General features: G+C 38.9%; 4 protein-coding genes across 8 annotated transcripts; 2 read left to right on the forward strand and 2 right to left on the reverse strand.

Moving 5' to 3' along the window:
* Window positions 1–268: 268 nt before the first annotated feature.
* Window positions 269–3609, reverse strand: LOC133987711 (cilia- and flagella-associated protein 45-like). Its single transcript, XM_062427155.1, has 11 exons — window positions 3598–3609; window positions 3177–3295; window positions 2905–3049; window positions 2646–2816; window positions 2376–2554; window positions 2106–2235; window positions 1389–1535; window positions 1074–1187; window positions 758–951; window positions 438–662; window positions 269–329 (listed from the first exon to the last, which is right to left on the reverse strand). The coding sequence occupies exons 1-11, from the start codon at window positions 3607–3609 to the stop codon at window positions 269–271; spliced, it is 1497 nt and encodes a 498-aa protein (XP_062283139.1).
* A 1226-nt stretch (window positions 3610–4835) lies between these two features.
* On the forward strand, window positions 4836–23015 carry LOC133988183 (tubulin alpha-1C chain-like). 2 transcript variants are annotated; one of them, XM_062427740.1, is made up of 5 exons: window positions 4836–4941; window positions 5849–6071; window positions 6171–6319; window positions 6407–7445; window positions 23006–23015. In XM_062427740.1, exons 1-4 carry the CDS (start codon window positions 4939–4941, stop codon window positions 7379–7381), a joined length of 1350 nt encoding a protein of 449 aa, XP_062283724.1. In that variant the 5' UTR covers window positions 4836–4938; the 3' UTR covers window positions 7382–7445; window positions 23006–23015. The 2 variants fall into 2 exon arrangements, with proteins under 2 accessions (XP_062283724.1, XP_062283723.1); XM_062427739.1 differs by having other exon boundaries at window positions 6171–7445.
* Window positions 10572–31902, reverse strand: jph2 (junctophilin 2). Its single transcript, XM_062427738.1, has 5 exons — window positions 31284–31902; window positions 27662–28472; window positions 15780–15898; window positions 12099–13015; window positions 10572–10652 (listed from the first exon to the last, which is right to left on the reverse strand). The coding sequence occupies exons 1-5, from the start codon at window positions 31660–31662 to the stop codon at window positions 10572–10574; spliced, it is 2307 nt and encodes a 768-aa protein (XP_062283722.1). The 5' UTR covers window positions 31663–31902.
* An 8696-nt stretch (window positions 31903–40598) lies between these two features.
* gdap1l1 (ganglioside induced differentiation associated protein 1-like 1) lies at window positions 40599–59701 on the forward strand. 4 transcript variants are annotated; one of them, XM_062427470.1, is made up of 7 exons: window positions 40599–40800; window positions 42432–42440; window positions 47959–48151; window positions 52716–52889; window positions 57132–57226; window positions 59151–59265; window positions 59358–59701. In XM_062427470.1, exons 1-7 carry the CDS (start codon window positions 40621–40623, stop codon window positions 59699–59701), a joined length of 1110 nt encoding a protein of 369 aa, XP_062283454.1. In that variant the 5' UTR covers window positions 40599–40620. The 4 variants fall into 4 exon arrangements, with proteins under 4 accessions (XP_062283454.1, XP_062283455.1, XP_062283456.1 ...); XM_062427471.1 differs by lacking the exon at window positions 42432–42440; XM_062427472.1 differs by lacking the exons at window positions 42432–42440; window positions 52716–52889.
* Window positions 59702–61429: the final 1728 nt, after the last annotated feature.

Raw genomic sequence — 61429 nt, forward strand, 5'->3', positions numbered from 1 at the left:
TCAATCTGTGTGTGGAGAAGTATTAATATCACGTCACTTTATTTTGTTTTTTACAATATGCACACATGATCCATCACAAAACATTATGAACCACCGAAATGTGAACAAACGGACCTTACTATTAAGTACTTAGATATGTTCATGTTACATTAGTATTTGAAAAGTGCTCTTCCTCCTTAAATGAGACCCTGTAAGGAGGTCCAGTGGAGGTGCTGATGTGAATGTGGATATGAATGAGATCAGAGGGTTGAATCCAGTCGTGAGGGCATCAGAAAGCTCGGGCCTTCCTCTCCACGTCACTGCAGTATTTGTCAGGGAGCCCTGTAGCCCTGAAGCACATTGACCAACACATTTCAGGAATATTCTCTTAATACTCAAACATAATGACTCAAAGTCAGACACACAAGAAAAAAGTCCATCAACCTGCGTGCACTTACTTGAGCTCCTTGAGCTTCTTCTCTTTGAGCTCATTAAGGCGCATCTGTCTCTGCTGGACCGCCTCGCTCATCTGATCCGTCTCCTTTAAGAGCTCTCTGCGCTGAGCCACGGCTCTGACCTCATGTTCCTTCACCTGCTGCCTGATGACCTCGGAGTGACGGAGCGACTTCTGATGCATCTTTTCCTCCTCTTCCTTCTGTTTGATGATCGCCTCCTGGTGCGCCCTGTTTGGAGAAATTAATTGAATGGTATAAATAACTAGAAACTTGATGAAGACCGTTCAATTATGCCTGAGGTAGTTGTGCCCACAGTTTCTTACTTCAGCACCCTCTCATAGTCGGCCTTCTCTCGGTCAGCCTTGATAGACAGGAAGTGCTCTTTGCAGCGAAGCTGCTCCACACGAGCTGTCTTCAGGTTCTCGTCCTCCTCCGCCTTCTTGACAGCGAGCTCCTTCTGTTTTCTCCTCCATTCTCTGTCAATAATTTCTTTGCTCCTCTGAACACGGAGCTCCTCCTTACAAATGCACAGAAGTATACAAACACAAAATTATACAAAATTATTGATTATTAATCTAAAAGTGAGGTAAGATGAGGTCTGCACAGTTTTAAAAATCAGCAGGTGGTTTTACTCCTGACCTGGTCTGCCTTGTAGCCTGTAGCTTTCTCCTGACGGGCCCTCAGCCGGGCAATCTCCAACTCCTTATCTTTCTTGATTTGTTTCTGCTGCGCTTCAAGTTCTGCCTCCCGTTGCTGCAGGAGTCGTAAAATCTCTTTCTTTAAACACACTTGGAAGAGTGAACAATATTTGAATGGTAGAATAAATCTGAAATATGTTGAGCGTTGATGGATGTCAGAATAAACTCTGTGGGTATGAACTGTCCTGGTGTTTCTGTTTGTCTGGTCGTGTATCCGTGGAAACGGTCTGCTGAGATAATTTGCTTTTTATCTGACCAGTTTGTTCTTGATGTACTCCATGTCTCTCATGTCAGCCAGCTTCTCCTCTTCTCTCCTCTGCTCCTTGGCCCGCAGGGTCTGATTGTTGATGCACATTATCTCCTGCTGCAGCCGATGGAGCTCCTCCTTCTTCTTCTCCAGGGCCTTGAAGGAGACAACCGGTCAAAAACACTCTCCAAACACTAGTTCATGTCTCTGGACATCCCTCACAGCCTGTATGTGACTGATGGTTAGTGGGTGTCTGCGTGTGTTGTCTCCCCCAGGGTATCTGCACACTTTTTAAGAGCAAATGTAATGACTTTTAAGACCTTCTTAATGCCTCTTTAAGGAAAAAATATTACCATTGCTGAGACATATAATAATAATGCAAAAGCCGTATTTTACTGCTGTAGTGGGTTGAAATGGAGCTCATTTTGAAGTCATTTATATAAGACTGCAACTAATGATTTGTTTCATTATAGTTACAACTGCTGATTATTTTTTACTTTAATTAATAAGTTGATTGGTTGGTTATTAAAATAATCAGATAATAATGATAATAATGATAAATAACATAAACTGAACAGATATAATTACGCTCAGATCAAATTTAACACCCTTAACTCCTAGAGTAGAGAAGACATTTTTAGACCTTGAATATCAAAAAACTAAATTTAAGACATTTTTAAGACTTTTTAAGGTCCATGGGCTCCCTGTCCCCCCTCATGTAAGCACCTTGAGGTCCTCCTGGTTCATTTTCTCCTGATTCTCTCGGACCTGACATTTCTCCTGTTCTTTCATGTTGTCTTGCAGGTCCTTCTCCAACAGACGGTGCTCGATCTGGCCGCAAATTTGCTGCTTTCCCCTGGAACATAAACCCACAGACACCAAACTTCACAAAAAATCGTTGCATGTGCAGCTCACCGGTAGCCTAAGTCTCATGACAAAGAACGGAGGTCAGGTTTAAATCAGTCTGTGAATGAGAATATAATCGTGTGTCTTCACTTGATCCTCTGTTCTTTGCGCAGCTCATCGATCTGATTCACAATCTCCAAGGCCCTGCGGCGCTCCACTTCCATCATGTCATCCAGACGTTTCTCCTCCTCTGTCAGCTCCGCCTGCATCTGCTTCTTCTCCTTGATCTGGTGGTCACGTGTGGCTTGGCACTGAGCGCCCAGAATCAGCTGACGGGACCAAACAAACACACACAGAAGAGTCATTTCTCAGGTACATTTAAAAAACTTTTTGTTGTGTATTTGCAGTGCAGCGTCTCACCTTGTTGAGCTTCTTGATGTCCTCCTCTTGCTCCATCTTGAGGGTGTCGGCCCGCTCCAGCAGGTGCTGCGCTCGGCCCCGGGCCTCCATCTCCAGCTCGTTCAGCGCCGGGTTCTGCTTACGGGCCAGATCTGTCTCATAGATTTGGCGTTTCCTTTCCTCGGCAGCGATCTGGATGAGAGGTGAGAGGTTATTGTGTTATCTGAAAGTTAAACGACATTATTTTTTAAGTATGATTGGAGTTCATCACGTTTCTTACAATTTCCTCGTCTTTCTTCTTCTGATAAGCCGCCTTCAACGCATCCCGATCCTCCTTGGTGAGACCCCAGGATTTTGAGGTGATCTGCTCAAACGTAGCAGCTGGTAGAATGAGGGACTCTCCAGAAGGATCCTTACATGGGACTCTGACAAAATAGGCTGGTTTTAATATTGCATAATCACTGTGTTGCATCCACTTTCCAAATTTGCAGTTATTGTGAAATGAAATGCAGATTCTTGAATGAATGTTTATCAGAGTGTTTATGAGCCTACTTGAGATTGCGAATGAGGTCCTTTGTGACTATTTGAAGCGTCTCTCCTTCTTGGTTGCTCACGGACGGATGCCTGGCCACGAGGACTGATCTTCCGCATCTGTCCGACCTTGATGTCTCCTGGAGAGGGTTGGAAAAATCTCACAAACCCATACCATGTTTCCTCTGGGCCCAATTAACTGCTATTACACCAAAGACATAACCTGATGATATCAGCACAGGGACATTAGTGATGATGAATGGCTTGTTAGGGACCTCTGTGCTGGTATCAAGGGACAAGGGCTTATTCAATTCAAAATAATTAACTGTATTTGTAATTGGACAACCTCAAAGTTATTCAGACTTAAGATGGATAACAACTCATTATTGTGTCCAGAGGATTGTAGGTAAACACGACACATATTCAAGCAAAATTTATTTACGAAGTGATCCATTCCCAATAATCAGGGTTAGGAAGATTACTTTGGAAATGTAATAGGTTACAGATTACTAGTTACTCTATTTAAAATGTAATAAGTAATGTAACTATTTCAATTACTTAATCAAGGGTAAGTGTTCCCATTAAGCACCAAAATCTAAGTTCAGGTGTTTTTCATGGATAGTGGCATGAATTATAAGGGAGATAATTTCTTATAAAGCAACATTTATCTCTCATTTGAAAATGTATTCATTAGTTCATGTAGATTTTAGAATATAAAATAAAGATATTTGATGAAAAAAGTCAAAAGTCTGGCATGAGCTTAATTGGTACTGTGACACAATTTAGTAAGGTCCACATCATGACTTATTTGCCAAATATAGAAACATATTGTTTTCAAAGATTTAAAAACAGCAATAGGCCTATATGTATTCAGTAACACGTTAAATATTAGAAAATGAGGAAAAAACCCTCCTGAGCAAGTCTTAAAGGTCTGACTTCATATGTAACCCCTTTTATAATCATCAACATTTTCATAAGTAATGATTTAATTACAAAAACTCCTTGATGGCTTAAAGATGACAAACCCAGTCAACTTTCCACTTGCAAACATAATTTATGCTTATATCTTTTCATGCAATTGTTATTGTAAGTTTTTTCCCTTTGATTTTTTGTGTGCTGTTGTTCCTGTGAATTCTGATTATTTATTTATCTTTCATACCTTATTTATGGCCCATAATGCAACTCTGCACAAACCACTCTGCTGTGAATTTTAACCTTTTAATGTTACTTACCATGATTCCCGGATGCTGATCCCGGTCCACTGAGAATGAATAAGCTTGAAAAGAGTTGAATAACTTTTCTAGTTTTTTAATTTTGTTTAACTTAAATTAGCGTTAAACAAATTAAAAAGGCTGATAATATAAGATAAACTTTTTTATTTTATTTGTTAGGCTATATAATATTTGAAAATACATGATAGTTTCCATGGCTACATTAAGAACTGCTCTGTCACTAACCCACCGTCAGAGTCCTAGCCAATCAGAGGCGTAGTAGGGCGGGTCATGACTTCGCCATCCTATGAAACGATTGGCTCATGGCCTGTCGAACAAAATAACTACTTTTGTTTTGACCAATAGAAAAGTAACCACGTGAGCTCCTTCGACGAATAAGAATGGGCGTCTGTTTTCCGCCGGGTAAGAAAGTATAAAATGCCCCGCCTAGCTGTAACAGTTCAGTTAACGACTTACACAGGACTCATAAAGGCCCTGCTGTGAGAGCTAACTTAGTCTCTTCCTCTTTCTTTAAATTTCATCTCCCAACAGATTTCACTCCTTCCGAAAAAATGGTGAGTATGAAAAGATGGCACATCGTTACTCATCATATATTTATCTATTTGACCATATTTAAAGTGTGACATCATGCTACGCCCTAAATGGAGGGTAATCAGCTTGGCTAACAAAGCAGCATTAGTCAGCTGTGCACATTTGAGCTTTGATTTTAAACAGAAGCTTTGGTGCACGACGCCTCATTAAACATAGGCTTTGCTGGGATGACTATTTGTAATTTTAAACATCATTTTTGGTACATGCAAGTGTTACCAGACAGGCCACGGCCCAAGTTCAAGCATAGTCATGTCGTGGCTGCCGGTTTCTGGCTTTTCCTGTCTGCACATTGACCCAGTTGGCCCAGTTGGCTAAGGTCGCTGTGCTCTCATCCTGAAACATTCCTGTTTTATCGTCTGTTTGAAGAGGCCTGCCCTTTTTTTTTTCTTTTTTTTTTTATGAAACTGCAACCACAGGTTTTTCCCAAACAAAACCTATTCACTAAAAGCTTTATAGGGGCTTACTACTATTGTATGGAAATCTTAACTACAGCTGTGTTTGCTTTTAAAATATTGCACCACAGAACTTTTATTTTATTGTTTGCTCTCAGCACAAGATCTCCTTTCTTCCTTAGGTACATCATGTGTTTGAATAATCAGCCTCTCTCCAAAGGGGTTTTTCTATTGAGTGTAAATGAATGGGCATCATGTGACTGGTCATGATTTTCTGGTATCTTGTGCTTCACAAAGGAGCCTTTTTCCTAATCCTTGATCTTGCATTAGTTCTGCAGCAGTTCTCAAAAAGGGATGAGTCGCCCTCAGCTTTGAATCGGTTAACAATAACACAAGAACTTCAAGACAGATTTTCATTTGATCAAAGTTACTTCTTAATTGTATCCTGATAAATAACCTTTTTAATCTTATCTTATAGCGTGAGTGTATCTCAGTCCACGTTGGTCAGGCTGGAGTCCAGATTGGCAACGCCTGCTGGGAGCTTTACTGCCTGGAGCATGGGATCCAGCCGGACGGACAGATGCCCAGTGACAAAACAATTGGAGGAGGAGACGATTCCTTCAACACCTTCTTCAGTGAAACTGGAGCCGGAAAGCACGTCCCCAGGGCTGTTTTTGTCGATCTGGAGCCCACAGTCATCGGTAAGTGTTCATTAAAAATGTATAAACTTTTTTTTTTTTTTTTTTTTTTTTTTTTAATTTCCCCTCATTCAAATTCTGTAATTTTTTAATTTTCCTTAGATGAGGTACGCAGTGGGACCTACCGCCAGCTCTTCCACCCTGAGCAGCTGATCACTGGCAAGGAGGATGCTGCCAACAACTACGCCCGAGGACACTACACCATCGGCAAAGAGATCATTGACCTGGTGCTGGACAGGATCCGCAAACTGGTGGGTGACTTCATATCAGGAAGAAATAATTGTGTTAAAGATCATTATGTATCATATTTAATCATGTCTCTTCCTCTCTGTCCTCAGTCTGACCAGTGCACAGGCCTTCAGGGTTTCCTGGTGTTCCACAGCTTCGGAGGTGGCACCGGCTCTGGTTTCACCTCCCTGCTGATGGAGCGTCTGTCTGTCGACTACGGCAAGAAGTCCAAACTGGAGTTTTCCATCTACCCCGCTCCTCAGGTGTCCACCGCTGTGGTGGAGCCCTACAACTCCATCCTGACCACCCACACCACCCTGGAGCACTCTGACTGTGCCTTCATGGTAGATAACGAGGCCATCTACGATATCTGCCGTAGGAACCTCGATATTGAGCGTCCTACCTACACCAACCTGAACAGGTTGATCAGTCAGATTGTGTCCTCCATCACTGCTTCCCTTCGTTTCGATGGTGCCCTCAATGTTGATCTGACTGAGTTCCAGACCAACTTGGTGCCATATCCCCGTATCCACTTCCCTCTGGCCACCTACGCCCCCGTCATCTCAGCTGAGAAGGCTTACCATGAGCAGTTAACAGTATCTGAGATCACAAACGCTTGCTTTGAGCCAGCCAATCAATTGGTGAAATGCGACCCTCGCCACGGCAAGTACATGGCTTGCTGCCTTCTGTTCCGTGGTGATGTGGTTCCCAAAGATGTGAATGCTGCCATTGCCGCCATTAAAACCAAGCGCTCCATCCAGTTTGTGGACTGGTGTCCCACTGGTTTCAAGGTTGGCATCAACTACCAGCCTCCCACCGTGGTTCCCGGTGGAGATCTGGCCAAGGTCCAGAGGGCTGTGTGCATGCTGAGCAACACCACTGCTATTGCAGAGGCCTGGGCTCGGCTTGACCACAAGTTTGACCTGATGTACGCTAAGCGTGCCTTTGTTCACTGGTATGTGGGTGAGGGTATGGAGGAGGGAGAGTTCTCTGAGGCCAGAGAGGACATGGCAGCTCTGGAGAAGGATTACGAGGAGGTTGGAGCAGATACTTTGGGAGATGAAGATGAAGGAGAAGAGTATTAAACAGGCATACATTCCTTAATATTGTCAAAGCTTTGCCTTTTGTCAAAATAAAGTTGTCAATTGTGAAATTGTTTCTCTTCATTCATTTTGACAGGCAATGATGAGCTGTCAGTAGGAACATCTTACATACAGCGCTGCTGATTGTTAATTATGTCCAGTTTAAAAAAAATTCTCAACTCAGTTTATTTATCTAGCACTATTCATACCACACCTATTAAGTCGAGGAAATATTAAGTAGATTAAAAATTACATTCGGATACTCAGCTTTGGCAATGTCTTCAATTTGCAGTTTAAAATGTTATTCAATTAAAAATATGTATATAGTGTAATTTGCAAATATTAACACTAAAGAAGCTGGAGCTATCAAATATTTTCTATTTTTGCTTGAAAACCTAATGAAATGATTATCAAAATAGTTGCATATACATTTTTCTGTGCTACTTTACTAAGCTCCATAATAAGTTAGTAATAATACTGCTCTAAATCTTTAGAATAACCTAACTAACAATGTTAAAATGTGTGCGTATGAATAAATGTACAGTATCAGTCAAACCATAGTGATTTAGTTGAATATCAAAATAACATGTCCTCTGTAGAGGATTTTGCTGCTTTACCCATTTTAGTCACTTGGAGGCAGTGTTGTTCAACAGATGCAGTCTGCACTACCAACATGCTGAAGTCGCAGCAAACAAATCTTAAATGTCAAATTACTGCAGGCCACCAGTCGAGTTTTACCACCAGATGACATTTACAACATCGTGTCTTCCAGTGTAACATTTGCAGATTCTCACATTTACATATTAAGGTGTGAATTTTGCTTTCCTGTGAGAAGAACTGAGGCATAACCCCGGTCTGGTTTAAAATAGGGTGTGGTATTCACAGTGGCCCAAAGCACGGACGGGGGGAGGGACGGGGGTCCCATGGTTGCAGACAGGCAGACAGGTGGTGTTTAAAAATACTTAGTTCTGCACTCACTAGACTTGATTTCTTGTGGATAATGAATAATATTGTATTAAAGTTGTTAATCGTGGGATAAGTTTAGAAACTGGGAAAGGCAATTTATGATAGAAAAAAGACTTCTTTGGACTGATTCACTTACAAATAACACATTCCCAAATGTTGTAAAAGTTTTTTATTTTTTTATTTAATTTCAGCTTTGTAATTATGACCAGGTTTGGCTACACAAATGCATTTCCTCAAATTCAGCAATGTTACTGCACTAAAACAGACAAAACAAAATGGCTTCTACATTACACTTACCTACATGAATACTGTTTCATTGCACTTACCATTAAGGTCACCTAACAGTATGTCATTAATTAGATTTAATTAAAATAAACTACCAAATGTAAGCTCACGGGAGTAGATTGCTGTAGATTTCCCCTTTTCTTTTTGCATGAAAACAATGCACAGCCAGTCATCTGTGTGTTTATTTGCAAACTGTAAAGGCAAGAAAAAAAATCTTATTTTTAAAACCCAACATATTAATGGGTGAAAGAACAATGGAGAAATATCTGCAGAGTGCTCTTCTCAATGTAAGACATGGAGTTAAAGAATTGTCAATCTATATTTTGCTCCATCTCACAATTATGAGGTAATCTGACTCACTCCATAAGGGAAATAAATAAATTTAGGATTGCATATTTCTTTGACATAAATCCGACAACAGTGTTTTTTTGAATGCTGAAAAGATGTGCACTTCAAAAAGGTACAAAATTACAGACACATACACACCATGTGCCCTCATGCGTACAAAAGTTGAACTCGTATTTGGCTCTAAAGCACAACAGGCCCTGAATATAATGCGGTGCGGAACAGTGTGGACATTTTCTTTGACTTAAAACATGAAAACATGAACATCACAAAAGCTCACAGACAAACATGATCATCCCGGCCTCCTTGCTGCTGCTCCTACTACTCCAACATACAGTGATTTAAATAGGAAGCCCTATTTACTCACAGATCCTGGCTCCCAGCCCCCCATTTTCTGCTTTCTTATCTATTGCATAACATACACAACTCTCATTTAAAGCCACCTGGGTGTTTAACATGATTACAGACACCACAGGAACGTACAGTACATTAGCAGACACTCATAAGCTTCCTATTTTTCCTTCTTCTATTTGGTTCAACAGCCCTGAAACCAATGCAGCAGTTACGACAATAAATGCATATATAAATCCCAGTGAAAACATAAAATTTCACAGTGTAGTACACCACAGTCTCAAATACAGATTTTTTGCAGGATGCAATAGCCGAAATGCAACTCACGACGCTTTGGATTGTTTCTTAAGAAGAGTGAAGAGCAACAAGATGAAAACCTGGCTTTACAGCAGCATTTGGATTACTACAGTTTGCAGTATTTTCTGGTATTTTCTTTTTCGATAGGACTGACACACTTAATTACACATTTCAGACTGCTAACTAATAAATCCTTTTTTTTTTTTACCATACGTTGGACATTGCAGATAATTAAAACAATGATCGTTATGGTTAATCACTCCTAAATCCTTCACACATCTGCTGCAGCTGTCTTTGCGTCCTAACGATCAAGTTCAAGGCACAGTGTAGAAAAAAAAGTCTGTATACTGTATGTTAACATCAGCTGGCATTACATTAACACAAACATGTCATGTGATGATACGTAATTATCTACCGAGTTTGTCTAATCTGCCAGTGTGTGCCAATTAAGGATGTAGTTAAAAGCCTTTTGCAAAAAAAAGTTGACACACACTGTGACAAAATTGTTCTTCAGTGCATACTATCCCACCCTGCTTCTCCAGTGTAAGCACAGAAATCCTCCCAGCCCCTCCCCCCTCCCCCCGTTCGTTACTTAAACACACAAACAACATCATATTCAGATGTACTGAATCACGTCAGTCATTCAGTGTCCTTCAGTTACTCTCATGTCTGGAAAGAGAGGAGCTTCTCAGAGCCTCACACAGTCACACCAACAAAAACCTTTAGAGGAGCTGCGGCTGTCTGCGTGAGGCTTTTTCTTTTTCTTTTGTCCCCCTCAGTGGTCTCTTTGATCTCTGGTCCTCACTGAGAAGGAGGAGGCAGGCCATCTCTCTCCAACACTGCTGGTGACCTGCAGGAGAACAGGATTTGTCTTTTTATGTGCCTCATTCACTCACAAAGAAATGTTTTTTGTGCATGTCATATATTACCTGAGATGGTCGACAGTGTCTCATGACAAAATGTGTACGAAGAGAATAGCCAGGCCAATGTTGAGCAGGATTACCATGCAGATCATTATGGTGTTTGGGCCCTTTGAAAAGAAAGGAACATGTGAGAACAGTGCATGTCATCAATTAGTAATGTTTGATTGTAATAAACATAACAATATGAATATATTATGTTAAGTTTCACATCCTGTAAATAAGTAAAATTACATGTTCTAACCCTTCATAGTATCTCATCATAATTAGTCTCTATACCAGACTTCTGAACCTCAAATCTATCTTTATTCACGAATACCTTATTAATAATCCTTAATGAAGCTTTCAGAGAGCAGAGAGAGAGAGAGAGAAAAAAACGTTCACAATCACACTATATTACAGTCATATAGTATGTTGACTAAAACAGGAAAACCTTTTAGCTGTCATGATTATTGAGCGTGAAAAGGCAACAATATTTTTAAATGGTAATTTTTGTAGAAAAACAGGTCAAATTTAGTCCAGAACACCCTCACCGTACAAATATGTGTATCAGCTGCACACACACACACACTAAAAAGTTAACTATTTACATTTTTGTATATTCTGGGTCACTTTGGGAAAAGTCATGAAATTTCAGGTTAAAAGAAAGCTGTTTAAAGTTTTTGTACTACTGTCATATTTGGCTTGAACAGTTTCTAAGCTTACTCTCCAATATAGTTATTTACTTGGTTGGTGACACTGGCATTAAATGGTATTAGATGATATCCAGACTTTTACTCTTCTCTTGTAATATCTATGTAAGCTAAAACTTTTAGAATAATGTTGGTGATTTTTCTTATCCTCAACAAATCTCACGTGCAGAGCTAAACCAACAATGAACTGATCTATTTACAAGTATTGTGTGTGTATTAACAGCCTGATATATCTTACTCCTCTGTACAGTAGACTTCCATTGTTATCATAAAAACTACTGAAAAACACATCAATGAGCCACACTGCTGCACTGCATGACATGTTACTTCGACTTTTGCCACCACTGTAGTTTGTTTAGAAATGGCTCCAAAGACTAATAACATTAGCCTAATAACATTGTTCCTTGGGAGGCACTCTGTACTACATTACACATTTCTCAAAGACCTTCAGTACAAAGTCAAGAGATTGTGATATTTAGCACAACAAGCTTGCGAAGCTCTGTAAATCCAATTGACACTGATTACACAGAACTACTCTCTGGAGACTGAAAACGTGAAAACTAACATGCTTAAAACATGTCCCCCAGTGCAGCAGTGTGGCTCATTGATGTGTTTTTCAGTAGTTTTTATGATAACAATGGAAGTCTACTGTACAGAGGAGTAAGATATATCAGGCTGTTGATACACACACAATACTTTAGTTAGTAGATCAATTCATTGTTTGGTTTGGCCCTGCATGTGAGATTTCTTGAGAATAAGAAAATATAGAAAATCAGAAGCCTTATCCTTTAAAGTAAAGCATTTCAAGAAAAATATATGAATAAATGAATGAATGTGAGATAATGAGAATATTTACTGTCTTACCTCCAACTCCATAGACTCCACAGGCACTTCCTTACTAGGGCTTGACACCATGACCTTCTGTCGGGCCTCTGCTTTGGGTTCCACCTTTGGTGCTAGTTTGTTAACAGTGGCTTTGACTTCTGATTGCTTGTGTACTATCTTAGGTTCAAGTTTTGGTGCAGGTTTGGGGGACGGAGCGGGACTGGGTTGTCGTCTTGATAATGGTTTTGTCTCTGCTTTGCTTGGAGGCCTGCTCGCCTCCCTGGACTCCACTTTGTTCTCAGAGACAGACGGCACTCGCTCGCGGACTGATGGTGCTTTTTCAGTTTTGAGCTCAGGTTTTTTAGACTCAGTGTTGATAGCTTTGGAGGACACTTTGGAGGAGGGGCGAGGCACTTCTTCTTCATCTGGGGCGATGAGGCTATTCCTTACAGGGGCAGCAGCAGCAGCAGGAGCGACGTCTGGAGCTTTTGCCTCGGAGTCATACTTCTGCAGAGCCTTGATCTCCAGGTCGGAGCCCTGCTCGGCCTTGTTGCTCTGACGGCTTGGGGTGCGAGAGGGGACACGATTGCCCTCAGGTGCAGCCAAGGTAGAAGCAGTAGTGGTTGCTGAAGGTGTATTGGGGCGACTACTCGGCCTGCTGTTGGGTTTACTGCCACCCTTACTGCCACCACCTTTACTGGTTTTGTCTTCATTCCAGCCGCCTGGACCGAGAAGTTTGGGGTCCTCCTTGATCATAATGCCTGGGCTGGGGGAAGGGGTGCGACCTAGGGACGACCCAGGCATGAGGCTGTCCAGTTCATTCATGAGTGGGCTTTCGGGTGGTGTAGGCGGCGGCTCCTCCTCAGCCAACAGCGGCTCATGCATGACTGGATCAGTGTTCTCACTGCCGCCCTCCCCAACATCGGGTAACACTCTCTTCTTCAGATACTCCGGACCTGCGTAAGACCAGTTCAATCAGTACATGAGTATTTTCACAGAGTCTCTAGATATTAATGTTCTGAGCAATAGTAGGTGCTGTTGTTACTTTATAAATATATAAACAGTCAGACAAATTAGCATTTTTTGTTTAGCTCAGAATGATCGGCCGCATAAATGGATAAAAACAAACATTTCTGCTGTTTAGCATAGTTAACGTGGAGCCTTTGTTTCTCTCCCCATACAAGACTAATCAGTGTTGACTACATTAAGAGAAAACTACTGAAGGCTTTTTTAGAAACTGACTTTGTAATACAGCTCCGCTACTCCCAAACCAGACTAATTTCCTTTGACTAAAAAATCAGGACATTGATGCCAGAAGTGAGACCTAACACCTCAGAGATCAACACTATAGCTATGCCCCCCCCCCTCCCCATGTAATCCCCTGTGACCACAGTAAGCAGGCTGAGGCTATTGGAATTACAGGTAGCTGCCCTTTGACACACATTTTCCTTTTATGGGAGCAAACGGGCTTCAAGTTGGTTTTTGCTCACATATCAGTGAGAAAATGTGTAAAATGCCAAAGAAACTCTTCACCATGATGTCAAATTTTCAGCGGGAATATGAGATAAACTTATGAAAAGTACAAATGTTTATCAAAAAGAAGAAAAGTTAACTTCTTCATATGAAAGGACAAGCCTGGCAAGATTCTATATTTTTGTTATCGGCAATAAACCACATGAAAATGCCAAAACCAACAATATCTCTGTCTCAATACTTTCTGTCTTCTCTACAATATCTTTAGCTTTCAGCTCAAAGCCCATTGTTTTTTTTTTTTAAAGGGTCACGCATGTATAGCTCTGTATAGAATAATATCCTTTTAGCAGCTTTTAGCAAACATTACACAAACTGGAGGAAAATTTGTTTTTGTCAGCCAATGCTATGTTGTGGCTCACTGACATGTTTTTAATAGTTTTTGGACATAAATTGAGCTCTATGGCACAGATGAGTAAGATATATCAGGCTTTTGCTGCACAGAAAATACATGTTGGTTTTGGTCTTTTCATGAAATTAGTTGAAAATGTAAAAAAATGCAGAATATCACTAGACTTGTCCTTTAAATTGTGGGGCTGCAGTGTTGTTTTCTCTAGTGAGAATAAACCAGATGGTGCACACACACACACACTGACACTGTCTCTTTTTGGACAACAATGGAGCTGTATGCCACTGAGTAATAAGATACAGTAGATCAGGCTCTGCCTACACAGCCAGCATTTGTCAGGATCAGCGAAGTGTTAATTTTGGTCTTCTCATAAAGTTTGTAGAGAATAAGAATATATCACTATGCTCCTTTATATTGTGACGCTACAGTGTTGTTTTCTCCAGTAAAAATAACACGGATGGTGCACACACTGACACTGTCTGTCTGTGTTTTTTATCTCCTTGGTGAGAGATCTTTCATGGAAGAATGCAGAGCAGGACTCGGCCAGGCCTCGTCCATTTGTAGTATTAGTCAGAGACAATTCGGGCAGCCACTCAGAAAGTTGGCTTCTTTCTGTCTGTGGTCTGACTCCTTTAAGCTCTGTTGAGAGAGACAGCAAGGGGGGAAAAGGCTCCTAAATAGCTCTGGTGCTTTTGTGTGAATGTGTAAGTGTGCATCGCCAGACTCGCAATGAAACTGATATGTTCCCTCCGACCCAATAAGATGTTCCTTTTTTAGACATTCAAATGCGACTACCCTTGTGGTGAGCCTCAGCCACGGATCCACTAGCCCTAGCTGGAGGTGCGTACAGGGACACAGTGTAAAACTAGACACATGGTTAGCATTTAATGTTTGCTGTTTCCTTTTGGGAGAGACTGGGAGATAAGATAAGCACCAGGTTTAAGTGAAAATAAGTGCTTTAAAGATAAGGCTGGTCCTATTTTCTTATTGTTAACAACTCTCATGTGCAGAGGCAAACCAACTACTAACAAGAATACTCGTATTACAAGTATTGTGTGTGCATCTAAAGCTTGACATATCTTATTTCTCTATTAAAAACACGTCAGTCAGCCGCATTGTTGGATTGGGTGATATGCTCCTTTGCCCTGAAGAGTTTTGGTACAGTAGTTTGTTGAGAAATGGCTCCAAAGACTAATAAGCGACGTTTTCAGTCTCCAGAGAGCAGTTCTGTGTACATCAGAAACCAGTGCACATGTGCAGGAACGTGGATCCTTTTACAGACCATCCACATCCTTTTACATGTTTTGCTACATAACACAACCTCTTGACTTTGTATTACTAACTCTGTGCATGTCTCGAAGAACTTCACTACAAAGTCGAAAGGTTGTGACGGCACATCAAGCTAGCAAAGCTCTGTAAATGGAGCTGCGTTCCCAAGCGTGCAGAGTGGCATCTACCTTAAACAGAACTACTCTGCTGAGAGCTTGCTGTTATTAGTCTTTGCAGCTGTTTCTAATCAAACTAAATTGACCGTACTCTTGGTGGCAAAGAAAAATGTTGTCCAGTGGAAGGGTGGGGATCATTACAGTGTTTTTAATAGCTTTTGGACAACATTGGAGGTCTATACAGCAAAGAGAAAGAAGATAGATCAGACTTCGGATCCACGCACAATATTTGTAAGTAGGCCAGTTAATGGTTTGGCTCTGCATGAGCTTTCTTGACAATAAGAAAAATAAAAAAATATGTAACATCATAATAACAGCTGTCTAGTTGGTGCTTTCTTCATGTTTTTTATCCATGGTGCTTTATTCCTCTCGGATGAGAAGTTGACGTCCACTGACCTGGCTGGTAGAAGGACGGGGAGAGCTCTTTGGCCACCAGTCTGGCAATGCTGGACTCACTGTTGGAGGCATGAGCTGACTGTTCAGCTGTGTCTGACTTGGCCTTTGCATGACTCGTCCTGGAGGGGACACACACAACACAATTCATAAATCACCGGTGCTAAAACGATCATACAGATATCATATTTTAATTACACCATTATTGGCATGAGTTATAAAAGAGAGGAAGACAGAAATCATTTTGATATGCTGAGTCATACACCGAAAATAACATTTGTGCTGGTGGAATAGTTAAACATTTTGGGACATACTCTCATTAGATGAGAAGATCGATAGGCCTACCACTTGCATATCTGTAGGATAGATATGAAGCTACAGCCAGAGAGTTAGTTTAGCTTAGCACAAAGATTGAAAGCAGCTGGGAACAGCTAATTTGTCTCTGTCAGATTAAACTAACGAGATATAACATCATCATTAATGAGCTTTGGAGGTGCTGGTAGTTTTGCTTGTTAGCTTTGAGCAGAGCCACGCCAGCTGTTTTCCTATTTTTCATTATATTCATTAAAAAAATCTTCTCATCTAACTTGTGGCATGAAAGTGAACAAGTACATTTTCTATAATGTTAAACTACTCCTTTCTCAACATTTCAGCTCACAGATCAGCGCTGCAAACAACAGAAATGAATGAAGATGACAATATCACATTTTGTTAGAGAGCCTGTGACCTCAGTTTGTGAAGCTGTTAAAAAGTCTTCAAACACTTTTATATGTTTTTTTTATTATAGTTTAATGGTGCAGTTCTGCTGCTACACATAATCAGCCAACAAAGTGTCACATAAAACTGAAAGTATTAGTTAATTTATCATTTAGTAGATCAACAGAAAATACACTTTGCAATAAATAAATTGTCATTTTTAAAGCAAGAAAAACAATAAACTGCTCCGAGCTCCAAACGATTTCCCTTTATATACTTTATGTGATACTAAGTGAATATATTTGGATGTTTTACTGTTGGTTCGTAAAAAAACATGGAAGGCAGTTTCTTGGGATCTGGAAAAACATGTTTTAGGCATTTTTCTATTATCTTTTTATACCCAAAAATTAATTGTAAAGATTGATTATTAATGAAAATAGTGAGTTGGTTAACTGCTTCGTAGTTAGTTGCAGCCTTATGACAATCACTCATTTGTTCTCTCAGCCATCATGGATATCATCACGTCATATCTTAATGTATATTTTAATAAGCTTTGACCTTCCCTATTAAACATCATTTATGGACTTTTGAATATGATGGATTAAAACAGTTTGAGACTGACCAAAAATACCACAACACAGGGTTTGTTTATAGTATTCAATCATGTTGAAATGAAGGGCACGGATGGTTGCCGGTCATGTGGCTCATTAGTATTATTAGAGGAGGTGTCCTTTTCTGCTGTTGGACAGGGACAGAAATAAATTATGCTTTTACTCCCCACAGCGAGTCAACGAGTTATTGCTGGCAACTCACTGAGGGATCCATCATCACACATATTTCTATGTAACAGAGAGCTGGAGAGGGGACAACAAGAGAGAGAAGTGACGAGAAACAGCACAGCCGAGAACAGTGCATGAACTTAGAAAAGATTTTAGGGTGATTTTCCTCCATGTCATAGTTTTTTTTTTTTTTTGGAAAACACAAATAGTCTGCAGCCAAGCAAGCCACTCTGTGAGACTGTCCTTATGCATAGCATTGCTTTGAGCTACATGCTAACAACAGCATGCTAATATGCACTCAAGAACAATGTGAACGCTGATGTTTAGCAGGTATAATGTATTTTAATTGATGATAGCACAATGGGTCACCAATTTTTTTTAAATCCATCCGAAGGGGAACATGAACATTTTTATCTAATTTCATCGCAATCCATCTAATAATTGTTGACATATCGCCTTTCAACAACAAGGCAACTCAAAGTGCAAACATCAAGAAAAACTAAGAGAAACAACAGACAATATAAAAAAGACATTTAAACAGGATTTAAAAGGTAAAATAAACAGAAGACAGAATTAAGATGAAATACAACAAGATGAATAAATATTCACAATTTTAATAATTGTTTAAATTAAGAGACCTGAGTTAGATCATTTATCAAATACATGTTTAGTTTTGACTCTGTGGAGAGAAAGCAGACTTGTCCAAGGTGACCTGAGAGGTCTGGATAATTTATAATGCGGCAATAAATGCCATAAATGTTTTTATAACATTTATTGATACGTGTATTGTGGCCCTTAATCAATCAGTGATTTATAAACCAACAGCAGTATCTTAAAATCAATTATTTAACGAACAGGAAATATAAAGGTCTGACATGTGGGGTAATGTCATCCAAGTTCTTCACCATGTCTTTAGAGAGGGCTGTAAAGACTATTAGAGCAGGACGTAAATCCTTTATTCTTGATATATTCTATAAATTAGACTATAGGCTGATTTAGGCTAAAACCAGCTGTGAATACTGAAAGTTGGAGGCTGCTGATATTTGCTCCACATTAACTGAGAGAATACCTGATTATGATTACTCTGTGGATACTTGACATGATTTGTAACTTTACACGTAGCTGAAAATAGCCTCCTGCCCACTTCAAGACTCAGCGGGGAAGGTGCTTCCCGCTGGAACAATTACAGACTCTTGAGGTTTCCTGTTTGATATATACGAGCTCCACCTGTCCACACACAGTCAGCACCTCTTCTTCCAGGAACTCTTACACACGTACCGCTCAAACACACGCGATGATAATTACGCTGAAATTACTGATTAATTGTAGAGTTATAATAACAACAGCTGCTGTTTAGCAACAAGCTTTTTGGTACAACTCCCAGTGGTACGATGAAATCATACCACATAAATAGAGCACATAATAACGAGATAGTGAAGCTTGTTTTCTTGAGATAACGGCATTAAAAAATTGTATTTCAAGCATGACTGGTCTCAGCTTCTGTACACCACCACCACCACCTATTAAAACCTCAATAATGAAGGTAAAGTAGATTTATCACATTTCTGACAATGCAAACAAAAACTGAAAATGTAAAAGTGAAGAATTTATGGCAGAGCTGTTGTATTGAATTGCATCAGATTGCACAGGTGTTCACTCAGTACATTTTTTGGTGAGTATACCCACAAAGAGATGTAAATTATGAATAATTTATGACCACATTTGAGAAAAAAATTAAAACAAAAATTCAACCGGCTGAAATGTGGCTCTTGAGGACCAAACATTTACATTTTCTGCTTCTATTTGGGGAGGTTTCACACTTTTGTAACAACACTGAAGTCAGATTTTATACAGTTCGATGACAGATTATTGTAAGAAACTTCAATTGTATCATAACAAACGGAGGTGCCAGAAACACATTTATTTGGTTTTTGGCTCTCCCTCCAAACAGAGTGAGCGTGTTTAATAGTGGACAGAATGGCAGCCGCTCAGTCCTGCTGGTGGGTTGCCAGTTGGTGGGAGGAGGAGGAGAAAGGATGGCGACAGATGGCTTCTTCCAGCTATACTGACTTCCAGCGCGTAGCTCAGTCGTACCACAGTGTGCACTTTGTAGATAATGTGATCTAAACCGATCAGCAGTGGTGGAAAGTAACAAGTAAGTAAGTGCAAAAGTATCATTTCAGCTATTTGTACTTTACTTAAACCTGCGTTAACTCATTTTTAAGTCACTTGGGTGGACACAACATTGACATATCTTCATCTTTAAGTTAACATGTTGAACTTGTTAAGCAAACAGTTGCTTATTTCCACACCCAGCAGTTACAGAGCAACATTATCATTCATTTGGAGTTGTGTTTCTGTCCACCAGGTGAATGGAAGTCCAATATTCACCCTCTTTTAGCTCTGTTTTTGGTCTCTATTATCACCTGAGATTAAAGCCCGACCGGTATATCGGTCAGTATTGACCTATCACAGATATATCGGTATCTGTGAATATGTTGTGCGATATATGCCGATATATTTTTTTAATTTGTTAAACTTATATAAGCAGCATGTTATGTAAATGTAATCCTTTTTCTTAATTCAAATTTAATATATACATGTTTTTTTTTGTTTTGCATTTGTTTTTACATGCGGCACAGTGGTGTAGTGGTTAGCACTGTCGCCTCACAGCAAGAGGGTTCTGGGTTCTGGGTTCGAACCCACCGGCTGGCTGGAGTTTGCATGTTCTACTCGTGCCTGCGTGGGTTCTCTCCGGGGGGTGCGGCGTCCTCCCACAGACCAAAAACATGCAGGTTGGGTTAATTGGAGACTCTAAATTGCCTGTAGGTCTGAACGTGAGAGTGAATGGTTTGTCTCTATATGTTAACACTGTGATGGACTGGCGATCTGTTCAGAGTGTACCCTGTGTCTTGCTCAATGACAGCCGGGATTGGCTCCAGCCCCCCTGTGAGCCTATGTAGGATAATGGATTTTTTTATTCATAGCTAATCATAATGATTTATTTATATATAAAGTTTGTTAAACTAAAGTTTGTTAAACTGTAAAATATCATGGCCTTCATTATATATCCAATATATCAATATCTAAATTTCATACTTCCTAATATCGGTATTGGCATTGGTCCCAAAAATCCAGTACCAGTCGGGCCCTACCTGAGATCCAGTAAAGCAGCAACCTAAAGCCAAATCAGCAAAGTGACTTGATGGTGAACTACCATTCACAACTCACACAGTGTTGGTCAGTATGATTTCTTAAAGCTTGCAGTGGTTCCCTTTGTATCATAAACATGCAGAAACTCCTGCACTGATTAGCACTAACAATAACATGTCTCCTTGTATGGGAGCTCGGCCCTGTACTGCACTGCAAAAACAAACAATCAAACATACAAAAAACAAAGACAAAAACAGATTTAACCATTAAATAATCATCCAAGTCATTAAGATGTAGTAGATTGCTGCATTATCAGATATAACCGACTGAAAAAAACAACAACTGTCAGTGGAAAGTAGAGAGCAGCTGAGTACCGAGCAGTGTTTCCCTAATGCAGTGCTATATTTGAACTTTATAAGCCGAACATTATAATCTATCCTCCGCTGTTACTGTGTGCTAAAAATTTGTGTAGCTGCTAATAGTAGGTGTTAATAGGTGGCAGGGCTAATATGGGGATTGTTTTTGACTGAAAATTTCCACCTGCGCACAGATTAGCTATTGTTCAGCTGTTGGGTGGGTCTAAATGTTTGATACCAACAGTGATTTTATAACAGGTGTCATCTACAAGCAAATGCTCTGGTATATCATTCAGCTGCTGCCTTTACTGGCATCATGAGATGGTGGAAAGATTTCTTGGTTATCTAGTGTTAGAGACGACTTGACTCTGAGGCGCTATCCTGCTGAAAATGAGGAAATACAGACTGCACATTAAACTTCAGGTCTATATTTATATTCTGAGGCTTTACTGGTATACTTCTTTGCATGATTTAAAGAAAAACTCTTTATTTATCTTATACTGGCCCTTTATGCAGCCACTCCGTTCAGGCTGTCTGAAACAGGCCGTTTTAGCTCCTGTCTCTTTAAGACCACTAATGCAATGAGCTAACTCTGTTCTGATTGGTTAGCTTTCAGAAGCTGCTAGGATTTCTCTACTTTTTCTCATTCTTTACTTAAAAATGTAAATTTCCAAAATACATCCAGACACATTTGAGCTGAAATCTCATCCAACAGATGTGAGTCGACAACACAAACAACCCATGGAAACACCTTTGCAACAAACGTTACCAAACCATTGTGGGCAGGCATGAATGATCTGACATCAGTTCAATGAAGAAGTAAATTTAACCCTTTCACACATAGTTGTCACTGCAGTGGACAACTATTCAAAAGCTGTTTTCTTATGCATGGATTTTGATGGCAGAGTTGCTCTTCAGCCACCACAGTGGACACTACTGCGTCATCCCATACAGTACCACTTCATCTACAGTAACTTTTTTGGTTGTAAATCAGTCTATTTATGTTATTATACTGTAGATTATACCTTTTCATGCCTAAAGTGAAATAAAAACACTCATGCATGAAAGGGTTAACTTTGCAAGCAGAGCAGAGCTTTTAAAAACATGTTTACAATCATTCACCGTTGCATATTATGAGCATATTATGACCAACTTGTTAACAAACAGTTGCAACTCATGTTTCCAGCCACCAGATTAATGTCAGTCCAATAGTCACTCTCCTATTAGCTCTGTTTTTGGTCTCCACCAACTTCTGAGGAAAACATCTTTAGCTGGTAAATGCCTTACGGCTTATGCTGTTCACCACTTGGTCTCTAACTTTGGCTCATCCGAAAACAACTGCCAGCTGCATCTGGAAATAATGCTGATGAGCGTGATGTGAGTAAACCAAACGTTTCGGGGCCATAACAACATATGAGGTGAATGACGTTAAAAACACTGTAAATCGGGGGGAACAGCAGAGTCTTGATGATAATTATCTGTAATTTATCACTATGGGCAACTCCTTTCAGATGTGGTCCACTATTAATAGAAATAATATCGATTACAGCCGCTTCATGTTTTCTTCAAACCACAAGATGATGTGTTAATCTATTATCAGAGCTCTTGGGACACTGAAACCCCTGAGAATATCTGTAAGATCTTGTCATGCCCCTTCCCTTCAAAAGAACAAAAGAATCCAGGTCAAAATTTACCGGAGTGGCCCTTTAAGTTGTATTACTGCCGCAGTCTGTGTTGGCCTTCAGTGTTTCTCCGAAAACAAACATGACATTTGACACTGTGACCTAAATACCGCTTATGCTTTTAGGGCTGCCTTAAGGAGACGCTCGTTGTACTCTGAGGAGTGATGAGACATCAGCTGTAGGAAGAAGCTCAGTTGTTAAAAAAAATTGCCGTCATCACCCGGACCTGTGAGATCACAGAGCAATCTTATACTGTAAATCTGTGCAAACGTCTTCTCCTTCAAATTACTCTTCTGCTGTTTTCTAAGTATCTGTTTTTTGTCACGCCGCAGTTGTCCCGGAGCCTGCTGATGGGAAGAGATATTCTGTCATTCTGGCATGTGCCACTGGATCTTTGTGGAGGGTCCTATTCAACTCTGTAGCGTGCATGTAGGTTAGAGAGAGAGAGAGAGGGGGTTAAAGACAGAGAGAGTGTGAAAGAGTGATTTACTTTCTATAAAAAGACGACTAAATGTTTCACAGCATAATTAAATCGCTTTGCCAAAATACACACATATTAAGTGCTAATTGAAACCACATTATTGCAACATTGCTTAGAGTTCACGTAAGACATAGCTACATCCAATTTATCTAATTACTGATGAGGTATTTTTTTCCTCTGTGGCGTTATTTCTCATTAAAAAAATTAACTTGCAAATAGTCCCGAGCTGAGGTCAGAGCTGAACTGTGTTTACAAGTGTTACGACCAGCTGATCGCTCACCGACACGAAATGCACGTCTCAGCAGTACAGTATGTAAACCAAGCCGAACAACTAAAGCTAGGTGTGGTACATGTATACGCTAACCCTTTATACCCAAGCACTCGCTTATGAGCTGTGTAATATTTATATCCAGAGAACCATTTGACACCACTGCTGACGCAAGATGGACCAGGATCTGTCATCTGTAACTGTGTAGCAGTGGAGCTGAAGCTCATAGAGGGTGACAGAGAAAGATACAGACAAAATCAGCTGAATGTGGAGCAGAGTTGTGTGCAATATGAGGCAAGTATTACATTTCCTAAAGTAGGACAAGAGTGAGTAAAGTAGTAGCCTGAGGTGTGCACACAAAAAGAAAGAAGCACCAGGATTCAGCATATGAAAACAGTCTGGATGTGTGTCTGTGACGAGGCAGGAAAAATGGGGTTTGGAGGCAGGGGGGAGGGGGATAATCAGCTGTTGCATTCCCCTGTGATTGTGATACAGCAGGAGTGCGTCTGTCCATATTTAGTCAGAGCTCCTCTGTGACCACTGGGCCCCTGTGTGTGCGTCATTTACACCCTGTCCTGCCACACAGGTCCTCCTCCAGACACCCGACTGCCAGGCCACGCAACAGAACAATGTCCACAGAGTGTCTGAATGCCAGTGAACTCTTAGCTAACTGGACTTGAAGCGGCCAGGTCTGGCAAAGCCGTGCAGTGCACAGGTTGTACATGTATTTTTAACACTTGACATCATCGCCAAAGGATCACAGAGTGAAGAAACCACTGCCAGGAACAGATGTGTCATGTCTCCTCCGCTTGTATAATAATGGATTTCAATTTAATGTTCAGGACCACTCTGGAGTAGCTGTTGTTTAGTTAGTCTTCCAGTAGTTAGGATTTTTAAATAATAAGTATTTGATGAGGATGTATTTCCCGAGGAGATATGTTTGGTTTGGACAAAGTAAAGGCCACCGAGGTGTTGCTGAAAGCAGTCCAACATAAATAAAAGTGTTTGCTTCCATTCTCAGCTCCGTCCAGGCGCCTGTGGACACGCTGTAGGTGAGCTTAAAGCTATGATACAGTGAACATCGTCCCATAACTCTTATATACTGCTTATACTCTGAGTAAAATATTTAGATTTCAATCTGCAGGGACAGAGGTCTGCAGTCCATCAGTGCAAGTCTCACTTCTGTAAACATGGAGCTTATTTCAGGTGCTGAAGACGACTGTAGACACAAAAACAACACCGCCTTGTACGGTCACGGACAAAACTGAAGGTAGACACGCACACGTAAAAAAAACAAAAAACGTAATAATAAGAAAAACATCACTCCCAACAGTTTGATTGATTGATTTAACAATGCACAGTGGTTTGAAAGGAAGCCCCAAGTTCAAATATACCCATAATCAGACAGATAATAGCATCAGATCTGAAGATTGATAACACTCTCATTTGTGTCAGGCTACAGGAAGCAGCCGGTTATCTTTCCCAAGCACAAACACAAAATACACAAACAAAATATAACGTGTTAATTAGTGACCTTTAGAGGCGCCAGTAGACAGAGCTAGCCAAACTGTTTCCCCCCGTGCTATCTTAATGATAAGCTAAGCTAACTGGCTGCTGTCAATAGCTTCACATTTAACAGACAGATATGAGAGAGGTGTCGGTTTTTGCTTCTAACTCTCTTGACTAGAAACTATTCCAGATGAAACTGTCCCAGCCTCGTGAATTTAGATATCATTAGATTTTCAGTGGTGAGTGAAGTAGTTAGATCATTAGCTTAAGTATAAGTATTAATACATCAGTGTAAAAATACTCAGAAGTAAAAGTTCTGCATTTAAAAACCTTCTCAAGTAAAAGTATAGAAATATAACAAGCTAAATGTAAAGAACTGAAGTGAAAGTACTCATTTTGCTGAAATTTGGATATTAAAATAAGTCAAAGTACATTGTTAATACTGATGAGTCAATGCATAAGTAGCACACAAGAGGTGGAGCTACTGTTGAGATTATAGATTGGGTAGGAAAAAAGAAAAAGCGAAGTTCTGCTACATACATTTCAATACATTTTTCCAGAACTTTTCTTTATTATTTGCATTTTTGTGAAATATTGGAGAGTTTAACCTTATTGGGCCTCAAACAGTAATTTGAAAACATGTGAGGCGTTTACAGGGGAAATGTCTCTTTGATAGAGCTGCAAAACAACTCACACTTTTGTAAAGCATACATACGTTTAAATTGTAACTTAAATGCAGTATTTAATTACATTCCACCGCTGTAAACTTGCATGTAGTCAAAGTTCACTCATTCGTTTGGCTTATTTTGAATCTGCAGCCCCATTGCAGTTGTTTTTTTTTTAACCATTTTGTTTGATTATTGGTTTGTCTCATTTAAATCTTTTTAGCTCCTCTGTACTCAGATTTATTCTGTAATCGGTTCTTCAATGATCTTTTGTTTCATTACAGACTTAATGTGTTGGAAAAGTTTCTGAAGAACTTAAATTGAAAGTCCTCTGGCTGCAAAAAGCTGGACTCAAAGATGAACGAATCTGCAGCAAAAAGCATTTTCTCGCCATCTCTACACCCACTAAGAACACTGATGAAGATGAAATCAGCCATCAAGTAGTCGAACAGTTACTGCTGCAATGTCGGGCACTGAAGCTTTAAAGTTTATCGAGTTCAATTTCTGTTACTGCCGCAGGTTGTGGTGAGAAATTACAGCAGAGGAAATGTAATATTCACAGTTCAGAAAGGCAGATTTAGCAACAGTCACAGAAACACATGAGGGAGAAACAATGTGAGGTAATATCATGTCTTTCCAAACAGTCTTTTCGAATGGTACAATCACTGCAGGGACTTAACTGAGAAATAATGTCACATTGTCAGCAACATTCGAGTCCAAACAACTTGTATTGCATCCTGATGGATAAAAGGGATGGATTTAAGCATTTGGTTATACCCAGAGCATGAAATCCTAACAACCACTTAAGCCACTGCAGTGATTATTGCTTATCTTTTATAGAGTATTAAATGACTATAAGCGTCTGTTTGGTTGTGTTTTCCAAATGAGTGGCTCTGAATGAATACATGAATGAATGAATTAAGTGTCTCTTTTTATTGTTATTGTCTCTCATTTAACTTCATGCATTGTCCTTTGAGTAAACCTAGCCCCAGTTTGTGCCTCCCGTGTATTAGCTTTACATTCAGATCACAGAACTAAGCATCCAATTTTCCAAAGAGATAAATAACCAGTGATCACTGAAAAGGTATTTTCAGAACCTTCAAAGACTCCTTTGCTCATCTGGATGGAAATCTTTCTCTCTGCTGCACAATGAAAAGAAATAGTTTTAATTTTGAAGTAGTCCTTTTAATTCATGTCCAGGTAGCTGAAAATGAGCTTGTTGCAAAAAAACCCCAAAACACACATTACATATAAAAATATAAAAATAATGCGATGTAACAACAATGTATTCAAAAATAACTGACTGTGTTTGATTCATCTTTGTTTCAATCAGGAAAAAAGTCGCCACTTCAGAAGTTGGTAAAATGTTTTTTTTTTACCAATTCAGTGCAGCATATAATATTTTTTCAGCAGATAATTAGATGAATCTTTGAAGTCTGCAAATATCTTCAGAACAGCAGTAAGTGTAGTTAAATCATGAAGTTTTTCTTATTGTCAACAAATCTCACGTACAGAGCCAAACCAACAACAAATTGATCCCAAACACAAGTATCGTGAGTGTATCCAAAGCCTGATATATCGTATTCCTCTGTGCAGAAGACCTCTGTTGTTGTCCAAAAACTATTAAAAACACAGCAATCAGCCACACCGTTGCTCTGGGTGACATGTTCCTTCACCACAAAGAGTTTTCTGTGTGTTTGTTTAGAAACGGCTCCAAAGACTAATAACAGCGATCACGTTTTCAGTCTTGGGAGAGTAGTTCAGTGTAAGGCAGATGCCACTGTGCACCATTCCACAGTGACTTACACAGAACTACTCTCCAGAGACTGAAAATGTGATTGCTGTTGTTTTTCTTTGGAGTCGTTTCTAAACAAAGTACCACGACCATCATCTGCAATGTGAAGGAACATGTCATCCAGTGTAACAGTGTGGCTCACTGATGTGTTTTTAATAGGGTTTGGTAAACAATGGAGATCTACAGCACAGAGGAATAACAATTATCAGGATTTGGATACACAGACAATACTTGTAAGTAGGATCGATTCATGTTGGTTCGGCTCTACATATGAGATTTATTGAAGATAAGAAAAGTACAGAAATTTGCCAGACTTATCCTTATTTTTCAGAAAAATTAATGTGCTTTTACTGTAATATTGTACATAAGAGGCACAAAATGGGGCTATAGTAAAAAAAAAAACAGTTATTATTAAACACACACTTTGTCTTTATCAAAATTCCACTGCTAAACAAGATGCAACACAAATAACGAGCATCAACTCTCAATGTCTGTTCTTACCTGGAAGCAGCGATCTCGGCCTTCTGCTTGCCGATGGCCGCAGCCCTTTGAGCTCCTTCCACCGCCCGCTCCACCTTCTGTTTGATCTTGCTTCCCTTCAGCGAGATCACCCTCTTCTTCATCGCCTTCACCAGCATGTTGTTCATGTATTTGCCCTCCTCCTTCCCTCCCTCTGCGAAGGTGGTGCAGCCGTAGCCGTGCCTCTGGTTGTTGAGCCACTCGCCCTCGTACTTTAGCCCACTGGACCTTTCGCTTATTCCATATCCTGAGCGCTTGTCGTTCTTCCACTCGCCCATGTAGACCTCTGTGGTGGTGGCGTCAATGTCGGCCTCCACTGGGGGGAAGTCCTCAGCTCCGGCCAGGCTCTCGTCCCCGATGCTGGAGTTGGTGTCGCTGGCGTTGGAGCTGAGAGCCGAATCCGTCCTAAGGAAGCTGATCTTGCTCTTCTGGCTGGCCAGCGAGGTGCTTGATTCAGACTTCTTCAGCTTGCCCAGCAGGGAGCTCCTGCGGAACAGGCCCTTTTTCTTGGGTTTCACGGTATCTGGGTCCACCATGAGAGTGAGGGCGAAGCCACCACGGGACGGTCCCAGTTGGGTCGGCGTGGCGACAGGTGTTTCCTCACCCGAAGCATTGGTGGTGGTGATGACGGGGATGTCTTGCTGCAGGACGGTGCCGTTGCTGTGCTCGCTGCGAAGGGAGGTCAGGGAGGTACGAAGAGGGGAGCGGACAACTGCTGCCATGCCGTAGGGGACACTCTGACGGACGCCATAGCCGTGCCGCATCCCGCCAGTGAACTGACCTTGGAAAGTACCTGGAAACATAAGAAAACCAGGAGTGATTATTTTGTAACTGCACCACAGACCAAACATCAGAGGCTATTTTTAGCCACGCAAGCAGCATGTCTCAATGGGGGGCCATGGGTCACTCTGTCATTGGGGGGTCGGTTCACAACTTGGGTGACAACTATTGCACAGATTTCATATCTGTTTCATTTCATTTTGTGTCTTTTCCTCTAGTGCCACTATGATGTGTTTGTGGTTTTGTGCAAATGTCTCGACAACTTTTGGATGGATTGTCACCAAATTTGGTACACACATTTATGTTCCCCTTTGGATGATTTGTAATAATTTTGATGAGCCCCTGACTTTTTATCTAGCATCATCATCTGTTCAAAGGTTAATTTTGTCCAATAACCTACTTTGATTGATTATCGAGTACCTGCAAAGCTAATGACATTCCCATCAGCCTTAGCTGTACTTTATGTTTAGTGCTAATTAGCAAATGTTAGAATACTGACAAGCTAAATTAAGATGGTTAAACATTATACCTGCTTAACATTTTAACAAATTTACTGTGATTAGCATTTAGCTCAAAGCACTGCAGTGCCTAAATACAGCCTCACAGAGCTGCTAGCATGGCTGCAGAGTCTTGTGTAAAACTATCTGTACGTTTATTTCTGCCAGAGTGTCACGATATTTATATAGAGTGAAAAGTCCCATTTATTAATGCACTCACTGACAAGTCATCTTGAGGTCTTGTCTCATGCTAAAATTGACATGTGTGTGGATTAAAGTGACAGCTAGGCCTCAGACCGTGAGGCCAGCGGGGCATTGGGGGCTCGTGGGCTATTATTATATCTTGACATCTGCTGCCATCACATCCCCCCACCGCAACTTCCACCAGACTGGCCTTAAAGCTGATGAGTCAGCTGTTAAGGAGGGAAACCACTGCTATCGTACAAGCGGACATCACCACAATCGATTTTTATCTGTCTAACTTATTTAGTTTCCTCTACAGAGTCTCGTGGATGATGAGTGGAAAATACTCACTTAAAATGTAATCTGATCTGGCCTGTTATCAACAAATTACATTTAAATGGCACACAAAGTACATTTACTCAAGTAGTGTATTTAAAAAAACACATTTTAAGGTAATTACTCACATTACTCATACAAACACTTTTACTCAGGTAAGATTTTGAATGCAGGATTTGTAATTTGAGCATCTTTAATCTGTAGAGGAAATAATTTTAAATGCATTTCAGTGAAGTTTTGATTGCAGAACTGGTTAATTATCAGATTCAAGTTGTGCATATAAAACATGTGATTGATTTATAAAATGTGACATATTGAAATAAGTTAAACTATGCAACAGTATATAAAGTAGTTAGTAGCAGCTTCACCAACACCAGCTACAACATTGGTGATATAATCCAATAATATGATAAAACTTTTGTTACTTTGCGGTTTATGCACAGGTACTTTTACTTGCCACGGAATTTGAATGCAGGACATTTTCATGTATTTCTTACATTTTGATAGGCCTATGATCACTTTTAAAGGATCTGAGTGCTTCTTCCACCACTGACCTGATTCAAAAGTCCACTGATGAAACATAACTAAGTACATTCACTCAAGTACTGTATTTAAGTACACATTTCTGTGAGTATTATCATTTTGCAAAACATACAATATGATCATCTTATAAGATATGATGTAATGTTATAAATTTAATCACCCAACAGGAGATAAAAAAGTCAAATTGGCTTCACCTAAACCAGCCACAACTGTAAAATACTACTTAAACGTCAATGCATGTTAAGGATTTTGACATTTTATATACATTTTGCTTATAAAATACTTCACACTACTTATTAATCTGTACTTAAATGACTTGCTTGTATTTGGTTGCAGCATTGCAACTTTTACTTGAGTAAGGGTCTGAATACTGAATACTCCACCATTGTGCAATCCACGTCTCGATCTGTCAGTAGTGGATGAAGTCAAATCCTTTACATAAGTAAAAGTACCAAAATATTAATGTAGAAAATACTCTGTTACTCTCTATGAAGTATGTCCTGTGTGAAAAGTCCTAGTAAAGTAGAAGTACTGCAGTATTATGAGTGATGTAGTATGCAGTATTACAGTAAAAGTACTGCAGTATTATGAGTGATGTAGTATGCAGTATTACAGTAAAAGTACTGCAGTATTATGAGTGATGTAGTATGCAGTATTACAGTAAAAGTATTGGTTTGGTCCCTCTGACTGATATATTATTATATATGACATCATTAGATTATTAATAGTGAAGCATCAGTGTTAGAGCAGCATGTTACTGTTGTAGCTGCTGGAGGTGGAGCTAGTTTACACTACTTTATATACAGTTAGCTAGTTTAGTCCAGTGGTTCCCAACCTAGGGGTCAATTCTGATACACAAATCTGTTTTCAGTTTTTGGACTTTTTCTCTAGTCTTTGATTTTTCGGTGAAATGTTGGATCATTTGAACATTTAGCGAAATTAAACCATGTGAGAAGTTTAGAAGGAAAGATCACTATTTGGTGGAGTTGTTAACGACTCATAGACATCTGAAATGTGACACTGACTACAGAGTCAAAGCTTGTTATATCATCCACTGTGTGCAGATCTTCATCTGAAAAGTAACTAAAGCTGTCAAATAAGTGGAGTAGAAAGTACAATATTTCCCTCTGAAATGTAGTGGAGTGGAAATACAAAGTAGCATCAAGTGGAAATACTCAAGTACCTCAGAGCTGTACTCAAGTTCAGTACTTGAGTAAATGTACTTAGTTACTTTCCAACACTGCAGTCTGTACAGTAAATCTCACCTCCATCAGCATACGTTTCTGTTCCATATCCATCTTGAAGCCCATTATTCCACGTCCCTTCATACTTTGCTCCACTGCCAATACTTTGCCGGATGCCATATCTCCCTTTAAACCCATGAGTCCATTCCCCTTTGTAAATCCAGTGTCCTTTGGTCTCGACCCCCAGACCATGACGCTTCCCCTGCGACCAGTACCCCTCGTAGGTGTTCCCGCTGGGCCAAGTGTAGACTCCCACCACCTCGAATCCGTAGTTCCAGGAACCGGAGAACTCGCCCTGGCCTTTGGGTCCGGTGCAGATGCCATGTCCGTGGGCTTTGCCCCCCTCCCAGCCTCCGCAGTAAGCTCCGCCGTCGTCAAACTCAAAGCGACCTCCACTCATGCCTCACCGCAGCTCAATAACGCACCGATCAGAAAGTAAAGCTGTTCAAGTCCGTTACCTGGCTAAAGATAAAATCTCCCTCAGTCTGACTTCACCTTCACCTGACATCAAAACTGCTTGGAGATATCCTTGGTGCTGAACTTGTGTCTTCTTTTGGAGTTGGTTTGAGGATTTCTGAGCGTGTCCATGAAGCTCCGGGGCGCACTTTTACGCAATTTTGGTTTTTTTCCCTCTCCTCTTTTCTTCAAGTTATTCCACTCAGTGTCCTCTCCAATTGGATTTACTTGTGAACCAACTACAGATTCCTCCTTGAATTAATAAAATATGCTGTGTTTTAAAATTTGGAGCCAGTTACCGAATTATTTCTGTATTTTTTTTTGCGTCCTGACAAGCCAGTGATCTTACATGGCTTTCCAGGTGGACACAAGAGAAAAGCCCCTTTCCCCCTTGTCCCTGCCACCCAGCTATCTCCTGACAGTCGCTGCTGTTGGAAATATTTTTGCAGACCTAACAAGGCGACCAATCCACACACACACACACACACACACACACACACACACACACACACACACACACACACACACACACACACACACACACACACACACACACACACACTTCCAAAAATACAGCCCAATCCTTACTCTGCTGCCTGTAAGGAGCCATGCCAATCTTCCACTTCGGGACTAAAGTGCATGCCATTCAGGACTCTGCTTGTCTGCAAGTTTCAGCACAGTTAATGAAGTTTGAACATGATTATTATCAAATAAACTATTAATCTCAATGAAAGATATATCTGAGAGTAGATACATCAATTTAATTTGCCATTCATGCTCCTGTATGGTTCCCATATGTCAAATTGGATTTCCATAATATTCCTACAATATTTTACATGGAAACTTTACTGTTTTATGGTTGTTAAAAATTATTTAAGTATATATTTAACCCTTTGATATTTCTACAGTACATAACTATTGTTTTACTTAAAGTTGCATAACAAATCTCTCTCTCTATATATATTTTTTTTATAATTTGTCTACTACTCCACTTCTAAATGAGACTGCTGTGATTTCTGAAAGCTGAAATTCATTGTGCTTCGTTACTAGAAGCTGAAATTCTACCCAGACTAATGTGTTGCCTGCAGGTGGGATTAAACCTGTTCTGCACCAACATGTGAAAGCAATGAGAAGATTTTCATATTTGGACTTTTAATTGCAAAAAAAAAAAAAGGGTTGCAGCTCTAACATTGTTATAATATTATAGGGTTCTGGAGCCACATTGCATGATCGTTTATAATAAACTATTAGTAATAAATCTACTTTGTTCATAAGACACTTGTTACTAGGAGCGCTGCACTCAGCACGTATCTAACTCCGAACCTTGTAACCTAACTGGGAAACTGATCACATACAGGGTTTAAACCAGTGAGCCAGCAAAGACCCTGAAACACAGAGCTCAGACTCACATTTTGTTGAGGAGAAATTTAACTACCTAAAATGAAACTGTCTAGCTCAGAGATTTGTAAATTATTAGTGGCAGCAGGATCAGGATGAAGATGATGATGATGTATATAATATGTGCACATGGTGTTTGAAAGAAGAGAGAATTTGTAAGTCTAAGAAATAAGAGACAGAGAGCCTGCAGATTGTAATGCAGTCAATGAGATCTTGACAGCAATTGCCTTATTAATTAAAGGTGTGGATCTCAAACATTATAACTCCCCTGGGAAAGAGGGGAGGCTTGTTGCAACATTTAAAGGTTTGATATATTTGGAGAGTTAAAACTGTGGGAGTGAAACATGTTTAGAATATTTTTGTCTGGTCTAAAAAATCTCTGCTCTCCCGTCTGATCACATGACACACCAGTGAGAGCTGAAAACTGCTGTAAAAGACTCACTGAATACTCAAAATACTATCAGTATATCACAACACGGACTCATATAGACTGTTAATAAAGCATAACTGAAATATTGCTTTTCGACATGAAGTTAAATTAATCGATATTCCTGATCTGAATAGAAAATATATATATAGAGAAAACCTCATTTACAGTATTTATAACAGTGATTAAACAACCATTTTCAGCTGTGACTTCAAATGTTAAGACAAATGATACAACATCAGGGTATTTCTTTCAATCCATATTTCTTTTTATTACCATTTAAAGATGCCAAACATTTGTACAAAATTAGAGAGTTATAGAAAACATAAAACATGGAGCTCATTCAGGTGATTAAACTTAATTTGCAGTCATTTAAAAAGCAAATATTTACAGGTAAAGGAATCTGCCTGAACACTGCACACAAATAAAGACATAAAGCATTATGAAAATATTAACATCATCCTCTTATACAAACTGTATCTGTCCAAGTTAACTCTGTATTTATAAAACATTTGTAGTGAATGAACGAGTGAAACAACAAGAAGAAGATTCATTGACTTATAAGAAGAAGTCTCACTCAAAAGTCCGTTAGTATCTTTAGTAGATTCAACACAAAAGCTCACTGATGTCGTCTTTTTCTGGCCGACTTTCTTCCTTCTGTGAATTTCAACTCCCTGAAAAACTAGAATGTGTGTTCAGAGATAGTGTGGATTATTCATTTATTTATTAAGATAATCATAATAATACTAATTTATGTAGCACATCCATTCAGAATGACTAAGTTAGGGGATATTGGTGTCAGTTGCCGATGCGTTTAATACAGGCCACTATTAAACTAAATCCACTTATACTGAGGCATAAAAAGAAAGAAAACAATTTCATCAGTTACACAGTGCTACAAGCCACTACACAGACAGCAGTGGGAATATATAAATATAATTAAGTTGTTTGGAGACGTTGGCATAAAACAAAATGAAATGTAACCCACCGTGTAATTTGGAGCATCACAATCACAAGTCCAGCTTCTCTCTCTCTGAAATGTTGACTGGCCACTGAAACCAGAGATTGTTTTAGCAACAGTACACATGTCGCTAGCAAGACTGATTTCAAAGCTTAATTCAATTCATTTAATTCACTCAATGCAGTGTTTTCATATTTAGTCATTATTATTATTATTATTATTATTAATCAGAGTAAAAAAACACTTGAAGAAAAACAATTGGAGCAAAAACTCAACAACATGAAGATTGGTTAATAAGTCAGAAAGATCTCAGGTTTAACAGAAAGTATCTACTAGTGAAGCAGCTTATTTATGGCAAGGTAACAAAACATTATAAGCTAAATATTATAAATAAGAGCATATGCCATAATTCAGATTGATTGTAAACATTATATATTTTTTGCCAACGCCACCAAGCAAATCAAGTCAACTACTGGTTTGCTGGATGAAGATGGGTGAAAAATCAAACCCCACTGTCCAAACAGACATGTGCCATCTCTAATAGAGCTGCTGCTACTGGCGCTGCCCTGTAAACTGCTGCTTAAGGAGTAATCTTTAAAATCTTGTAGCGCCACCTACAGGTGATATTACATTGAATCCTACAGACTTGTTCAGCATCCCCACCTGAACCACATAGCTGAATTTGGTTACCATTTAATATTATATTTAAGAGATATGGCAGGTAATAAGTAGTATGATGGTGTTTTATTAATGGCTCCTATAGGTGGGACTATTGGTGCCATGCTCGTCATGCACATTAACAAAGTTTCATTAAAGGCAACTCAGATGTAGAAATGTGTTATATTGTAAGTGTAATGCTGACTGTGGGTAGAATTAGAGGAAATTTTACACACTGGTGTTATGTGTGGCTTTATGTATCTTTCCCATATTTGGTTGCAACTGAATTTTGTATTAAAGTACAATAATCAAAATATTTTTGCACTTTTACTGCTCAGACTTTACTTGCTGCATGAGCAGTGTTGCAGAAAATCATCTCCATGACTTGACCTATAGATAAAAAGTCAAAAAGTCCTGTGAAAGTTTTAATCTTTTCCAATAGAAAACTTTGGGATTCCCATAAATGTCTGAAATCCTGTTCTATAGGAATTCTGTAGGAAAAAGCTTCAACTAATTTTTTTGTACTCCCCAAAAAGTCCCTTTGGATTCCTCCACATTTCCACACCAATCACTAAATTATAGCTTACAGAAGCCCATTTGCAAAAACTTAAATTTTCTGCGATTATATCCACTTCATTTTTTGTTGTCATTTTTAGATTGCAGCCAATTAAATTAACACAAAGTGGGAATTAATGTTTTTGTTTGGCAGATATTAGCATTGAGTATTGCACTCACTATACTCCACCTGCTGGAGGATGCTGGTAACTGCAACAAAAACCTGTACCGTCCCTCTTTTTGCAAGTATAACTGTACATTCCTTGCATATACAGCACTGTGCAAAAGCTTTAGGCACTTCACTTGTTTAGATTATTATCCATAATGCAACACCATCAGGAAGGTGCCTGATTGGTCCCAAATTTATTCTGCAGCATTACAAAGAGCCCAAAAGGGTCCTTAGCAACAAGAAGAACAAGGAGTCCTGTAACAGATGGTTTGGCCCCCACAGAGCCCTGATCTGAATATCATGGAGTCAGTCTGGGATCCCATGGAGACAGAAGCAGATGAAATGACTAAATTCACACAAGAAGAATTGTGGCAACTTCTCCAAGATGCAGGAACAATAAACAAACTGCAGAGTGCCTGAAAAACTGTGTACAGGTGTACCGAGGAGAACTGCTGCTGTTATAAAGGCAAAGCTTCTCACAGCAAATACTGATTAAATTTAGGTTTATTATGTTTACTGAAGTTCATTGATAAATAAAAACTGTTCATGGCATTATTTCTGAAAGCTCCTCATATACATTTCTTCACAGGTGCCAAAAAAACACATTTCTTTATAAAAATTGTATCTTTTCTTTAGTGCTACTTTTTCATACTATTTTATTGCCAAATTAATTAGTTTTATTCAAATCTAATTTAAAGACATTTTAACATTTCTAAAATACCAGGGCTTACAACTGAACTCCATTGTGCAATCCTGTATTGTATAACAACATTTACACATTAAAGTCATAAAATGACCTCACATAAACAGAATATCTTAAATAGTTACATTATCCTGCACTAGTGGGCGTTAATTAATTTCGAACCAATAAAACCTTCATAAATCTTTAAACATCCACCTATCCCGTAACATAAAATTGTGTTTTTATCTTATTGGTTTACATTTGCTGATGATCCCTCCCTGCACTATGTCCCGCCCCAACATCCTGTTTCAACAGGAAATACAAAAGAATTAAGGAAGTAAGAGTGTCATTTCATGGGGACTTTAAGATATCAAAGACAAATAGATTACATATTATATAATACTGTATTATTATTATTATATATGACATCATTAGATTATTAATAGTGAAGCATCAGTGTTAGAGCAGCATGTTACTGTTGTAGCTGCTGGAGGTGGAGCTAGTTTACACTACTTTATATACAGTTACTATATAAAATACAATACATGAGAGCTATTCAACCTGTAATTACCCTTTCAAATGACATCCACGTTAGGTGTTGACTGGTACAGATGATTTTAATTCAATTGAATGTTATTATTATAGCGTCAAATCACCACAGAAGTTATCTCAAGGTACTTTTCAGATAGAGCAGGTCTACAGTGTTGCTAAAAGGCAAATTAAAACAATAATTGGTGAACAAAGGTATCATAAATAAATAATTATATAGCAGCAATTCACCATTTAGCTACTAAAACAAATATCCCCTGTTAACTTACACAGCCAATGCACCCAGTGTGCAGCCAACAGGGGAAAATATCTGCTTTCAGTCACAGACAGCAGGTTTCAGCTAACAAAGGAAGGGGGCTGAACAGGGCTTGATTCAGGTCTTATATCAGTTCAGGTGTGGCCTGGTTTGGTTGAGGCTGAGTCCCGCCCCCCCTTAGGACTGGGCAGGAAGGAGGATTTTCAACAGTGAGGTAGTTTAGTGTAGTGTTTGCATGGAAAAGCAGACTTTCCAAAGAGAAAGAAAGAAGTCATGAGGTCCAAGAAGAGGCTGAGACATGAGAGGAGCAGCTGGCAATGAGAAGATTCAAGGCGACAAATCAGGTAGGCAACATGATGAATATTGTGTTCGTAAAGACAAGATTAAGTTCTCAGCATTTCTGTTCACGGTGATTAACTGTGCAGCCGAAGCAGAAAGGAAATCCCAGAGGAGAATGGAGATAGCTGACGAGGCAGGGAGAAAGTTTGTGGAAAATGACTGTAGAGGAAGAACAGAGGATGTCGAGAGAGGCGTTCAGGCCCTCTCAGAGTCTGGTGACAAGTTATATTAGAGAGTGGGGTGAAAAACTTTAACTATAATTGTATATATTATAATTTAGATTAGATTGGAGATTTTAGTCTTATTTTCGATCCGTTAGAAAGGTGTTAATGCAACATTTTGGATGCAAACTGCCTCTAAAAATCAACAAAGAAGAAGAAAAAGAAGAAGAGGTTTAGTGGTTGTCAACCAAAGGGTCGGGCCACACCAAAGGACCACATGATAAATCTGAAGGGTCGTGAGATGATTAACAGGAGAGGAAAGACAGAAAATAATGCAACTTTTAAAAATGAAACCCTCTTAGTTTAGAGGGGATGTCTCTCTTTGGTAGAGCTGCTTACAACTCATAGAACAACATTTACACAATTAAACATTATTTTTTTGTAAGGATTCATAATTCTGTCCTTTTGAAATGTATTTGAACTCTTTACTGAACCAGTCGATATATCTGTTAAACACATGTAGTGCACTCTTTCACACTGAAATGTTGTGTAGTGAAGTGTAAAATATAAAACTGTAACACTGAAGTAAATATATCTCAGTAGCTCTTCAGTAAATCCACCGCTAACGAGATGTGTCTGGATATCCTCCCTCACAATAAAAATAATTGACCTGTAAAACTTCTAATAAATGTTTTAATGGAAACGTCATGATTGTTTGTTTCATGTGTGAGGCGGCTCATACAGACTACTAGTGTGATTCCTGAATGTATGTTAGCTGTTGGCAATATGATTAAACACTACTCTGTTAGGAATATGCATAATCTGGGCAATTATGTATTTTTAAACAGGACTTCTTAATGCAAAACCTGCTTTAACCGATATTATACTTTATTGGTGCCAATTTCCTAAAGAAAAAGAAAAAATGCAATTAATTAAATTACCAAAAAACCAAACAGATTTACACATAGTGAACCTGCCCTGAATACTAGCCTGCTGGGCCTGATTAGTAATCCAGATTTAGTCCAGTGTACATTAGAAATCTCACAGTTACACATTGTGGAATATTTTATTTCACTTCTGTCAAAATATAACTTATAGAAAAGCATATGTGAAAAGTATAAAACATCTCAAATTAAACAATATAGAAAAAAACGTTATAATATAATACATATCTGGAGCTGAATGGTGAATTTGACTGTTTATTCGGAAGCATATTGACATGATGAATTGTTTCCTTGTTTGTAATCCCAGAGTGCAGACAATGCACATGACTTCTCTAAAAGACTTGTTTGACCTTTAATTATTTTTCATTATTAGTTTTCTATTTCAGTCCATTTAATTCTGCTGTCTATACTCATTCATATAGATATTATCTGCAAAATATGAATAACTGTACTCTGTTTATTCATATTTTGCATATTTCTGTAAGTGTATTGATTCTTCTTAGGTTGATCTATTTAACTTGTGTGTGCATACTTTGCATGGGTTTTTATATGTGTGTGTGTGTATGTATACTGTAGTGTAAATATAACTAGAAGGCACATCCAGTTGTCCGACCAGCACGTATACTCATGCAACACTGGCATCATCACTTACATCTTGAATTCTTGTTTTCTTTAATTTAGTTTTCTCATAATTCATTCTGCACAGTGAAGCTCAAACATCCAAGTGAAAGAACATTAAAGATCCCCTCCAGACATGTGATAAGACATTAAAAAAAATACTCTGCTTGGAACAATGATGTGTGTCTGATACGATTTTTCCACAAACACAGTATAATTATGATGTTAAAATCCTTAAAATGGAAACTACTTATTCTCCCTCATTAACCATTCTTATAAATATGTAAATATATTTTATCTCAGAAGTTTTAACTTTTGAACACAAGATGTCTCCTATACTTCACTTTAAAGTCTCCTCTAAGTGTTTGTGCACTGCATGGAGGGGCTGCACATTTCCACATCACACTTGTGCAAGTTGAATATTTGACCAGGATTGGCTCCAAACTAGGACCACCTCTTAAAAATCACATCTACAATGAACTCAAGGAAACTTTCCACTTTCAGCTTTGTCAGTGTCAAACTCTGCACGTGCATCAGTCTGCAGAGTGAAGCTCAAACATTAAACTGTAGGAGCCAGAAAAGAAGAAAAAAAGCAACCATATTTTTGAGTGAAGGAGGTCTTTAAAGTCTTTATTAATGACCCTCTTTCTTTCCCACCTGTATATGAGCAGAGCCCTGGCAGTCTCCAGCCTCCATGTCCTTACAGACAGCCGCTTGACCTTCCACTGAAGGGCTCCCTGCGCGGATTTCCACCGCGCATGTTTGTGCGTGGCCCATCATGTGATGTAATACGGTTACACATTTATTTAACTATAAGTGCAGCCAGCATGCTCGAGTAAGTGGCCGTTTGCATATGTATTTAAACTGTGTGTGTGTGTGTGTGTGTGTGTGTGTGTGTGTGTGTGTGTGCGTGTGTGTGTGTGTGTGTGTGCGCGCTTTCCGTCCCACAGTGTTTTGAATCCAGAGGAGAAGCTGATTTCAGCACCGGAGCTGTCCGAAAGCGACGGATGCTCAGCTCAGGCTGCTGAAACGCTCTCTCTCTCTCTCTCTCTCTCTCTCTCTCTCTCTCTCTCTCTCTCTCTCTCTCTTTCTCTGTGTGTCTCTCTCCCCCTCTCACTCTCTCTCCCTCTCTCCTCTTCCCTCTCCCTCCTCGCTCCTCTCCTCCACACGCACAAAACGCTCTGTCATGGCGTCTTCCAACCATGTTACCCCCACCAACTGTAGCTGGTGGCCCATCTCAGCCATGGATGAAGACGGCAAAATCACAGACGGGGAGGAGTGCGAAGAACCGACGGCAGAGCCCAAACCCTTCAGCAAAGACAGGCTCGTTTTGTATCACTGGACGCAGTCTTTCACCTCCCAAAAGGTAAAGAGAGAGAGAGAAAAAAAGAGCAGGAGCTTGAAAATGGAGGTGGCTCCACGTCTCTTGTATGATATGCTGCTCCAGCGTGTGTATGTGTGTGTTTGTTGTGATCAAAGCATGTTTTTTTCCTCTGTGCATGCACACATACCTCCGGAATATGAATACGATCCTGCAGCTGGGCAGACCTCCCATTTGAGAGGTTTGGCAAAGCGCTGCAGCATGGTGCTCGTGTACTCGACATATAGCTGGATCGGTGGTCATTATTCTGCATAAATCAGCCGTCATATCTCATCAGCTTCCACCTATTAATTGACACATTGAATTACACATTTTATTATTTCATTTTTTGTCGCCTTAAAGCCAGTGGATGCATTTATAACCTCTGTTCTCTGACACATGACAACCTGAATAATTGATTGAAAATGATGTGCAAAACAAACCAAAGGCCACCTTCCCCCCCTTCTGCAGCTGAATCATATCATATGTTATATATATATATATCTATCTGTGGCTTCTTTAAGTCTGCCTTTACATTACCTTTGCAGACAGTGACCTGTTACCTTTCTCTTTAACTGATCGTGAAAGGAAGATGATCAAAATGCTGTCTTTTTTTGGATAAGACATTCAAAACTCAGCATGAAGCTACAGGAAGGCTTTGTGTGTTGGTATGTATGATCAACAGGGCTTTACTTCTCAAATAACCTGATATTAAAGGGCCACTCCGCCAATTTTTTACACATTAAGATACATTTTTCTGGTCATGGTTTGATGTGTAATGTCTTTTGTGGCTCTGGAGGAGCTCAGTCCAGTCTGGGACCCCTGTGATGTCACAGTGATGTCACCAGGGTTAACGCAGTCTTGACCTGGAGGCTGAAGTTTTGAAATTTCAGAAAACCAGTTTGAAGTTTGAAAGGTTTTCTTTCTTCTTTTTTTAACCAGCGTTCATGACATATTGGAGTTTTTGTCTTGTACATAGCGTTCACATCTAGAGCTGCAACGATAATCATTTAGTCTCTGACTATTTTAATTCTCATTGAATAGATCGAGCAATAATTAGGCTAATCAATAATCTAGTTACTATTCAAGACAAAATACAAAATCGTGATGTTCCAGATGTTAAATGTGGATCATTTCTTCTTTCTTTAATCTTCTATGATAGATCATTAATCTTTGGTTAATGGGCTGTTGGTCAGGACAAAACAAGATTGCATCTTTGGCTTCGGGAAACACATTTATCCACATTCTTGACATTTTATAACCTAGACGACTAATTGAGTAATCAAGAAAGTAACTGACAGATAATAAAAAAAATAATCGTTGGCTGCAGCTCTATTCACATCAACCTGTTATAGGTAATTACATTTATGAAAGTGGGATTTTTCTGGAAGCTCTGATATATCCGATTTGGCACTTAATATTACAAAAGTGCATGAAAACCAAACAAACATTGGTGCTTCACGTCAGCTAAAGTCCATCGTTCAGTGTAATTAAACCAACATTTAATGGATATAGTGTCATTGTGTCTGTTCACAGTACTTTAAACTCTCATACGACCAACTCAGTTCTTATACAAGCTTCCTGAGTTGTCCGGGAATTCACATCCAATCTGACATAGTGTGAATGTGGCATACTAGAGAATAAAAGTCATTATTACACTTCCAGTCTAGTGTCTGATCCACTAGCTTCTCTAACAACATGCATCTTCTTATTCAGTATTTCTTCTTTCTTTAATTGGTCTTTCTGAAAAAAGTGTGGTTTAATTTATTCTAAGACAACTACCACAATTGGTATTAGAAACTTAGAGGTTTTAACAAAATTTAAGAACAATTACTTTGTGAGCACACAGAAAACTACAGCTGTCATTGTCACTTACTTTTGTCCTTATCTATAAAACTCACCTACATAATCTTCAAGCCTTTCCTTCAACGAAAAACAACACTATAAGTTATAAATTCAGTCGCCAAAATTGACAAAGTGGTCCGGTTTAGAATTCAGAGGACTTGTTGCAACCCACTGATGTAATTATTTTAAACTTTATAGCCGTTAATCTCTGCTGTCTAAACACTTCTACACTGTTTACTCTTTGTCCCACTGATTGCAGATGATTACAGATGTGTCTGAACTAACCACAGATATTATGTTACCCGTTTAATCTGTCGAGACATTTAACCTACGATGTTGTCAGACTCAGGAAAATGATTTTGTTTAAGGCCACTAAAAAAACAGAAATATGAAATAAACTACTAACCCTCCCTGTAATAAGTGGACAACCCACTCTATCTCCTGAGCCACTGCCATCTCTATTTTAATGGGATTTTGAATTAGTTGTTTTACTTTTGGAAAGAAACTTAAAGTCAGGACACCTCAGGTCCTTACTAGAAAAGACACAATCAAGCTTTAGTGGGGTTCTTTTATGTATTAGTGACTAAAAAATGAGAATATTTCCTTCTTCTTTTCAGCTGTTTATAATTTCCCCAAATTTATGGAAATACAGTACTAAATTGGTGGAGTCTCCCTTTTAAAAAATGGACATTCACTGTTATAAAATGACATTTGGTGCTTCGTCTTTTGGGTCAGGACTCTTGGATTACACTCTTATGATTTAAATCTACCTCTCTGCATATTGCCCAGCATGTAATTAAAACAGCTTTACCTGGGTATCTCCGTTTATTCCCTTCCCACTGTGGACGAAACAACCTTGAGTGGATGCTCTTTCTCCACCTCACCTGCTATATCAGTATTAAGGCTGGATGTTGGCTTACAGCCACTGAGTCTGAGTGGCTGATTGAGCTGGTTGACACTCAGCATAGGTAAACACCTGGCGCGCTGTCACGATTATCACCTCAGTCCTTGAGCTTTAGTAGCTGTAGTGATTTCACAATCATGTGTGACTGTGCTGTCAATGAACAGATTATTGGCTATGTATCTATTGAGCAACACACATATATATCAGTAAAAAACCTAATTATATTTATTTATACGACGGTGCATGTCGTTTGTTGTTATGCAAACTGATGCACGCTTTAAATTTCATTTTGTTGCTTTTAAGAGATTAAAAGGCCGAGCACAAGGTTGTCCACTCCATCAGAACTGGACTGAATATTTTTTTCTTTTTTTGCCTTAATATAACACAAATTCTGTTCAGTGTGATTCGTGATTGGTCAGAATCTCTCCCCAGCACCTTGAAAGACACATTTTATATTTAGTGGATCTTTCGTGACTGGCAAGACTATTTTTCTTTCTGTAAAAAGACAAAAACAGAGTTACAAAGGAGTCACGTCTCCGACAGATCATCAACCGTTATCCCTGTGAAGACACTGTTGTCATCAGATGTTCAGGGGATTATTTACAAGTCTGTGTACGCATCAGCAGGTTTGTGAGGGAAGAGGGAATCTGTGGCATTGAATTTCTCCTGTATTTATAACCACTTCATGACTAACTGATACTGTAACTATCCTCCCATGGCCTGAAGTGGGCCATACTGTATATTCATCTACCTCACATGAGAGATGTATTGTGAGCACAGCAAATATGATAGAGATAGAGACAGATGGAGCTTGATACCCTGGAGTAACAGCACATTTAGTGGCCAGCTTCACAGATCAATACAGCACTGGCAACCTGAAGGCCTGCAGGTTGGAGATTTACACCTTCAGGAGACCTTCTCTGAGACTGTAACACTGCACTGGTTTCTATCTGTGTGGCGTGCAGTGTGTCCTGATACCAGTAAGTAACTGGTCAGTCATTTAAGGATCAGCTTCATGTGATTTCCAAAGTAAAGAAGAAGGTATTTAAGTCTTGAAATTAGATTTATTTATTTTTTGTCTACCACAGCATACATAAACATCTGCTCTATAAATTGCTCGTCAAATCAGAAACCAATTGGAAGAAATGTATATTTTAATTCTTTGGTTTCATGATGGTGCCCCTAGTTTTACATTTATTAGACATAAAACTGTCTGAAATAAATAATACTGATAGTTATCTGTCTATGTAGAACTTAGAGCGAGAGATAAGATGACGTCCTATCATAGACGGTCACACTGAGCCTGATTGCATCCTGATACACAACACAAGAGCCACAGATTCTGAACAACCTACGTTAGCATTCCTGCTAAAGTCTCCTCTTTATCTAACTTAGAAACATGAACACACATCTGGTCCTGCACTTTAGCTGTTGAACGAGCCACCGAACGAAGAAACAAATGACTGCAGTGTTAATTCTGGTGACAAATAGTGTTCGTTATAGTTCTGGCCGACGTTTTTTCACTGACGAAAAAAAGACAATAGCGAAATATAAATGAATTATGTTGACAAAAACGGACAAAACAACATATAAAATGAGATGAAAATGTTAGGGAGAGAGTTGGGAAGAGATCAGACGTAAGGATACATTTCCTAATTTGCATCAAGAGCCCTTGTAAACCATGTGGAGCAATCACTAGTAAAAACACGAAAAGCTTTAAGTGACATTTGCAGATGAGTCATCCCGAAATTCGTGCAACAGTAAGCATACTTAAATGTATTTTTCAAGCTAACGATATTTTATCAGCTAACCCGAGTTGATGCGCTTTTGCTAAACTTGTAATACAATCCTAAATAAACCACTGCTGTCCTGTACTGATTAAATAAGCGAATGACCCAGAGTTGCTAATCTTAGATTTTAAATTAAAATATGGATTAACACGTTAAAGATGTCCTCAAATTGAAACAAATATGTAACAAACAGAAGAAGACACATCTGAAGAAATGTTTACTGATGTGCTCCATAACCTCCTCTCTGAGGGGAGAGGAGGTTATGGAGCGGGAGACAGAAAATTTACAACTTGGTTTTTCCCCTTATTCAACCTCACAGATTCTGATGACAAGGACGGACCACTGAGTGCAAACAAAGTGGCAGAACATTTCAGCAGCTCCTCTAAATGCTCCTAAGTATAAAAGTGTAAAGAACAACGTATCAAGGAGGAGGGCATAGCTAAAAGGATTGGGTCACGGGATTAACGTTCACAATGGCTGAAGATGAGGACTTGATGGAGACAGTAGAGTATATGTGATTATCTAGGTAGAGGAGGCCTAAAGCTGATTGTTGATGCTTTATTATTGACTGAAATTAAGGCCATATTCTTTTATATGAGACTCTTTTATAAAGACATGTTTCATATCACAATAAACCTGTGTCTGTATTGCACATTCAAACCTTAATACTTCCCCATAATAACAGGTCAATAGACGTTTCCTACAGGAGTCCATAATGAGTTTGTAGAGCAATCTGTGCATATAAACAACATTAATTGGTAATTCTAGAGACATGTATAAAATAATGCAGCACACTTTAACTAAACCTGTTAACTATAACCTGTAAATCGTCATGATGAAACTTTCAGATTCAGACGACTCAAATATGACTAAAACTAAACAGCTGGTTAAAACAGCTTAATGCTGGTTGGCAGGAAAGGTAGCCAATAAGCTGCTCAGCTGCAGCACAATAAACAGCAAACCTGTTCTTCAAATCCTCGTTAACAACACATGATGTACAGTAAACGCCTTATACTGGGTTTGAGAAACCTGAATAGGCGTACTCCGATAAAAACCTGGATACTGTTGCATGTAAACACCTTAAACACTTTCATTGTTGGTACAGAACAAAGTTGCTGATTTGGGGAGAAATCAGGACACAAATGCAGATGATTAGAAACCTGGATTTTGTATTCATGGATGCAGGGATATAAATAACCAGTTTTCTTATGTTTCATGGGAACGCCGTTTCCCAGAATAAGAATCAAAATCAGGATATTAAATGCACTGACTGTCTGCCCATGACTTGTAGCTACAGCAGTATGTCTACTTTGTGTGTTGTTCCCTTCGGTGTAACACCCGCACTCTTGTGGCCTGGACGAGACAAATAAAGTGTACTTCTAATATTTCCCATAAGACCTTTTTTTCTTCCCTTTTAATAATAAAAACTATTAACGACGCATTAGAAAACATATGTTCACATTATGTTGACTGAAAAATGGGATGACTGAATGTGATTTCCATTTGACTTTAACAGCAAATGTAATATCATTTATCTTAACTCGCTTTGTATGCATAAGTGAGAGTTTATTTTTACCGTCCAGCAGCCGAACTACTGGGTATGATTACTGTGGAGTGACTAATATTATTATATAACCATCTCTGGTGTTGCAGCAGCCACTGTGTTATTGTGGGCATCACCAATAAGGGACACCTCAGCAGTGTAATACTGGGACCTCAAACATTTGGCAGTTTTATAGAGAAATCCCTGATTTAGTGTTACACTGATGGAGATGTAAAAAGCTTTTTATTCTTTGACATTGCGGCTGCATTCATAGATTTGTTCCCGCTGTCCGATCCTGTGGTAATGCTGTAATTATTGTGTCTAGGTTACTAAGTCATTCAGTTTTATTTCATTACACCATGTCTAGCCACACCGAGCAAAACTCCCATTTTACCCTTCCTCCTAAGCGGCCAGATGTAGCACTCGATACCCCAAGTGTCGTCTCCTCCATTAATCTTATTTCCACTAATAGCTCTCTGTGGATCTTGGTTTATCCTTCATCCAGCTACTGATGTATCCTAACTGTCCTGCATTGTTTTTGCTCAAACTTTAGCACGCTGTAAACCATCATCTCATTATTCTGCTAGACCACACAAACAGTTCAGCTGAGCGTTTTTATTCTATACAACTAAAAAATGATAATGCTTTTATGGCATGAATGTCTATTAGCCACCCTGCTTTGCTTTTGATAATATTGCAATAACTCTTTGTCTTGTTTCTGTTTCACTTCATCAGTTTTCCTCTTGTTTTTGTTGTATTTTACTGTCTGGATAACCTCTTTACTGCAACAGTTCACAATATTTAATACATTTATTCACATATATATTTTGTAAATCATTATATAAAGGGTGTGAGTTTGTTTAGAAAGACAAATGCTTCTTTCCTCTTGTGGATTTGAGTTGTTTTGTTTTGAAAAAAAAGGCAGATAATGCAATCTGCAATAAACTATTGTCTCAACTTTCCCTTTCATCACCCAGACGATTCTGTTACACCGCTGTAACAGAGTTTTGGTCGGTAGCTGTAGCATGCGGTGTCATCCACCTCCTCAGGAATTAAGCATTATCTTGTCCTTGTAATTGCAGGTACGTCTAGTCATTAACGAGAAGGGGCTCGTCTGCGATGAGAGGGATGTGAGTATGCCGCTGCAGGAGCACAAGGAGCCGTGGTTCATGAGGCTGAACCTGGGCGAGGAAGTGCCCGTCTTTCTCCACGGAGACGCCATCATCAGCGACTACAACCAGATTATAGATTACATGGAGAAGAACTTTGTGGGAGGTACAGTGATAATGTGGATCCAATCTAATGATTATGATCGCTTTTTCGTTTTATTTTAACCTTTGATATTAGTTTTTTGTGTTGTGTTTTAGTCAGGCATTCTCTAATTTACTCCAAACTAAGTGACACAGAGCCAAAGCTTTTTGGGGGCCTTTAGGAATATAGGGCTCTTGCTCAAGAAATATGAGGCTATTTTCCAAAGCCTGCAAATGTGAGGTAAAGATCATTCAAAGCCATTCGAGGCCATCTGTCATCCTTGTACAGAGTGCGAGTCTGTACTGTGAAACTTGTGTACTTTTGTAAGTTGTTGCGACAATGTCTTTGCACCAATGTCACCAAGATGAACTCCTCTGATTGGATTAGGTGAAACTCGAATGACCTCTCAGGGGAAATTGTTGGCAGTCAACAAACATGACGCAGATACCGACACAAGAGACGAAATTTAGGATGATGAACAAGCAACAAAATAAATTAGTAAAGAACAACGTCGGCAGCTATTTAAATGTGATGAAGATGGAAGAATATACAAGATGTGAAATGTGCATTGTGACGCAGTGACATGACTCAGATTGAGGCTTAAACAGCCATAAATGTCACCCGGTGCAAGAGGAAGGAAACGTTAAGACGCATACACTAATGCCTGTGTTGTGTTATAGTATCTGTGGGTGGTGTGTCTTATATTATCATCAGCTGAGACATTATGTAGATGTTATGTAATGCCCTGGGAGCTTCAAACCACAAAATGCCTGAGGGAGATTAAGAGCTGGCCAATAACTGAAGAAGCCCCTCATCATTTAGTTTAGTTTGCAGTCACTTGTCTGGAGCAGCGATCCTTGAAAGCTTCGATTTCAGTTGCAGAAGATCTGGTTCACTGCTTGCACAATAATAAAAGGATACAAGGCAGAAATGGACCCTGGTGTTTGATGTCTCAGTCTCATTCAGACCCATTTATTAGAGCCAATTTACACTGTGATGCATTTAAGTTAATACATTTTGAAACAAGTTACTCTTAAGTTATTATTCAGTGTTTTCCAGACTGTAATAGTTCAGTGAAGGTGTATTTCTTTTTTCGTGTTGAACTCGTTTTTAAAACCAGACCTCAAACCGGACATGCTTTTAGCCAGATGTCAATCTGTGGGATAAGAGTTACAGACATGCTTTTTCTCTGCGCTTAAATTCCTAATGAATGCTGGCAACATGGGCTGCAGCTGGGCTGTAAAGTGCAGATGTCTCAGAAAAGAAAAGAGCAGCGCAGAGCAGCACGGTGCCAACTCAGGCTTCTTTACAGTGTTGTTGAGAGGAGGGCTTTTATAGTCAGAAAGCTGTTTGTCGCCTGATGAAAATCCAACAATCGGGTGCCTCAGTTGGTCTTATGCTCGGTCACATTCATCCTGAAAGTGTAAAGCTGTCAGAAGCTGATCTATACGGATGCCCTTCGGGTGCTGCTGTGATATTTCCACCACAGTGCTGCAGCAGACCACCTAGAGGTCCGCTGCATGGCATGGCCAGACCGGCATGCCAATCCTAGGACTGATTACTCAGCTTCCTGGACTCCTGCCAGGTGCAGCTCCACCCTTCGCAAGCTTCACTGTTGGCCCAAACGTCCCCAAGCAGCCAACAGACGCTATCTCTGTTTTGTCAGCACTGCCTGTCCCGTGTTTGCTGGCTGTGACCCTGCGGAGAGATAAACGTCTTCTTCTTTTGTTTCTGTTTTGTTCTTATAAAGTGTTTCTTCTTAGTATTGACTCTCAGCAGCAGATCATTATACAGAATACCGTCTCTTCCAGCCGCACAGCATGTAGCTAACCTGCTGAGTGCTAACTATAGAGTTAGTACAGCAAAATGTGAAAGCCTGCTCTTTCACTAATAATGCTTTTTAAAGGAGTAGTTCAACATTTTGTGAAATTATCTGGAGAACTATTTAAGTGTAAAAATGTCAAGTTATGTGTTTTTTGGGGGAGTTATGTGGCACACAGTATCTTGGCCTGACGCTGTGGCTTTCATAGACCAAGTGGCTACTATCACGACTTTAGGCTGAAGACCAGATGAAGACAAACCATTGCAAGCCAGCCTGTGGTTAAAATTAAATTAAATTAAATTAAAATAATAGTGAAATTAATAATTCATTAGTCACATAATACACCATTATTTTTGACAGCAAGAGAGTGCACACAATTGCCGTGGTCTATCATACCCCTCCTGCCCCTCCCTCTGATCTACAGTGGTAATGAAAACATAGGATAGCTAGTTAGCTTTCTGTTTTGCTTTATTTTTATCAATCAATTAGGTTTAGTCACATGTAATCATATAAGGTACAAACACTATGAAATGTAATGTCATCAGTTCCAACTATTTGAGCTTTACCCATAGTTTAAATAGAATAGAAATAGTAATAAACATAGTTAATTGGAGGAGAGGAAACAACAAAAATAAGACTTTTTCTGATGATGGCAGAAGCAAAAAACAGAATATTTGTCTCTTTCAGCCGACTTGGACGAACAAATTCAGATTTATTTAACCGAGTTGTGTGCACTCTCTGCTGTGAAAGTCTGGTGTGTTGAACTTCAAGTGTGAGACATCATTTTGAAACTTGGCACAAGAAAAACTTTAAAGATAAGGCCGACAAAAGCTGAATCAATCAAGAGGGCAGAGGCCCTGTATGGGAAGCAACACAACATGTTTACAACCCGATGTGCCACCAAATACAGAGGGCAGCTATGAAGTCACGCAGTGCAATGCTACTCATCAACAGAGAGTATAAAGGTCCAAACGTCTCCAAATACAGACCAGAGTTCACGCGGCTCAGCAGAAAAAGGCAGGGACAAGGGTCGCACCAAATCAGTGAGACTGAATTAATATTATTTTGTGCTCTAGTAATTTTCATACATTTGCACAAATAGTAAGGTGTGTGTGTGTGTGTGTAGAGCGCAGATCTTTTTGCATGGGGAATCTAGACTGGGAGACAAGCAGTAGCAGTAAATAAATAAGTAGATCAATGTAAAGTGCAACGCAAACAGCGGCCACTATGCACTCGCTCCAATTGACTCCAATCCAAAAAGTGTTTTTTCTTGAAATAAAGTCAAGAGTCGTTATGGTCCCAATCTCTAACTTCAGGCCCTGTTATAAGTATGCTTCTGGTCATTTTGGGAATAATTGCTTCATTAATGAGATTTGAAAACTTATAGCAACTTTGATGTCTGCTGTGTTTGGCGTTTATTGACGGCTGTGATTGACAGCTGGCTCACTTGCTGCTCCAGGACTCACAAAGAGTCTAACTATGGGGCAGCTGTGGCTCAGGATGTTTCCTTGGACAAGATACTTAACCCCAAATTGCTCCTGATGGATGCCCCAATAGTGTCTGAATGTGTGTGTGAATGTTAGTTTCCCTCTGATGAGCAGGTTGGCACCCTGCGAGGTATCCCCAGCCATCAGTGTGTTAATGTGACTTGTAGTGTAAAAAGTTAAAGTTAACACATTTTAACTAAAGTAGCTAACGCCTAAATGTGCACCGCATGGTGTTCCCTTTGCCTCGGGCTGAAGTAGCGGGGCATGTTTCCAAAGTGTGAAAGGCAACATACCACGCTCCTTATTTGGAAGGTCCTGGCTCCAAATGGAAAAGATTGGGTTGAACATAAGCTGCAACTCTGGACTTCAAACTGACTGCGAGGCAAACCAACGGGTGACATCACACCTGGCTATATCCATCTTTATACACAGTCTGTGGGTTACACTTAATCTGTTAATTAGTGAGTTTTAGAGGTGATTTTGGACGGAGCCAGGCTAGCTTTCCTGTCTTTATGCTAAGCTATGCTAACCAACTGTAAACTCATTTTAAACAGACAGATTTGAACTCTTAGAAAGAAAGCAAATTAATGTATTTCCCAAAATATCAAACTATTCCTTTAAGTTGAGCAACAGCAGATAAATAGAACAGAGCAGGCCAGTAGGGGACTGTTGTAATGAGATATCAGTGTTGCCTAATTAACCTGTTTTATGATATTCTGGCCTCCTCTCACTGTGCATATTATTGTGTTTTTTATCATCTGGATTGTCCTTGAATTTAATCTCATGGGGTTACACAGTGTTGGTTCAGCTCAAGCCTCGCTACTTTTCCCACTCTGCATAATTTCTTAGAGCTTTTTAGTTCCTAGGAGACATTTTTCCGTTCGCTTCAGTATTGTTAAATGTCAGGCTTTGTGAAATGTGACCAATGGTGTGTTTCAGAGAGTGAGGGGTGTCATCTGTTACTAGGTTACCATGCTGTGTCTCTTTGACAGCTTAAGGGAGTATTGTATTATTTTGGGGTTGTGTAGCATAAAGCTTTATGATGGTTGCTTAGAAACCTCAGGTGCTCTGGGAAATGATGAAGTAATAAAATATACGAAGTGCGCAATTGTTCCCTAGATTCTTTTTACTACTTTGTACACATTTTCTTGTGCATACGTGTAACTGTTTCACTGTGCCTGTGCTTGTCCTCAGAGAAACATGCCATAACAGGGTTGTGAGCTATTTTAAAAATGCTTTCTCTGTATGGGTGTTTTTCACATCGGCGTCTCGCCTGCAGAAACGGTGGCTCAGCTGATTCCTGATGCAGACTCGCCTCTCCACGAACGAGTGCAGCAGTACCGCCAACTACTGGACGGTCTGCCCATGGACGCTTACACACACGGCTGCATCCTCCATCCAGAACTCACCACTGACTCTATGATCCCAAAGTACGCCACCGCAGAAATACGTAGTAAGTGAAGCCAGCTCACTGCATTGTGTGGACATGATTGTGCATAATTCTGCATTAATTACAAGTGGAATAGAGTGGATGTTATAAATATTTGCAAAAATAATCTTTGTTTATAGAGCACCTCTTAAAAGCAGCAAATTAAAATGAAAAAGTATAATATCAAGTATTGAATCTTAATTATTATAAAATTCATTTAATTTGATAATAAAATGGGCAAAACAAATTCCTTTTAAGATTTAAAAGAGATTAAAGTAAAGCCAAAAATTAAAAATTTAAAATCAGTACAAGCTCCCCAATAATAGTATCTTGTTATTTTCACACTTTGGTTTGTGGACATATCAAACAAATGAGATATAAAATATATGCTTGTGCTGTTTCCTGTTTCTATGCTAAGCTGAGTTAACCGGCTGCTGGCTGTAGCTTTATATGTGAGAATGGTATCGATGCTCATATCTAACTCTCTGCAAGAAATCTAATTAGTGCATTTCCCAACTTGTTGAAATATTCCTTTAAAAGATAATTTCCTCAGGCAGATTGTTCCAGAGCCTCCAGGCCCTGATTACAAACTGATTACAAAATTTTAAGCCAGGACGATCGAGGAACTCAGGCTACATATACAGTAGTAAAGGCCACAAAGAGCCATAAAAGTAATCAATAAGATCTGAAAGACAATTCTAAACATACTGGGAACCAATGTGAGGAGACTGGTGTGATGTGGTTATTCCTCCCAGCCCTGGTTAAAAGCCTGTCAGGTCAATTCTGTACAGTCAAGGAAGTCGATCAATATATTGTTTTTGTGGTATAATAAGTATAAAGACTGTTAGAATAATCAAGATGTGAACAGATGAAATATAAACAAGACTGTGTTTCTAGAAATATTTCAAACACTGCTCAAAATGTAAATAACCGTCAAACAAAACACCAAGACTTCTTGCAACTTGTCTTGTGATGTGCTCAGACCCAATAACTAGAATTTAATTTCTCTGCAGTTCAGTTTTAGAACATTTTTAGACAAAGACAATCCTATAAAGAGAAATAAACATACCGACATCACTGGATCTAACAATGAGATACAACAGGGTATCGTCTGCATAAGGTGAAAAGCGATGTCATGTCTATGGATGATCTGTGTATAAGACAAATAAAAGGTTCATGTGATGCATCTACAATCAAAATATTCTCATATTTAAATATCTTTAGATTTTAAAATGAGTAATGAGGTCTTGGAAAGTATGGAGCAGAGCCTGACCGCTGATTTCAACATTTGAGGATTTAAAAATGATCGTCTAAACACAATATGTACATGTATGTACTTATAAGGACATTATGCAGTTGAAAAATAAACTTGTTTCATTGTCAAAAGCATAAAAGCAACTTCAACAGTAAAATTATTATCATTATTATTGTTAATTATTATTTATATATGATGTATTTTTCTGTTGGCCTAATAATCCCTCTATTATTACCAGTTCTAGCTAGTTTTTCTGTTCTGTGATGATCAGTTATAGCTTTAAACTTTTCAGATAAACTACAGGTATAATTTCTCTGGTGTAAATCAGACGTGTTTCCAGGTTACTGAATGTAATTAACATATAAAGTGCAGATTGCAGCTATATTTACCATTATGTCAGGTCAGGCAGAAGGAGTGTAACAACTCATTAGATATCTCTTATATAACTCTACTGCCGTGACATTAGCTAGCTTCGTGGCAAACAAGGGAACTAATTTAGCAACAGGCAAAACTGTAGGCATGTGTTTTATAGTATCTGTCAGCATTATACTGACAAGAGAGAAAATGATAAGGCTGTTGCTCATTGACTCACTAGAAACGCCAATTTGGAGTCTTACTTTATCATTGTCCCTAAAAAGTTGTAACATTGTCTAGCTCCTGTAAAACTGAACCTCTGAATGACCAGACACAGACTGGAGTGCAAATGTAGGCTACTGAATCCACTCAGCTGTGTATAACACACACAGGCTTGTGTTCAGAGAATCAAACTGTATCGTGCATTGATGCATGAGTGACTCCATGTGACAGTGTTCTGCTACATTTCACAGCGCATGTTCTCACACATTTGATGTTCAGAGTAGATGCATGTCAGGTATGTGTGTGGTGTGTTAGGATGTGTGCATTTCAAAGGTTATATTCTCATCACTTAAAGAAACTGTTTCTTGGCAACAGAAAATGATAAATATATAAAGTATTAAATGTATGTGCAGAATGTGTTGACAACATAAAAAGTAGATGCTATTTTAGTTTTTGCCTTTTTTTCTGTGTGTATTCGTGTTTTTGAAACACTATATAAAGAGATTATTAGTGTTGTTAACTCTTTTCATTATTCTGGACATTTACAAGCACTCTGTGTGAACGAGCTTCAACTTTGGGACCAACTAGTCTCCCAGAGCAGCAACAAACGACCGGCATTATGAATGCAAAGCTATTCATCTCCCTTACAGCATTTTCCACATCATCGGCAAACAAATCCCTGTTTTTATGTGCACTGTGTGATTAGCATACAGTGTAATTTGACGCTACTCAATACCAAAACCCCTTAACACAGCATAGTGTAGTGCTGCCAGGTTATATATCCCTGCGGTGCTCTTTCCATCAGGTATTGGCCTCGCCATGTAAATCAAATGGCTGGATTAGGTGAAATTCTGCAGCAGAATTAATTATCCTGTTCATCCCGTGTTGTATCTATACAATCAACCCGATGAAGTATTAAATAAAAAACAAATGCATCAGTGATTTTCATGTGTAATTATCCACTAATTTGTTTTTTATGTCAAGTCAGTACTTAAAAACAGTCTTGGATGATTATGCTACAAACTTAAAGGGATAGTTCACAATATTAAAACCGTTTAATATGCCTGGGTATAATAATACAGTGAAATGTTTAGGATGAGACAGGCAGAAGTAATTATATACAATAAGATAAACAATATAGATTAAGACAGAAAACCTCCCCTATAAATAATGAATTTTAAATAGATAAAAGGTGCCAGTGTATAAATAAATGGTAGGCGTTCGAATAGAGTAATTAGATGAAAGCTGTGATACAAATAGTGTAGAGGTTATAAGAAGTCACAATACTGCAGGAGATATGACTGTTTCTTGTCATTCATATTTCAGTAGATTAATAGCACAATTCTTGACACATATTTTCAGTGTAGCTACACTTAAGACTGTCAATGTGTTTCAATCACAATCTAGACTGTAAAATGTCTGAGTGGATGGTGGATTTTTTTACCTTTTAAAGGAAAAAGCTGGTGATATTTTTACTGTCATCAACAAATACAATGAAAAGACCAAAACCAACAATGTGTTAGTCCTTCTCTTATTACTTTCTCCACATCCTGTCTGTGCCTATTGGTTTCTACTGAAGCTGTAAATCTTTGTAAGCCGATCTTTAACATACACTTTTGATTTTAAGTAATTTCCTAAACCAGCTAGACACTGTACGTTACTCAAACAGGAGTAAAAAGTGTATTTTATAATGACTACTCTGAGCTGTAGATTTGGTTCATTAGTAGATACAACAGCAGGATGGTGTATGTGGGATCATCTAAATAACCCAAATTCTGTTCCCATTTCCATCATAATGAAGGAACAGTGGCTCGTTGATGAAGATGCAGTACTTTTTAGACAATAATGGAGCTTTGTGGCACAGAGGAAAACAATATGTCAAGCTTTGGATACACAGAAAATACTTGTTATATAATAGGCTCTTAATAGGATCAACATTGTTGGTTTGAGTCTTTTCATTAGTTTGTTGACAATACGAGAAATATAGAATATCACCAGACTCAAATCCTTTGACAATATGGGCCTCAGTGAAGCATTTGTACATTATAGGCCACAGCTTACATCATACTGTAGATGTCTCACTCTGCCCTCGAGGGACTGTGAATGGAGCACAGATGAGAATAAGCTGATAACTCCTCGGATGATTATTAAACAGTCTGGTCCCTTGAGTGTCTGTTCTGTGCAAAATATGCCAGAAACCACAGTGGATGGGAAGTGCAGGAAATGTCTAATAATCTACTGTAATATCTACAATTTACATCTGACACATGCACACAAAGCTACATTATTTACATTGGTTCAAGTATCAGATTTGTCACACTGAAACTTTCCTCACCCGAGCTGTAGATAAAGACACTATTTGTTTGCTATGTTAATTGTGTGTGTGTGTGTGTGTGTGTGTGTGTGTGTGTGTGTGTGTGTGTGTGTAACTGCAGGACACTTGGCCAACGCTGCGACGGAGCTGATGAAGCTGGACCATGAGGAGCCACAGCTGACAGAACCATATCTGTCTAAGCAGAAGAAGCTCATGGTGAGTTTTGTATTAAAGTTTTTGAAATGTTGTGCATAAGGGAGAGACAGCCACTATGGAACTGAAACCCTTATATTATAAAATTCAGTATATTATCCATTAACAAGTGGACTCAAGTTATTTTAATGGGAATAATTCATGGATTGTAATTATTAAGGCGTTTTAATACTTTTCTGCATGTTTTAAAGATTTGTGAGCACTAGTAGCACTATGGAGGTGTTTTTTTTACACTTGAGCATAATACTAATGATTCTGTAATGTGCCAAGAAATGCAGCGAAGAAGAAGAATGCAAGCTAGTGCACATGGATGTATACTGCAGGATTTTAAAATACTGTAAATGTGGCTTTGCAAAGGAAGGAAATGCATTCAACAGGTTTGTTAGACCTCGAGGAGACATACAGTGTGTTTCAGTGAGTAATAATGAAGGTATAAGAAAACTCAACAGAGTGGCTTTAAGGCCATTTAAGTAAAAAAAAACAGAAACTGACCAAATTAAATTAGGTTTATGTCTTAAAAGGGCCTTGATTTTTCAGCTAATGGCTGTCATGCTATTTTGTAAATTTAACAGTTTGTAAGGGAGTTTTTTTTACCCCTTAATCCACATAGAAATGGCATTAAGATTCCTAACTATATTAAAGTCCATTACTTTATTCTTTAATCCAGCCCACATCTGGAGTAAAGCTATTGAATACCTAAATACTGAATATAGATCCCTTAAAATATCATTAGTTTACACTTTAAAATATTTCAGACCCTTTAACTGTGTGTAGGAGCAAAGAAATGTAATGGAGATATTATGTGGACAGCTTTGTTTACTCCTTAATATTTTGTGATGGACAATCCCAAGTCGAACTTACACTGGCTCTCTGACAGATAATGTTTCTTTTTCCAAATGATGTTGGACCTGCATGGTTATTACATTGCAAGGCTGCAGCTGGGAGAAATTTCATCATTAAAAGCCCTTTAGCAGTTTTTCCTCTAATCACACCACTGGAGAGCTGAAAAACATTCTGCAGCATGCAAAGCCTGTAACACTGGTACCTTTGACCTAAATACAGCTCGTGTTCCCTGGAGAAAACGTCCAGATGTACTAACCTTGTTTTCATCTGTTAAAAAAACCTGTTGGATTCTGTTAAGAGTAGGAAGTGAAACGTCAAAAAACAAAACAACAACAACCAAAAAAAACATATTATACATGATCACAAAGCTGGAAAAACAAGTAGCTGTTTCACCAGTGTTTTAAAAACATGAAGCAGGGATCAGATTGAAACATGACCACAACCATCGGATGGATTGGTATGAAATCTGGGAGAGGAAATAGGAATAGGAAACTATTTTAGTAATCAAGAAACTCAGACAATAAAGTAAAAAGCTTTTTAAGCAAAAATGCCCAAAAAAAACGGTCTGTTTGCGGCTTCTGAAATATGAGGATTTGATGCTTTTTTTCTGTCATGTTGTGCATAATAATAAACTGAATATTTGGGTTTTTTTGGACGCTTCATCAGACAAAACAGTACTTTTAAAGATGTCACAATGAGCGCCAAGATACTATAATGGCTACTTTTCATTATGTTTTTATTACAAAATGATTAACTGAGAAAATAATCAACAGATTAATTGATAATGTAAAACCTGCAGCCAGTTAGCATGCTAAAATGCTAGCTCATCATCAGCATGTTAGCACAGCTGCAGACTCTCAGTCTTGTTTTCCTGTTTTTATCTAATATTGTATCAGAATATCTAAAAAAGACTTGACGTGCAAGTACTAGGGGTTATGTTTTATTAACGTATCGGTGACAGCTACAAATGTCTTTCCTTACAGCGCCTGGAGTAAAATGCACTGTCAGTTTAAAATCATGTTTTTACTTCACAGCGCTGCATAGTGACTGTTGAGATGAAAGGTGTTTGTTTTACGATTGGCAGGCAAAAATCTTGGACCACGATAATGTGAACTACCTGAAGAAAATTCTGGGGGAGTTAGCCATGGTTTTAGATCAAGTGGAGGCTGAACTGGAGAAAAGGAAACTAGAGTATCAAGGTTTGTCCAAATGATTATTATCTGCTATCATAACACCACCAAAATATGTTGCATAAATATGTTAAATTTGTATTTATTTTTCTTCCTTTCAGGTCAAAAGTGTGAGTTGTGGCTATGTGGACCTGAATTTACACTAGCTGATATCTGCCTCGGAGCCTTGTTGCACAGGCTCAAGTTCTTGGGACTTTCTAAGAAATACTGGGAGGACGGCAGCCGATCCAACCTGCAGTCCTTTTTTGTGCGCGTGCAAAAACGCTACGCTTTCCGCAAGGTCTTGGGCGACATCCACACGACCCTCCTGTCCGCGGTCCTACCCAACGCCTTCCGGATGGTAAAAAAGAAGCCTCCGTCCTTCTTCGGGGCCTCTTTTCTCATGGGCTCCCTGGGAGGAATGGGCTACTTTGCCTACTGGTATTTAAAAAAGAAATACATGTAGTGAATGCCCTTATTGTTGTGTTAAATGTCTGTGTATTTGTGTGATGTTTCAACTTTTTCTGTAATGTTTTATGACTGCAGGAAAACATAATGAATCTATATAGAGAACACTATTACTTACCTGGGTGAACAAAGAAATATTAAAACATTCCATAATAAGAAATTCTTGACAGCACATTTTCTGGTAATCAAAGGCCTTCATCGAGTTTAATTTCTGGCAACTTGCAGCTCTTGTGTGCCTGTAAGTCCTTGTTTAACTCTTGTTGGAGGCATGCATCAGGTCCACTTGTACTGAAAACTTAAAACTTCAAAAGTAGAAAAAAAACCCAGACAAAAATGTTTAAACACAGTAACACAAACCTTCGCATGCCACTATTATCATCATTATTCATTCTGCTCTTCACTCCTCCATCAGCCTGAGGTTTTAAGTATTAAAACCGCAGGAAAACGTTCATGACAAACACTTTTCTGATAATTGCTGTGCTGCCAGAAACTGCCAGATGAAATGAAGGATGGAGGCAAACTTTAAAGGAATAGTTTGACATTTTTCAGAAATTGCTTTCTTGTTGAGACTTCGATGAGTTTTTCGATATTACTCACATGTCTGTTAAATATGAAGCTACAGCCAGTTTAGCTGTAGCCTAGCATAAAGACTGGAGCTAGCCTGGCTCTACCAGCACTTCTAGAGAATAATAATAAACATGCTACATCACCTTTTTTAAATCTGCAACAAATTGTGGTTTTAGTGGAGCCTTAGCTGCAGATGTGCTAGCTGTTTCTTAGCCCCAGTTTGTGCCTCATATCATGTTTACTGTTACATTTGAGTCACAATGCAAAGCACTCAATTTTATTATAAATATATAATATATACACCCCAGTTTTTGAAAAACTCAGGATATCGTTTAATTAAATGTACTGTCATGTATTCTGAAAGTATTTCCAGATTCCTCAAAGATTTCCAAACATCTGGATGTAAAAATATTCAGTCGGCTGCACAATTTTAAATATTTTTCATAGTGCTGTGCTTACACACACACACACACAGGTAAGCATCACAGCATTACATTACAATAACCAGACGCTACAATACAACACCAAAAATAACATTCAATAAATCAGAAAACCAAGAGAACAGAAGAGTATATATATATATATATATATATGTGTGTGTGATATGAAATATAATCCTTGGTATCACCAGAAGCAGATTATAGATATTCTGCATCTTTAAATTCCCCATTTCATGCATCGCTTGTCTAATCTACCAATCGAGGACAAAAGAAACCTTTTCATATGAAGCCAGTTTAGTAATCTGCCAATGCATTGACTTTCTCTGCCAAACATAATGACCTGGCCTTTTATGCAAAACTAACCCCAAAATACAAACATGTTATTGTGTATGAAAACATGAAATATGGCAAAGAAACATCAGTATATTCCTATCAATATCACTGATGATAAAGTTCTTAATTTTAAAGATAAAGGTATTTTATTTGCCACACGTACAGCTGTACAATATGGTTCCTATTATACAAATTTAGCAAAGAGAAGTCATTTCTGGCTACCATCTTTGTTTGGATTAGGGAAATGTGTAAAACAAATATTTATTTTCATGCAGCAATTGAAATATTTTTTAATCCAGATGGCCACGCTGGCAGTATGAGTCAGTGTGTCAGTCCAGACTGATCTATCTTAAGAGCTATTTGACAGACATCACATCACATCACAT

Source organism: Scomber scombrus, chromosome 10 (genome assembly GCF_963691925.1).
Source record: "Scomber scombrus chromosome 10, fScoSco1.1, whole genome shotgun sequence".
Classification (NCBI taxonomy): domain Eukaryota; kingdom Metazoa; phylum Chordata; class Actinopteri; order Scombriformes; family Scombridae; genus Scomber; species Scomber scombrus.

Bases quoted from the DNA above. Each gene is read 5' to 3' on its own strand.
- LOC133987711 (XM_062427155.1), bottom strand. The intron at 1,536-2,105 runs GTGCTTACATGA...GTCTCCTTCAAG, and splicing joins TGAACCAGGAGGACCTCAAG to GCCCTGGAGAAGAAGAAGGA. The intron at 952-1,073 runs GTCAGGAGTAAA...TGCATTTGTAAG, and splicing joins CAGGCTACAAGGCAGACCAG to GAGGAGCTCCGTGTTCAGAG.
- LOC133988183 (XM_062427739.1), top strand. The intron at 6,072-6,170 runs GTAAGTGTTCAT...AATTTTCCTTAG, and splicing joins TCTGGAGCCCACAGTCATCG to ATGAGGTACGCAGTGGGACC.
- jph2 (XM_062427738.1), bottom strand. From the start codon at position 31,662: ATGAGTGGAGGTCGCTTTGAGTTTGACGACGGCGGAGCTTACTGCGGA. The intron at 15,899-27,661 runs GTAAGAACAGAC...TGTCCCCTCCAG, and splicing joins GCCGAGATCGCTGCTTCCAG to GACGAGTCATGCAAAGGCCA. The intron at 13,016-15,779 runs GTCAGTGGACGT...GGTCTTACGCAG, and splicing joins CCCGTCCTTCTACCAGCCAG to GTCCGGAGTATCTGAAGAAG.
- gdap1l1 (XM_062427470.1), top strand. From the start codon at position 40,621: ATGGCGTCTTCCAACCATGTTACCCCCACCAACTGTAGCTGGTGGCCC. The intron at 48,152-52,715 runs GTACAGTGATAA...TCTCGCCTGCAG, and splicing joins GGAGAAGAACTTTGTGGGAG to AAACGGTGGCTCAGCTGATT. The intron at 59,266-59,357 runs GTTTGTCCAAAT...TCTTCCTTTCAG, and splicing joins AAGGAAACTAGAGTATCAAG to GTCAAAAGTGTGAGTTGTGG.